Source organism: Numida meleagris, chromosome 3, assembly GCF_002078875.1.
Source record: "Numida meleagris isolate 19003 breed g44 Domestic line chromosome 3, NumMel1.0, whole genome shotgun sequence".
NCBI classification, from domain to species: domain Eukaryota; kingdom Metazoa; phylum Chordata; class Aves; order Galliformes; family Numididae; genus Numida; species Numida meleagris.
In genome coordinates, this window is record NC_034411.1 from 46,692,641 (window position 1) to 46,764,729 (window position 72,089).

Genomic DNA, 72,089 nt, shown 5'->3' on the forward strand with positions numbered 1-72,089 from the left:
CTCCCTTTCACTTGAGCAGGTATAGCACGTTTAATTTTTTTTTCCATTAATGTCTGTATCTCAGGGATGACTGTGAAGCAGTTTATTACTATCATTTTTCTCTGTGTCCAGGACCTGAGTAGCTTAACTTCACTGGACAGCACATTTTTTAAAATTCATCCTGGGAACAGCTGGATTGAAGTAGAACAGCTGGAACTGTGATGATTTCAGGCTGTCCAGCCTGACCTCCTGAAGGCTTCACCATACAAAGTGCAGGTCCTGTACCATTGCTGTCTGCACCATGATGTACCAAGGTGGTTCCAAATAGCGGCTGGATTGGCTTAGACACACTGACCAATGTGTTAGAGTGATTCCAGAACCACTCTATGTGACTCTGAAAATGATTTTACTTGCTAGAGGGATAAAAACTGACAGTAGACATGGAAGGATGGAAGTCATTGAAACAGTTTCTGTTCAGTGCCTCAATATCTGTGTGCATAATTGTGCTCTTGGTTTACTTTTGAACATTGCTTATTTTAAATTCTTTTTCTTATACTGACGGTATCTTTGTACTCCCATTGTCATGATCATAATGGCAATGTGAGCATGTAGCCCAGAAGGCTAGCTGCACCCTGGATTGCATCAAGAGAAGCGTGGCCAGTAGGGTGAGGGAGGTGATTCTGCCCCTCTGCTCTGCCCTCGTGAGACTCCACCTGAAGTACTGCATCTAATTCTGGGGCCCCTGACACAAGAAGGACATGGAGCTGTTGGAGCAGGGCTAGAGGAGGGCTACGAAGATGATCAGAGGACTGGAGCACCTCCCCTACAAGGACAAACTTAGAGAGCTGGGGCTCTTCAGCCTGGAGAAGGCTCTGGGGGAACCTTACAGCAGCCTTCTAGTACCTGAAGGGGGTCTACAGGAAAGCTGTGGATGGATTTTTTATAAGGGTATATTGTGACTGGAGGAGGGGACATGGCTTAAACTGGAAGAGGGTAGATTTAGACTAGATATTGGGAAGAAATTCTTTACTGTGAGAGTGGTGAGACACTAGAACAGGTTGCCCAGTGAGATTGTGGATGCCCCCTCCCTGGAGGCATTCAAGGCCAGGCTGGATGGGGCTTTGAGCAACCTGGTCTAGTGGGAGGTGCCCCTCCTATAGCAGAGGGGTTGGAACTAGATTATCTTAAAGGTCTCTTCCAACTGAAACATTTCTATGATACACCCGAGCTAACAGTAGTGCTGCTAATAAATGTTAAGTATAAATGTACCGTAGACAAAATGGGACTATACATCGTATTTTGCTTTTAGAGGATTATTTAGAAGTGTATTTATAGAATTCTTGATTTTGCTAAGTTGGAAAAAATGTACTAAGAACACATGCATTGAGTGCATTCTTTTAGAAATAGTTTCGAGAAGCATAGGTTAATTAAATCTGACCAGAAAATCAACTATATAATGGCTTTGAATAAATCCTCTTAATGCGATAATCACCTCTTCGCACAGAAGTGTTAACTCTATGAAATCTGTCATTGGTAGCTTAAATTGGTAGTTTAAGATGTCTTCAGTAGCATCTGATGAAAAACTCTAGTTACGCAAGATGCCCTGATAGAACAGCAGTTAGTACCGACTCTTTTCCGGGACCTAAAAGATTTGTTTTCTCAGGATCACAGCCTGAATAATAATGGTACCTATTTCTGAGATACTGAGAGCAGAAAGTTGGAGATATATTGGTATGTCCAATCTAATCAGAAGCTATGGTTGTTGGAAGTCAGTAATGAACTAGATTTTCAAAGCCTTACTTCAGCTGCTTTAAAGGTTCACTAGATTAGTCACAGACAATCATAGGTAATGAGTTTAAAACAAACTGCAGTGCTTCAAAAAGTGGAATTTGCAACTTACTGCTTATGGATTTGATATATAATTCTCTGATTTCCTACATATGTTCTTCCGCAGCGTTATTAATTGTTGACCTTGTAAGTGACAGTCAATGTCTGTCATGTAATTACATAGTTCTTGACAGGAGATTAATAAAATAACTAGGAGAATACAGCTTACTGGAATTCCCAGTCAGGGATGAGGGTATGACATAGAACTAAAGTAGCTGAATTACTACTGCTCTTTGTGATCTGCTGCAGGAGAATTCATTGCTCTCCAGCCTGAAATACATAACTCCAAGGTGACTTTACCAAACTGACAGCCTGAGGCATTGTGTCTGGGCTGACTGGAAAGGAAAGAGGGGCAGCTCCAGCCATCATAGTCAGAGTCTGTCTGTCAAGCACACAGAGCGTCCCTGCCTACCTGCCTACCATCTCAAGGCAAGCAGGCCTTCTGTGGATTAGACACAAGAAAAGACTGGCATAGCAGGAACTGCAAAGCACAGTGAGAAAGCAAGTTTTAATTAGAAGAATTTCTCTGATGTTATTCATCTTCGTGTGAATGAATGAGAATGAAGAGTGAAATGTAACAATTTATGTAATGTTCTGTAGGATTATCAGGTTATTTGTTGCCATTTAACCACCTTTAAATTCTTTGGCCTGGTTTTGACCTTGTCCCAAACATATCTTTTTTTAGTAGTGACAAGAAAGAAGTAGATTCCAGAGCACTAGAAGAGGAGTCAAAACATTGCACAAACCTTAGATGAGCCTTGATCTACAGCAGTCTCATCTTTTTGTGTTCATGATGATTCATCTCATTCCAGCCCAAATATGCACTTGCACATGCAAAACAGTGATTGTATACAAAGTATGAATAATTAAATGTGATTAATGCACAACTGCCAAATCACTGTGGTTTAACCTGGCAGGAGGCTGAGCACCACACAGTCATTCACTCACTCCCTTCCTTCCCAGTGGGATGGGGGAAAGAATCAGGTAAAAACAAAGTAGAACTCGTGGGTTGAGATTAAACTGTTTACTGATATAGAGAAAAGGAACAGGATAATAGTTATGACTACACATATATATAAATGTATATAACAAGTGATGCACAAGCAATTGCTCGCCACCCCATGACTGATGACTTTCTAGCCCCCCGAGCAGCGGAAGAAGGCAAGAAGAACTCCCACCCCCTTCAAAACTCCTTACACATGCCATATGACATGAAATACCCCTTTGGCCAATTTAAGTCAGTTGTCATAATTCTGTCTCCCTGCAGCTCCTTGGGCCCTTTGCTGAGAATGGCCTTGGCTCTTAGCAGCAACTATAAACATCAATGTGTTATCAACATTGTTTATCTCCTAGAACAGAAACATAGCATCACACCAGACACTGAAGAAAGCAGTTCTATCCCAGCTGAAACTAAGACACAAATCTGTACAACCTCTCTGAAATCTGAGTCACTGAACATTTTCAGAGTTAGTTCTCTCACTCTAGTTAAAGCCATGGTACCCATGGCAATATTAAAATAATTCTTTTTTTAATGAATAAGTACAGAAGGGAATGAAAGAGAGAAAGTACAAGAAGAAATAAAGTGCATGCTTGACAGATCAGGTAGAATTTTATTTGATTTTCATAATCATTTATTATGACATTTATTGTTATTATTATTATTTTATTTGTTGGTCATAATTGGTTATTTATTTCAGAACTCATCGCTCAATTATTTGTGTTCTTGCTACAGTCCATCTGGGCACTTTCCGTCTTTCTGGAGAGGCCTGAATAAGAACTTTTAATAGCTGCCCCTGTAATTGAATGAGAACTCACTCAAGCAAAGCCCTGCAGCCACATTTCTCAAGTTACATGCAAACTGCCTTATTAGGAAAAAAATGGAATCTGATACTTCATGACGTTAAGGTGAATGACTATGTCCCCAGAGCAGCTTTGAAACTTCCGGGAGGACTTCAGTTAAGACTTCCACCTTGTTCCAAAATTGTCTCTTAAAAGAGACAACAAACACAAAGTAACCAGTACAGCTAAAAAGTTCTCAGAGGATTTCTGAAAGCATCTGCTCTACTTGGGAGATCTCACCTTCTTGCCGGCTGGGTCTGGATATTTAAGTTAGAAGTATGTCAGGCCGAGTAGAGAAAGAACTTTCTTTTCACAGCTAATTAGTCAGTGCGTGTGTCAAAGCAAAAAAGACCTACAGAGAATCCAAGATGATTTCCCCAGATATGGTACTTTGGTGGGCACAGATAACAAGGACAGTATGGCCTTAACACCTCCCTCTATTGGAGAAAAATTTCAGTTTTCTCTACACTTTACTGGTGCCTCATGGGCATAGTGAAGAGTGATGGGATGGTGCAGAGAGATGATGCTTTTTCATTCCTTACTTGTGTTCTTTTCATTCAGGAGTAGTGCAGTTCCCACTGATAGAAAAACACCCGGTAAAAAACAAAGGATTAAAATGACAGTGTGATGCAGGGCAGTGTGTTAGCTCCATGCTCAGGCTTTGATAAAAGAAAAGGTGCTCTTTGTCTCAAAAAAAAAGGTCACTGGGGAATTTCTCTCACATTGGAAAATAAGTTCTAATTAAATTAAGTTTTTCACAAGGCTAAATATTTTAAGAAATTTCATTAAAAAAAAAAAAGAGAGAGAAGGATTCTTATAGAAATTTAAGCCCAAAATATTTTCTTGCCTGTTAAGTTATAGACATTCATATGAGTTTTTCCTCTGAAATATTTTGACTGCTTTGATATATATTACTGCCTTATTTCCTCGTCACTGAACAGAAATCACATTCTGTTGTTTCACAGAAAATAAGTCTGCCAGAGAGACTCTGTGGTGTGTGTCTTGATGTGCTTTAAATGTTGAACTACTTTTGGATGAGGAAGGATAGCTTTCCTATTTTCTCACTTCAAATGGCCAAACCAAGGTCTCTGTTCTGTTCCAGATTTTAAAAAACATTAAAATTATTACCCGAACATTTGATTGACTTACAAAGGATCTTGCTAATTTGTAAAGGCAGTAAAACAACAACTGACCAACCAACAAAACAAAATACCCTGAAAAGACTTCTATTTATTTCTTTGATTATATTACTGTTGCCAGAAAAATAAATGCAATTTTGGAAACAAAGTAAAATATTCCTATTAGAATTCCAAGTTTCCCCATACCTAATGCTTTACAATGTTGTTCTAAGATGTGTATGGTATGTATGAAAATAAGAGTGCAGCCTGAATGCTATTGAAGGAAATCTATGAAAAATTGCTACAGAATTATTAATGAAAACCTTTTTTCAGCATTAGTCATACTCTGACTGTGAAAAATATGGAATCTTGGACCTGTGAATGCAGCAGCAGCATTTTTTTACTAATGGTCCTTTCTGAATTAGAAACAGCTGTCACTGATTCCCTATTCTTTTCATTAGTCATTGTTACTTAGATAATATGCTTTTCCTGTACACTCCTCTGCTCATTTTTTGGAAAGAAAGCAAGCTAATTATGGTATTAGAAATGCAATGAAAAGGAATTCTCATTTTCAATATCTTTTCTTTCTTATTTTTTCCCACTTTCTTTAACATAGTTGGAAGATAAACAATAGCTATCTAAATGAGACAAAAGGTTCTTTGATCGTTAATCATAACTTGTCACATATTCTAATAATTTTCTACTGAATTATGCCGTATTTTAAATTAAATGAAGATGAAAATTATTAAATTCTACCAAATAAACAACACAACTGAAATGAGCTAATAAAATCACTGCTATGGAACTCACTGCTTTTATGCATGTATGTAATAAATGGTAATAGACAGAGAGGGAAATGATGCAATGGAAAATCAGTATAGGGTGACTGCCAGAAAAGTAATGGTTTAAAATTACTAAGCATTTGCTATTGCAACTTGCTATTATCATTTCTTGCTTGGAATGGTTTTTATAAATACAGATTAAAGATTTTTCCTTTTAGTTGAATGAGATACTTCATTTGTGTTAAATAAAAATGCATTTTTTTCTGTTTGTTCATGGTTTTATTGTTTTAGTCTGTATTTCCTGAAAATTGATATCCTTCCACTCCTTTGTTACATGTCATCTTTTATTTCGGGTAGATGGTAGAGCATCTAATGCTCTTATGATTATGCAGCTATATAAATTTTGTCTTTTTGTGTAGAAATAGATTATCAGGTAACAAAAAATATTTTAAAAAACAACCAACCAAACAAAAAAAATCTCACAATCAGCCAAAAAAATAAAGATCTGGAATAATTAGCACACAATTGTTGGTTAGACTTTCAATTACATGTCTGTTTCCAAGTCTGAGAAATTTATTTTCCTTCAACACTAACTTCAGATCCTGTATTTTTTCTCATCTGAGTCTATAGAGGCAATGTCACAACCCTTTTTATGAAAGGTAGAAAGGATGACCCAGCAAACTACTGACTGTCAGCCTCATCTCTATGCTTGGGAAAATTCTGGAACATATGCACTGGAAAGCTGTGCTAAGGTACATGGAAGATACAGAGTTGGTATGAGAAAACCAGCATTGCAAAGCCTGCCTGACCAACCTAGTAGTCTTATGATAGCGTAACTGCACCAACAGACAAGGGAAGAGCCACTGATGTCATATATCTGGACTTCACTGAGGCCTTTGAGATGGTACTCCATAACATTCTTCTCTCCAAATTAGAAAGATGAAGATTTGATGGGTGAATTGTTTGGTGGATGAGGAACTGGTTGCAAGATTGTACCCAGAGAGTGGTGGTCAATGGCTCAATGTGCAGGTGGAGACTGGTGACAAGTGGTGTCCCTCAGGGGTCAGTATGGGGACTGATGCTCTTCACTATCTTCATCAGTGACATCAACAGTGGGATTGAGTGCACCCTCAGCAAGTTTGCAGATGACACCAAGCTGTGTGGCACAGTCAACACACCTGAAGGATAGGATGCCATCCAGAGAGACCTAGACAGGCTTGAGCAGTGGGTGCAGGGAAACCTCATGAGGTTCAACAAATCCAAGTGCACCTGGGTCGTAGCAACCCCCATTACCAATACAAGCTGGGGAACAAAAAGATTGAGCATAGGACTTGGGGGTACTGGTGGATGGCAAGCTGGACATGAGCCTGCAATGTGCCCTCATAGCCCAGAAGGCCAACCTTATCCTGGGCTGCATCAAAACAAGTGTGGCCAACAGGTCAAGGGAGGTGATCCTGCCCCTCTACTATGCACTTGTGAGGCCTCACCTGCAGTACTGCACCTAGATGTAGAGTCCTCAGTACAGGAGAGATATTGGAGTGCGTCCAGAGGAGGGCCACAAAAATGATCCAAGGGATGGAACACCTCCTGTATAAAGAAAGGCTAAGAGAGCATCTAAAGATGGGTTGCAAGAAAGAAGGAAACAGACTCTTTAGTAGTGTCCGTTGTGATAGGACAAGGGGAAAAGGTTTCAGACTAAAAGAGGGGAGACTGAGGTTGGATATAAGGAAGAAGTCTTTTAAGAGAAAGCTAGCAAACTGCTGGAGCTGATTGCCCAGAGAGGTGGTGGATATCCCTGGAGACATTCAAGATGAGGCGGGACAGGGCTCTGAGCAACCTGATCTAGCTATATGTGTCACTGTTCATTGCAGGGGAGTTGGACTAGGTGGCCTTTGAAGGTCCATTTCAACTCAAATGATTCAATGATTCTATTATTTTTTCTCAGTAATAGTACTCAGGTATAGGACACCTCTCCCCTCTCTTCCCTCCCCTCTCCCCTTGTGTCTCAAATGAATTGTTTTATTTATTTCATTATTTAAATAGTATTCTGTAACAGAGACATACAGGGAAAATTTTTTTCTTCCTTAGTGGATATCTGGTCTGGAGATGACAAAGAATATATTTATTTCTTTTTCTCTTATCTACTCCATTCCCCTTTTCTTTCTGAGACTGCCATAAAATGTATCCATTTCTGCACTGCTCCTTCTAGTTGGAAAGGGGCAAGATCTATTTGGCTTCTGGAGAAGAGTTATTTCCTGATCTGAGTATTTGCCTCTGAGGTGTTTATCAGTGGATACTGCCAGATGACTGAAATCATTCTACAATTTGAACTGCAGCTGCAGAGAAACAGATGAGCATAAATCATAAAACAAATACTATATGGGTTTCTTATTATTTACTGGGAAAAGCCCTGTCACTTCCAATAACCAATTGATGAACAAAAGCAAAAAATAAACCCTCCATTATTTCTTGCATTTTTAGAATGAACTTGCCTCACCCATGTTTTATTGTTGCACTTGTCAATATTCTATCAAATGAATTCACTGAGCAGTAGGTCTACAGATTTTAGAAGAGTATTTACAGTGAAAAAAACCACACAACAATCTGAATAAGGATCTGAAATAATATCTTTGGTTCAGTATACATAACTCATACATCAGACAGTGAATATTGAAAGTTCTGCTAGCCTCAAATGTTAAAAATTCAGGATCTGAAAGTATAAGAAATCTAAAAAACAAAAGGTAATATTAAGTTATTTCTAAAATGCCTGAGGATTTTCCAAGTATTCAGCTTTGTTTGCAGCCAGGAGGAGCAGAGATAATTGGGCTGTACTCCTGTTTAAAGTCCTCAGGCCAAACATTATACCACTTAATAATGTGGCACCTGTACCTGTGTAGTGATCTAGATCATGCAGGTTAGGCACCTAGATTTCTGTAGATCTGTGTTTCATGCAGCATTATGGTGGGGGGATTTGTTAACAAAAACCTAGCTAGTGACATTACTGATGAGAAAGGCTACATGCCAAGGTGTGTTTGAACTCCATCCGCTCCTGGCACTTAAGGAAATAAAGAAGAAAAAATTATGATACCATTAATTTAGTTGTCATTGAAAAGGCCATCATATTTTTATAGAAAGTAGATGGCAAGATTTACTCAGCCCAGAAGGGGCTGAATTAGTATCTGTTGTCCTAACTGTCAGATTATGGGGTGTACAGATTACAGAGGGAACTGGCTGCTCTTCTGGCTGAAGTTCTAGCCACATCATGTGGTGGACTTCAAGTATCCTCAACTAGAAGGAGAGTTTCCTTTCACCATCACAATGTGTACAACAACTATACAATAAAGAACAAAACAAAACAAAGAGAAAAAGGAAATACACAGTAATGGTTGGGACAGATATTTAGAATTCAGAAATTGCTATGGCTCTGCCTGAGCCCCAGGAGAAATGTATTTTATACTTGCTGAAGTTCTGTCCATAAAGAAGGAAAAGGTTCTATGTAGGAGGTAACACATCCAGATACATCAGAATGTCCCTTTGTCTTACGATGTGCTACCATAGCACAGGTGTTAAGAGTAATGTATACATTAAATGATACTGACATAACACTGCAGATAGTACAGTCTTACTCATCTTTTATCCTTGTGCCTTTCACAGCCTTTCAGTAATGCCAATGTTAAGGTTTATCTGTAAAAATAAGTAACTTTATTCAATTAAAGTGATAAGTATTTTGTCTGTGCTAAGGCAGAGAACGTACGCAGTACCATTTCAAACAAAGCGTCCTTGAAGACTTTCATCACTCAGAACATACTGTTCCCACTGCTCTGTAAAAGGAGCTGTTTCTGTATATGTCATTATTTGGGCTGGAAGGTCATATATTTGCTGGTATGATATTCAGTGCTTTCTGCAAGCAGTGAAGTGTTTCAATAATACAAAGGCTATTGGAATTTTTTTTTTTTTAATCTTTCATCAAAATGAACATGATCAACTTTCTCTGCCCCTGGGTTAGCAGAGAGATAGAGAGATTAGCCATAGCAGCTGGCTGCAAAGTTAGTTTTAGGGATGAGCAATCAGGGCTATTGCTTGAGATAACAGGGCCTAGTGGGGCCCCTGGGATCATTATGCAACAGTGTAAGCCACTGCAGAGTAAGAAAAAAAGAAGTCTTTTTGCTTTAGTTCATGTTTGGGTTTAAAAAAGCCTAGCACTAGTTCTGGCAGTGAAACTTCAGCATGTGCTTAGTATCTCGTGGCAGCAATTTCTGTATTTATGAGCATATAGTTGTAGGTAGCCCCATAGTACAAGCCTAGACTCTGTCCTCCAGACACACAGATGTAACAGGCTTGGCTGAATTTAACCTTGTTCTATCAAAGGTTCCTCAAAAAGTCATGCTTCTGATACCCATCACCCCCTATTTCCGTAATATCTAGGTGGGATGGCACTTCAGGATTGGGAACAGCTGTTGGCTGTTTGTTGTCAGTGAGATCATCTCCACCTGTGCAGAAAGGCAGCTGAAAAGGAGATTGAAAGTATTGTCTTGCTTGGAACGGTTCCACGAGATCTATTTTGCATGGTTGTAAGGAACAACTAAAGGTGAATGTCAAAGGAGAAGTAATATGATGCTGCTGTTGGACTGTGTAAGCTCTTGACTAGAGGTTAGCAGCAAAATAATGAAAAGGCTAATATAAATGCAGGGAATGTGCTATTCAACACTTGATCATCAGCTATAATAGAAGAGAAATTATGCAGTATTCTAGAGTTTGGATCCACCTTTTACAGTGACTACACTGTGTGAGCTCAAACACAAACAGACAGACTCTGTAATTGAAAAAAGACAGACTTACAATAGGTTCTCATATCTCATCACACTTGGCTATAAAAACAGTGTATACACTCAGATCCAACTTGTAAGCTTGCTGCATTCTTGAAGGCTGTGATTTTATCACTAAAACAAACCCTCTATGTCATCCTCGTGCTAGAGTTCACAGACAATGCCATTCTGAGCATGTCCTCTCATCTCTGATACAAAAGCTTGAGGTAAACACAGGCTGTGAGCATTAACAAAATCAAGAATGTTGAGATAATTACTCTGCGATCAGAAGATAAGGGATCTGAATTGATTTTATGATTTTCTGACTAACCTCTGACTAAAAACAGTCAGCCTGAAGAGATGCATTCTCTCTAATTTATCACTGACTTTTATTGCAACTACATACTATGTCATAGCCCAAATAGTTGACAAAAACATCATGTATAGAACCACTCTCACAAAGATGATTTTGTTCGTTGCTTCAGGGAATAAGGAGACCTTTTTCTTTCTAATTTTGTATAATTAGCCTCTCTATATCTACACCTATAATATTTATATTCAGACCTCTATTGCCCTCCGTATGGTATATTATCTGTTCTGTAGGTTTGGAGACTCTGACAGTATGCATTGCCCAGGGTTAACATTTACATAGTCCATAAAAAATGTCAAATAATTGTGTAATTGCCAATTGTAGTTGGTCACCTGTGCAGCAAAACAAATGATGTAAACAGTCTTTCCTTCAGCCAGTTTAAAGGAATAACCTGTAAGGATATTGTCACGATGCTGTACCCAGAAAGTCTAAATCCATAATTCTGCCAATTTTTTGTTGTTGTTGTGAATTCTAAGGATGGGGCAGTTTTTTTTACAAGAGAATTCTGTTGCTGCTGATGCTAATTAATTAACCTCTAGGAATTTACTTCCAGAATCACCTAGAGGCAACAAGTCAGGGTACCAGACAAAACCAGGTAATGGAATAGTGAAAGCACAGATTATAATAGCAATGTAAAACCAAGCAAGTGAAGATACTTTAAGATATAAATTAGAATTACTGCTTGTGTTCATTATCTATTATATTCTAATTAGCATCTGCTTTTCTTCTCTCTCTCTACTCTCTGTAAAACGACAGGTGAGTTTTGACTAACAACATTCTTCGTGTTGTTCTCCAGGGGAAGCTTTGTGCCATGAAGTGAGCTTCAGCAGCAGTGCATTAAGCAGGCTCTGAGATGCTTGGATTCTGTCTCTGGCACTGAGGAGCTAATTCTCTGCATTTCCTGAAACAGTCTTAGTTGTTTTGCTCAGCAAAGACCCCTTTGAGGCTTTCATTCTATTCCTGCCTCCTTCCAGATGCCAGCAGTCACTGCGAGAACTTGGTGGCACAGTGTTTCTCCAGTGTAACTCTATTTAGCTGAGTGCAAGGAAACATCATGTGGTGCCTTTGACAGTGCCAGATCTGTTACCTTTAAATCTGTAGTGAATCAGCAGACTAATGTAGTGAACTAAAGCAGTTTGTGTGGAATGGGAGCAATCTAAGGTACAAAATGGCAGCTGGGATTTTAACTTAATGGGAATGAATGGTTGTTGCTGGAGATCTTAATTCTTATTAGACAAATTCCACTCTGTTTCCACTGTTGGCCCTTTTAAGCTAGGGGAAAAAAAGGTTTAATGGAAATTCTAGTTCTTAGTGATTAGTGCAATGCTGAGAAATAAGAAGTCTTAAACTTTTGTGCAGCGTGGGTCACTTTGTTAGGGAAACTGCCTTGCTGACCACTATCATTTCTCATTTGCAATAAATGGGCTGCTTTTTCAGCTGTTCACATTTGTAAGGTCAGCTCAATCTATCCTTTGGGACATCTCCAGGCAACAGCAGTAACTGCCTATCTGGAAAGATAGTATCAAGAAAGTACCAGCTGCTCATATATATTTTGTATCCTTTTTATTAATATGTAATATTAAAACCCAGGAGAAGCTAATTCATTGGTAGGAATAATCTTTTCCTTGCCCTCTAGGAAAGCATTTTGTGAATTTTTTTGTTGAATTTTGTCTTTCCTTAGGAAGGTAAATGTCCACCAGGGCTGGATGAGTGACCTTGCTCAGTTCCACGATGATCTTAAAGGCATCAGATCTGAAGAGTACATTCATGCCGTAGTTCCTTAAACTGCCTCTCTCCATCCCTTGTCATGCATTAGATGTTGTTCGTGTTGTTTAACAAAGTTTGATTCATCTCCTTGTTGGCTTCTTTTTCTTCTTCAATTGATGACCTAATTTTTCATCTTATTTGCTTTCCTCTGTCCTATCATAATTCTATCTGATTCCTTCTCTGCTTTATAGACCTCCATAAAGTGGAATAGTTTAACTACCATACAATTACTTCTGAATTAGATGTTTAATTTGTTCTGTATCAAGCTATTTTTAACCTTTCTGCAAATTATTTTGATATTTCCCTTGTTTAAATCATAGTACAAAATATGCAAATACTTGTTTGGTAAATTTGGTAAACCTTTTAAATTTACAAAGGTATTGTTGTTTTGCTGATGTTTCATTCCACTGCTAAAAACAGGAAAATGAGTGTTGCTGCCAGTTCCAAAGAGCATACTTTAAAGAGCATCCACTAATTTTTCTTACAAATAAATATTTGATATTACAAATAATATTTAATATTAAATATTCCAGTAATTTTTCACTTTGCTTTCCAATATTACTTAATCAGCTCTATTTACAAGAGTAGATTTTCCTTGTAACCAAGCTCTTCATCACAACGTGCATTTTATCAATACTAGAAACTGAACCATACTAGAAAGTCTAGCCAAATCTTTACAGTTTTTATATTCCCGGCGCATTGTGTCATTTTCCTATAAGCTTCATTATTCTATCCTATCATTCACCTCCTATCATGAGAGAACAGAGCTCTAAATAAACCTCTAGAAACTAAATCCTTGCCCTTTTTCATCATTAGGCTTTTTTTCTGTGGATCAGTAAAGTCAGTTTTCCATGCTGGTCTATGGTACATTACTAAGACCTCCTGTTTGGAGGACAATAAACCTAAATTTTATATTATCTTTTGTAGTTGTCTATACCTATGTAAAGAACACACAGTGAAATGCAGGATGAAGCTTCAAGGCCGGCTCCTCTGAATTAAGAGTAAGCATAAAACCAGACCCACATTGCACTGTTATTTCCCAATCATTTTTGTCTTGGCTATTACAAGGTAACTGGTAACTGCATAAAAATGTCTGAGACTGGTATGACTAAAACAAAAGTTAAAGGATGGTGGTTATGACCATTTAATGATTTATTGATGGTGGTTATGACCATTGAGGTGTTGGAACTAGGTTGTTTAAGTTCCCTTCCTACCTAGTCATTCTATAATTCTATGATTCTATGTTTTAAAGTCTCAGTGTTCTTATCAGTGATGATGCTCACAAGAATGGCAGAATTGCAATGTACATATAGCAAAGAAGATAGTTTTCTAGCTCAGGGACATGAGAGAGTGCTTTTGTCTTTATTAAATCTCTGGTGAGGCTTGTATTGCCTTATCCCTAATTAACATGTTTTAAGACATTACAAAAGTACATCTCTTGCATACTGACACACCCGTAATAAATAGACAATAATGTTGTCCACATGTCCCTGTTAGTAAATAGCTTCTAAATTACAGGCATCTCTGTGCCTACTACAGATGTACCTAGACAGCCAGACATATATTAAATTACACCGTTTTCAAACATGTAAAACTCTCTTATAGGATGCAAAATAGCCCCAGACTAGCGAATTTATGTTGTTATCTTCCCTGTTTCTTCAGATTATGTCCCTGTCTTCCAAAAGGCATGCCAACTATTCTGAGTGTGAGCAATATCTGTTGAATGGTACATCTTTTCCAAGCATCCAAGTAGTCATTGTGACGGTAATTGTTAGAATTGACATTTTAAAGGACTTCATTTCTTCTACTTCATCGTGAGCAGCTGAGTGGATTAATTATTTAATACATATAGCAGATTTCACAGACTTGTAGCAACAATGTGTAAATAAATGACTCGGGGAACATATTTGCTTGTATCAGGTCAATCGCTTAACTGTGACTCAGCATGGGTTTTGACACTGACAGCAAGAGTACTAAGTGGCCAAATTCTTTAGCAGATAATTTGATGCTGCTCACACTGTCCTTTCATAAACACTTCTTAAGTGAGCATGCTGCAATTTTCCAGGTGTATGTTTATAAGACAGCTTAGATGTTAAAGATAAATTACAGATTATGCATTTTCATATCAATCTTCAGGAGAGGAATATATGTGCTCGCTGTCTGTATTTACCATTATAAAACAAGATACGGTATGCATTATGCAAACATACACATTTGCTTGAACCAACTATAAATTTTGGATTTCAATTAAATGTGGGAACTGAGAGTAATTTAGTTAACTAGAGCCCAGTCATGTAAACACAAAATTAGAAGTTTTTTGCCTTCAGTATTCTGTTAGAGCTAAATTTCAAACTATAGTTAGGTACTTAATGAATGACATAGACATTGAAAGAATTTCAGAATACTTATGTACCTAAATCATATCATAATCAACAGGAACTAAACATGGAGACACTTTTGAAAATCCCTTTCTGCTTAAAGCCCTATCTATCAAAATGTCTAGCCATCTTTGCATTTTTTTTTCCTAAAACCCTGACAACATTTTAGGGAACTTGTACTGGACACCCATCAAACACAACCTACAGAGACTATTTTGACTGCTATCAAGCATTCTGCTCAATTAGAGAAGATAATCTGAACTTGCAGTGTTTTCTTACTCTGAAACTCTGCTGATGGTTTGAAAGCAGCAGTGCTCTCGTGTAAACAACAAGGGTTCAGATCCATCACAGACATTTTCCAAAGAAAGAATACGTTGTTTAATTCTCATTCTAGAAGGTGGGCAGCTACACTGCAGTTCTACAAGTTTGTCTGGTACACTGATAGATGGAAGCAGGCTTTTCCTAACCAAGTTTTGACATAGCATCATATCGTTGAAAAAAAATGCAACTTTTTTCTGTCTAAGCTAGACTGAAAAAAGGATTATTATTTTTTCTCAATTAGGCAGGTGTAGGGGAACAGTTATGTCATGGACTGAACTGATTGAGCACCTGGTGAAAGGGGTGGCTGGCCCAGAAAGCACAGGTGCAAGTAATTCACCTGTGCTTCCCATATGATGGGAAGGAATGGACCCAGACTCCACCCCACTCTGGGCTCATTTAAGGTCTAGCCTCTGAAGAGAGATTGTCTCCTGGTTGAAGGCTGCTTCCTGAGGAGGAGTGTTCCATAGTCAGAAGCTCTTATCACCATCTGGGTGAGTCAGCTTTTTTGTATGTGTGCTTATTGGTATTCCTGATGATTCTTTGCCTGGTCTTGCAAAGAACTCATTAGAAACAGTTTTCTTGCTTCCTAGGGCAATCAGCAGGCTAGGATGGTGAAGAAGCAAAATATCTCTGATTAAGATGATTTCAGTGTAGAAAAGACTTTGAGCACAGAGTTTTCATTCTTTCTGTATCCTTTTGATGTGGAATGTGTTATCTTCTAGTTTTCCACATGCTCTAGCCTATTTCTGTGGGGGAGTTTACTTCAGAGGAAGGCACTGACCATAGTGAATTGTGGACAGGGGAAAGATTGTGTGTGTAGTTTTTCTTGACCTGTTGATACTTTATCATTAATGTCCTGTTGAGGAGAGAGCTGAGTGGTGAATATTGCCAGCTGAAAAGCCAGCAATTCTTGAACACCGCATGTGCAGACAGAAGAGGTTACAGCAAGGGCAAAGGATGTATGAATAGCCATCGAATAGGTTTCAACTATGATCCTGGGAGCTCAGTTATCAGAAACCTCTGCAATTTATCATCAATTGCTGCGTGCTGCTTCTGGCCTTCCTGGCAAAGATTAATCATCCTGTATGAGAATTCAGGATGTCAAAGGCTGTAGGAATAGGCACATATTTCAGACCTTATCTCTTCTGCCTTGCATATGAAGTCATTGTTTACAGCTGCACAGTATTAACAGATTAGCAGAGAATGAATATTTAATTGAGGAGCAGTATAAGGGTCCAACCTTTATGTTTCGTTACTTCTCTGGCAAGAATTGATCGACAATGCTTAGAAAAGATGAACATAGGAGATTGCAGAAGGCTTTTAAATTTGTCGCTCAGTCTGCTTATGCAAGCAAACAACAGGCAGGACCCTGAAAAGGCCAGCTTTCCAGGTAACGAAGCACTTATTTCTTTAGTCAGGAGCTTGAAAGAGCTCCTTGTGAAGCTGAAAGCTTCTTTATTTTCACTTACTCATCTTGACAGTTGAAATGAACAATGTCTGTCTCCTTGGGTTAGTCTCTTCTCCCTCTCTACTTTGCACTGATATATTTTAGATTATCCACTCAGATCACAGAGGTCCTGCTTTGCTCCACTGAGCACTTAATTTCCTGGCTTCATCTACTGACAATAAGTGGTGCAATTTATGATTCATCCTCAGTGTTTTCATTAACATTCTTTCTTAGCAAGACTTTGCCTTCTCCTGTTCTTCTGTTCCTCCTTTGATATTTTCTCTTTGTGCTTTGCTTCTAGTACTGAATGGCATGCTAGACTTAGGTGGGATTACTTGGGTGGGACATGGGGGGGGGGGGGGGAACCTTTGGTATTTCATAAACACTCTTCTAGGGAGACAAAACTTCTACCACTATGCTATCTATCTACTTAATATGCCTTTACACAAAAACTTACAAATCCACTGGTAATCAGACTTGTCTGGTGGCTCTCTCAAAGATGGCTCATAAGTGTTACAAAAACAGAAAGAAAGGGAGAGAGAGAGAGAAGGGGCCCTGTTGTGCCTTCCTTGTTGGAAGGTATCAGAGAATCCAAAGAGCTCATATAGGGAGATGTGGGAAAGCAGGCTTCATTGTTTCAGCTACAGTCAGAACTGTATTTTAAATGTATTAGTGTGCACTAAAAGAGTTAAAAAAAAAAAAATTTACTGAAATACTTCAAATGACATGGGGCTTTGGTTATAAACATGCGATGTTTCTCTGATTCTTTTCTTGTGCCATATGTGGTCTATGTTTTGCAAATGAAGCAAAAGGGCTCAGAAGGGATTCTGACACCACCAGGCAGCACCAACCCAAATGCTGCGAAGGTGGACTGACGTAGAGCCCTGGTGAGAAAGGAGGGGAGAGAGCCCGGATGCCCAGAGCCAGCAGTCCTGGCTACAGAGACAACAGCTGCCATGTCATGGCATCCAAAGAAGGCTGGTGAATTAGAGGAAGTTCAGAAACTTTTGAAGTTTGATCTTGGTTATCATTTACATAGCAGCATCATCAAGAACAAAACAAACAAAAAGACAAGAGGAGGAAGATTTAACTTAGCTGAAAATGGGCCCAAATGAAAGTCATAAAGAAAAGGAAGGTGAACAGCTGAGAATAGATAGTGAGGTGGGCTTTGTTCTGGACAATTTTTACGTAGTTTTGTTTTTCTTTTTTTTTTCCCTGAAACCAGATGGAGAGATAAAGATTTGTATAAAACTGCTGTTCTTTGGTCTTCTGAAACAAAGCTTTGAAACAAAGACTGATTTGCTTTCATCTGCAACAAAGAACAGGCTGGGTTTGCTGTTTTAAGTGGCCTTGCCAGTGGTCTTCAATCTTCTTAGAGGGGAGGATTGAAAGCTGTGGCTGATCTTGAACTGCACTGAACACAACAGTGCTATAGGAAGAAGAGAGAACCTCTTAGGGGCTAGGCAAGTTAAACAAAGGTGACATCTAATGCAAGATCTCTTCTGCTAGGTGTTGTAGAAGTTCAAAGGAAGATGCAAATCTTGTTGTCTCCTTACTTAAGACAAGGAAGAACAATCGAGTTCTGCTAGCAATAAGGTGGGTGAAAGAAGTGAAGAGAGGGCAGGAACAACTCCACTGATATTATTTTGATCCACCAACTAGCCATGTGTAGAGCAAGTTATTTCAAATATTGAATTATGATTTCTGGGTACTCAAATGTCAAAACACTTAACTGATTACCTAGTGTGGGTTTTTTGCTTTTCATCTGTAAGGCCAAAGGCTAACCAGGGTATAGATGCTGATTTATTCAACAGGTTGCCCTGCGAGTCAGGACCTGGCACATGTCTAACACTCTCATATGAGGATTTCAAAGCAGTTGGTGAGACACTTCCCACATATAAACTGATAAATTGACCCCCTCAAACATAAATATGGTAACGGAAGTTCATATCCCATTCTACATGTAATGTGGTCTGTGGGTAACTTTCATTGTATTCTGGAGTTGGCAGACAGTGTCCACCCATTAGAACAACTTCTTCTCTAATTCTTTTTGGCAACTCCTGACTCTGCTCCTTCTCAGTGGCCAACTCCTTCATGCTGTCTCTCACTTGATGTGCACCAAAGCTACTATTTAGGATCCTTCCTGCTTGATTGTATATACATCACAAAAGAGATTAATTCTGCTGGCTTCAGCATCAGTGAAAATATGCTGGATGTTGTTACTCCTTCTGTAGCCTCAAGAATGTTTGAATTCCGACATCCCCCATCTTCCTATTCCGTTATCAGTCTCCCACATAAATTGTTGATGGTAGAGATGGTAAGAGATCTTAGATTACTTAACATTGGTTCAGCAGCCAGTTGGTTTTTCTTGTTTCCAGATACTACTGGAACATGCTTCTCACTCATTACATCTGAAAATAGAATGAGTAAAGGATAGCTACAACTCTGTGGAATTAGGAGTTAACAGCTTATTTTGTCAGACAGCATAGGATGGAGTACACAGCTTAAAAATGCAAATACCAAAGACTTGTGAAGGAGGGGTGCTTAGAGCTACCTGTGCTTTAGCACCTCTCTCTGAAATGAGAAAAACAGTATATTACCAAAATATCTGATTTGTTACTGTCAGTAAATGTCTGGAGGTTTGTTCATGGAAAAGAATATCAGAAGTTTTCTGGGACTTACAGCAGAAGCCTTATTTTCTTCCTAGTCATTCAAATGGCTCCCACTCTACGCCAATTTCTCATGGCCATGCACCAGTGAATTTCATATATTTACATTCTGTATCCTGCTTAATATAAAGTATGAGAGCAGACATGCTGTGGCAGCACAGCAGCAGTATTCCGGTAAGATATGTTGAATGAGTTGGTCCTATGTGAGTTCTTGGTGATTTATATTTCTCAAATTCCATATGCCCAAGCTCCCACTGGCAACATATATACATCATGCATATTTCAACACTTATGCTCATTGGATAAGTTTATTAATATAGTTTAGTCATGTTTAATTAAACAGAATGGAGGCATGAATTTGCTTGCTTTGATCTCTGAGCCACCTTTCTCTTCTGTATGTAATTTGTCTATGAATTTTCTGTTCTGTGAGTGTCAAGGGTAAAATATCTGTTGTCCATTAATTCTTTTTTTTTTTTACTAGTATAAGACATTGATCCCACATAAAATATCGGGTATATTTTGCAGAAGAGAAGAGATGAGCTAGTTTTTCTTTTTTTTTTTTTTTGCTGTTATCTTCTACTTCAACTGATAAGGTTTCCCGTATCATGCTGGGCTGTGAGAAAATGAACAAAATAATTGGAGATGAACACTTAAAAACTTCCCTTTGTCCTGAGATTTTTAAGGTAGTCTTTTTATAAGCAGCAAAAATATAGGATAATAACAAACAGGAGATACCACAAATGAGGATTTGATATTAGAGTTTCTCTTTTATACTTGAACCAGGCTCTGCAGCTGTGAGCCTCTCACAAAGAATGTGAGAGATACTAATCAGTACAGACCTTCCTTTCAAAAAATGTGTGTGAACTTCTGGTCTGTGATGCTCAGATTAATTGGTGTGATCGTGTATACCCAATTCTGTATGCGCGTCGTTAGTGCATACAATAAGCTTACCTTGTACATATCTTTCCTGTTTCCAGGCAAGCTTGTTCTTAAACTTGTGCATTATTTTGCTTTGTGAATTGCATCTGGTTTATTTCTTGTAAAACATGAGGAGTTACTTTAACCTGGGGAAGAAAACCAACAAATTCAACAGGTAATATTGTAAAAGGTGTGCATTTAAAAATATTTTGATGACATGGTCCACTACTCAGGTAAAAATAAAAGAACAGATTAAAATGGGAAGATTATGAGAGAATGAGAAGACTTTGCATGTGTGAAGAGAGAGGCTTACTTCTTCACTAGGGAATACCAGGCTGTGTTTTGTAACAGAATATTACAAGTTGTTGGATATTAATTGCCAAAAGATCTGCTGATAATCTTCCTTGTCGTTCCTAGGGGAAACAGTCACATATAAAGAAATGGACTCATTTCACAAGTACTGATAGTTGCTACTGATCACTTCTTCCTGAAAGAAGAAAAATATTCTCAAATCAAGGTAGCAGTTAAATAGAAGGGTAGGATATAAAAACATATATCAATGCAACACTTATTCTTCTCGGAAATAGAGCACAAAGAGGTTTCTGATTAGCTCACATTTGGCGTATTTGTATATCTTTCTGTGCAGATGTAACAGCAAAAAGCAAAAGAGTACATTTGTTTAACTTTGCTGAATACCACTCATACATCAGCTATGCCACAAATCAGTCATTTTTATCAGCATGAGAAATATCTTGAGCATAGGTCTTTAAGGGAACTGTAGAGATATAAACTGTGTTATGTAATGCCATAGGAAATAGATTCATTTACTATATTAATGTTAATAATAAGGAATATTTCTCTAAGAAAAGTTTACTGTTTCAATAGAGTTATATTTATGTTAATTAGATAATGGCGTTGGGTAAAACTATTCAAACTTCCTAAATAGCACTAAATAGTTAGCAGGACCAACCAACCCCACCACCTGCCCCTTCAAAAAGGTGTTTACTGCATGTACATCTTTCTGGTTTTGGTTTTATTTGGGGACACTTAGAGCAGAGAAATAAGATATTATAGGGAATGGAAGACTCTTTTCTACTTTTGTGAGGTCTGGTCCAGTTTTTCATTTCATATCACTCCTCACTTTTAAAAGTGAAGTAAGTAATTATGGCATTTTATATAGAGTTAATTTATGTGAGTAATATTAAAAAAATGTGTAACAGAATAATGAAAACTATAGGTTTTCTATAATGCATTGTTTCTGGGGAAAATGTGCAATATGTGACAATCATTCATTTGACTGATGTCTTTACTGCAGAGAGAATACTCATCCAAAGTTTAGCACTGCAAAGTTTTGGAATTCTGATTTTTATTTTTTTTTCCTAGCAAGAAGAATCATATTAAAGAGTCCTACGGAGAAATAGGACTGACAGAGTTGAGAGTTAATTCAATTCTTTGCTGCTTCCTCCTGATTATATCTGGAGGATTAGTTTGTTTGGTTCCTTCTTTTTACATTTTGACACTTGGTAACAACTTGACCATGATTAGTTTTGCATTTCTTGTATTATTGAAAACGTTAGTAAAATATTCATTAAAGGAATTCAAAGAACATCAAAAAGAAATATGAAATTTTTCCTTCTTAGCATTCAGTTATCTTTATTTCTCTCTTTAGAGGAATCTTCCTGAATATATCTAGAAAGTTAATGCCTGCTATCTGCATGAGTTTCATTATCAGATATCAATATACATTAATAAGTACTGTGGGAAATCAATATACTCTTACATCAAAATACTTTACTTTTTATAGTGGTTGACTTATCACCATGCTAGGGATGACCAATGTCATCTGCACCTGTTTTTTTTCTTTTCAATACTTAAAAGTGAATTCTAGTTCATAGAGAAGTCTTAAAATTAATTTAAATGTTTTAGAGTTTACAGTATACAATTTGCAAGGACTAGAATGGCTTTATTGATTAAAAAAAAAAAGATGGGAAGACTGAATTTCTATTTTGAAAAGTACTAGAAAACCCAGAGTGTATTCTTATAAGCATAATTCAGTGTGCTGGGGAGTATTGGCAACTGTATTGTAATCAAGTAATTTGCAAGATACTTAACTAAATTAGGCTTATACAAAAGTGAATGGCTGCCATTACTGCATGAGACCAGACAAAACTTATTTCTCTTGTAAACATCTCAAAAAGTATTAAACTACTGCACAAATGGCACTCTTGTTCCTGAGGCTGACACAACTTCCCGAAGTCCTGAGCAATAACAGTTCAGTAACGTTGTCTGTTTCCCCTGTCTTGGTACGCAAGGACTGTCTGGCTGCTCCAAGTGTACTGCCATCTCTTTCTGCATGTAAAATGCTTTTATTTTTCCTGGGCTTAAATATCGTAGAAAAGAGAAGCAAGAAGCTGCAGCAGAAACAGTGCTGGTGACTAACTTAGGATGAGGAGATGGGATATGGATTCTTAGAAAGAGGAGAACGTGTAACCAAAACACTTTCTTTTGGCCTAAGTTATGGTCTACACTGGTATAAAATATAGAAAATGAAAAGTGATAAGTTTTTTGCTTTTTTTAATCTCTACACTCAAGGTGCTATATTACTGTCTCTAGTGTTTTAGTGATCTGTAGGGTCAAATGGTCTTAATTGGTACTTCCAGCTATTTCTAAGATCTGAAGAAGACCATACATGACATTTTGGAAAACAGACATAACTAGAATTATGCCTGAGGAGGTGGTAAAACAGGATCAGTTGGTCTGCTTGCAGCTATCTGAAAGGGAAAAAGAATAAGGAGTAAAGACTATACAGCATAATGCCTTAAGGCAAAAGGAGAAGAAAAGGAGCAACATGCTGAGGGAATTATTTGGGAAGACACAGCAAGGAGAGCATGAGATAGAAGACAAGAGTAAAGGGAACATGACAGATAAACAGAATGGCAGGCAAAATCAAAGACAAAAGAATGCAGTTATTTTTGTGAAAATAAACAGCCTTAAAGACAGCTGCAGATGAAATCCTTCTTCAAGCTGTTGCTGGAATTATTATTGAATGGAAAAAGCCCTATGACAATCGTAGGTGAACACATACAATCTTCTATGTAAAGTGCTTTGAACCTTTTGTGCCTAGAATTCAGATGTGCAGATGGGAGATGTTGGATATGTTTTTTTTTATATATAGAAAACAAGTCTTGTGAATATGATGTGATTTCAGTTTCCTGCTGTTTTCCTGGAGTAGTGCTCACAGTATTCCATCTACAGACTTGGCTTGGATGCTTTCTGCTATCACATCATTTTGTGTTGCAACATCAGCACAAGCTTTGAATAGTTCTGTTTGGCATTCTCAGAAGTTCTCTCAATACATTCTATCGAGTACCTCTCCATCAAAATCAAACATAATTAGTTACTGGCATCCTTAGCTTTGGGTATAAATATAAATTTGCCATTTTGAGCAATTGTTTGAGTATAATCTCCATAAAGAATGCTCGCTACAAGAAAAGCATTCAGTAGAAATTCTCTGCACATTCAAGCCATGACTTTGGGAAAGGGACTTGTGCTTAGTGGATCCCACCAAAAATGTTTTTTAAATGAAGGCAGAAATATATATATATTAATGCAATATTTACTCTTCTAGGAAACAGTTTCATTCATGTCAGCTTGTAGTATTTTAGATCTGTATCCTTACTCTTTGCATTCTGCATACCAAATGTACCCAAATAAAACAGTAACCAATGTTTCCACAAGAAAGTCTCCTAACCTTCCCAGTTCTCTGTGCAATAAATAGAAGCAGAAGTAGTTATTCTATGGATTCCCACCCCCCCACCAAAAAAAGTAAATATTTACTATTTTTTCATTTGCCAATGTTTATTATTTTATTTTTATGATTAAATTACAATTCACCCTAATATTAAAGGCCTATTTTCTAAATGGCTTAGGACTGAATTAGCATGCTGTAATTAACAATGACCTCTATTACCTTCCTGTGAGGTCAGCGTCTCATTTAGTTAATTTCATGTGAGCTTTTATTGCTGAGGAAATGAATGTGTATTTTTTTATATGAGCAGATAGTAGCTCTTACAGAAGTCCATGCCAGGATGCACTTGTCAGAGAGAATCAAAAGCCCTTGAATACAGACAATTATTTAAATACACAGCATATTAATAGATACATCTGATGAGAATTCTCTTGAAATTAGTCACTTGAGTGAGAACAAAATATGAGTGAAGAAAGCAGTTCTGTTTCATCCAAGCTGCAATCTGATAATGTTCCAACGGGATGAGAGATACTATCAAAGTCCAGCTTCACCCTTTTTTAGGAAGGGATCTTCCTTTAGACCTCATTGTTTTATTTCATGCTCCTTTGGGTTTGCAGCTGAACCTGTGCTTGTTGAAATATAATAAACATACACTGTTGCTCCAGAAACTTGCTGGCAATATCTATGCTGAAAGTCTAACCTCTGCTTAGAGATGTCTCTCCTTTACAAATGTGTTAGACTTCACAGATGGTCTAACTGCCTGGAATGGTTTCAGTCCCAAAGCGAGAGAAGAATTGGAACAGGAGAAATACAGCAGGTTCCCTGCATAGCTTAAACACATGATGACAGGCCATGATGTCACAGGCAAAAATGTGAGATCTTTCAATATGCTGTATCTGAAGAAAGACATTAGTCCCACTGTGTGAGCAAGGCTTTCATTTCACAGAGAAACAACTTTCTTTACGCGCCCCACTGCCTGAAATTCACGTGGTTTTGAGGCGTGTTCAGAGTCTGTTTTCCTCCAGTGCTCAGGAATATTTAGGTATCTGCAACTGTGTGCACACGTTCTCCAAACTGGAATGAAATAAGACTATATTTAAGATTTCATGTATTTCCAGTAACTTTTTCATGGTGCTTGAAGAGAACCATTGTTCTCTGAAGTCTGCATCTTCAGTTGCCAGATTTACCCCTGTGACTGGGGAGAGAAAACAAAACTTAAGTTTCTGAATCTCAAAACTGATAGGAATTCAGTTTTGAACTAGTAAGGCCACCTGTCTGTAAAAACAGAATGCACATTTAAATATCTGAAGATGTGATCCACAAAACTGTGCAGTACTTCTGTAAGGGAAGTGGTGTTTTACAGAAGAGGCTGGGATAAAATAAACAGATTTAAGGTCTTGGAGAAAGAAAAGACTTCAGAAGGGAGGTTCTTTAAGACTGATTTCGGGATCAGGAGACAGAGTTTCTAGGTGGTCAAGGGAAGGGATTGTGTCTCCTCAGCTATGTGTGCAGTAACACTGCTCTACCATTTCATGCTTGCAGAATGGTGGTTGTCCTTAAACCACCTTGTGGTCACTTTCATTTCAAGTGCAGCACTGGCTGTGAGACCATACTTTGAGTATTATGTGTTTATGAAAAATTATTAGCAGGTTGTCTGTGCTATAAGACTGAGTTCTTCTGCAAACTTTTTCAAGGTGACTTGTTTCCTCTTAATATACTTTTTGCAGTATATTATACTTTTGCAGGCCCATGGACTGTTGCCTATCCTATTTCCGAAAGTACTGCGTAGCTTGCTGAGTCAGGGCATGGGAAGAGAAACTTTGCCTCCCTAATAAATTAGCAGTAAATTACGGATTGAAAGGCCCTGACGTAGTCAACCACCCATGGCAAATGCTTGGCATTGCCACTGCTTTTAAATAAAAGTTATTAGTTGTATAGTTTTTAAAGCAGGATTTTCATATACATGTATCTATAGCCCTGTATTCACTGTGCATGTGCAGAAAAGCTGACTGGTCATTGATGCAATATTTATGCAGACAAGTGACAGATGTACAGCAGATATTAATGCGTATATTTGTAAGTGCACAAAGGAAACTGAAAACTGGGCTTCAGTTTGTTAGAGATGTAAACAGTGATGTACTGAAGAAATAGATCCAGAATCATAGGGACTAACTTAAATCACATATGCACCTTATTCTGAAGACTGGAAAAAAAAATCACTTATTACTGTTTCCTCTCTTCAGGTTCCTGGTACCTGACAGAAAGGGAAAAAAAATGTTCATGGAAAAAAAAAAAAAAAAACAATGTGAGAAGGGTAATTCCAATTCTTGTGTTATCTCTAATCACAATGGCATCAAACAATACCAGAAATCTAAAAAATAAAGCTTATATTAATGATATTTACAGCACTTATGTCAAAGATAAAGAAGTTAGAAGTTTAGATAAATTTCAAATACAGTGGGTTACAATTTTATTTGAGCTATTAAGTCTTACAAGGCTCATGAATTGCTTTATAATGATTGTGATATTGTTACGGGTCTGTATGACCTTTTCAGACATGGGGCGTAATTGGTCAGTGCAGCTTATAGCTGCAAAGCTGTCAGGTTCTATGCTGAAATGAATATTACAGTAATTCACATATATTCTAGATTTAATCTTTGTCTTGTTTGCCTAAGTATTATAGGGAAAAAAAAGAGAATGCAGACAACTGCATAAACTACAAATAAGATGTTGCAAGCTTGTGATAAAATGGTCACCTGACATATATGCTTATATACATTTAATTTTATCCTGGACACATTCATTCTTGTTGCAGATCCACAATAGTTTTCAAAATGATGAGTGAATCTTGGAAACTGCTGACTTGACTAGTGTTCACTCTTCAATACGCTTAGGTCCCTCTATGTAATTGTTTGCACGCAGTCTAGGAATGACTTCAAAGCTTCTCATCCCTCACAACTCAAGTTGTCAGTTGCTACCAAACATTTATGCAGCATCACAGCTACAGCTTGGCTTTGATTCTGATTTCCTTTGAACTAGCTGCTTTCTCTCCTCTTCTATTTCCTCCAGCTAAATGCTGTGTAGCAAGGGGCTTTAAGTTTCAGGTAACCCGAGGAGTGGACAGACCCCCAGGGGGGCTTAGAAATACTCATATTTGCTGGAGTAGGCTGTGGAAGAGCAAATGGGTCCTTGTACTCAGTCTTATGTCAGAGTCCAGAGCACTGCTTTGTCTGTACCTTCACAGCTTTCTGAAATGTTTCTTAGCAGTTTTCTCCTGAGTTTTAGAGAAACAAGTACGACCCTGTTGAATAATGTGTTGCTGTTTTGAATCCAGTGAAAGATCTATTATTTATAGGCTTTTTTTATAAGAACTTCAGAGATGTGCCCAAGATAATTATTTGAAAATATAGTCAGTAAAAGCAGGCTGAAACCAGCCACCACCCATCAGAATATGACTAATTAAATAGATGATGCTATGCAGATAAAGAACCTGCTGTAAAAATGGGCAGCTCATTCTGAGCTGTAGGTCTAACACAAAAAGTCTCCAAAACTGTGTATGCACACATATTTATACTTATTCATGTGCACACACACTGCTCCAAAAGTAATGCCTCCTATTTTATTATGTTGGCTCATGTCAGAGGTGGAGGTTGGTGGTATGGCAGTAGAGATTGAACATTCTCACCAGCGTTATCTTGCACTTTGTTGCTATGTGACAGATGACAGCAGAGGGGCACTCTGACAAAATGAGGTCTGACATGGAATTGCGGATGAAGCAAAGGGGTGCTATTGAATCCCTCCAAGTGGGAAAAAAACTGCACCTATTGACACTTATTGATGCTTGTTAAATGTTTATGGAGATCAAACATTGAATGTGAGCACAGTGAGATGGTGGGAAGTGTATTTCAGCAGTAGTGACAGTGATGTGAAAGACAAGCCAGAGAAGAAGACAACCTTTCTATTGCAACTCAGTAACGCCCGGCCTCATACCAATTTGAAGATCATGGAGTTCATTGCTAATCTTGTCTGAACTATCCTACCACACCCACCGTACAGTCTGGATTTGGAACCTTCTGACTTTCCTCTATTCTGGCAAATGAAAGATGGACTGCATGATCAGCATTTTCCTAGCAGCAGTATTGTCATAGCATCTCTGAAACAGTGGGTCACCTCCATTAGTGCATATTTTTTACGAGCAGAGCATGCAAGCTTATGTTCACCACTGGCACAAATGCATAGCTTAATGGTGGTGAATATGTTAGAATATCTTGTTTTGTAGCTGAGAATTTGCCCTATCAAATAGCGTTATTGTGCTCTTTATATCAGTTATAAGATGCTACTAGATTGGAGTAGAGACATTTTTTCATTCATGGAAATGAGTACGTGAGGTCAAGAGCAAGGGCAAAGTTGTCCTAAGGAGGGACAGTGCAGAAGAATAAAGACCACTCACAAGCATTCCAATATTATTTCTTCCTGTTTTCTTTTTTTTCTTTTTTTTTTTTCCTAGGAGCAGCTATCATGGTTACAGCTAGATGGCATTTAGAAAGAGAACTTAAAATAAATCTTTTATTTCCCCTGGAATTGCTGAAGAAGCATTAAATTACATTTCAAAGGAGTTCAATGTGGTTAGGTTGTTTCATTTTTCTGAATGTGCAGGGCTGTTTCTGCTTGGAATGCAGCATCTCTTTCAATCTAACATGTTCAATTTCTGGCTGTGATACTGCAGAAATGCACTTCCTCTCTTTCTAACTCTCTGCAGGCACTTATCACTGTAATGCTGTCTGGGGTGGGGCGTTATTTATTTCATAGTGGCAAGAAACTTCTCCTTTTCCTCTATTAGAGTATTCATTTCTAAGGTGATTATTTTCCATCTGAATGATCTTGAAGCTCATCCTTTTGGGAAAGGCCAGCATGAAACCGTAGGTTTTTTCACTTAAACTTTTTTGAGGAAATAAATGGTACATTGGCTTTGCACTGGCTTTTGGCAGATAGGTAAATTTTACCTTCTGCTTCAACTCTTGATTTACAAAATGCATTTTTCAAATGTGGTAGAGCACTCAGGCCTAACAATGGGAGTCTTATGTTTTCTTTAAAACCCAGGTAGATCACTGAGGAATTACTAAACCATTCACCAGTGAGTGGCATTTTCTTCACAAGGCAGCAGTGAGCAGGCACATCTTAGCAGTGGAGTCTGGTGCTACACAGTGGTATGCACACAGTGCCAGAGCTTTTGACAGAAAGATCCCTACATATTCCTTTCTCCCTCTTGCTGTCACTGTTACCAAATGCAAGGAGGACAAGTTTGCTTTTCCAAGTAACATAAGGTGAAGCACTGCCAAGATGAGGTTCAGGTTAGCTTCTTTTCTTATGCTAGTTTAATGTTCCAGCTCCTCTGCCATGGATAGGGTACAACTTCCACCAGATCAGGCTGCCCAGGGCCCCATCCAGCCTGGCCTTCAGTGCCTCCAGGGATGGGGCATCCACAGCTTTTCTGGGCAGCCTGTGCCTCACAACCTTCTGCATAAAGAATTTCCTCCTGATATCTAACTGAAGTATCTTCCCCTTTAGTTTGAAACCATCCCCCCTTGTCCTATCACTATATTCCATGATAAAGAGTCTTCCCATTTTTCCTCTGCGTCTCTTTTCAGTCCTGGAAGGCTGCTGTGAAGTCTCCCCAGAGCCTTCCATTGTCTAATAATCCCAACTTTCTCAGCCTTTACTTCATAGGAGAGGTGCTCCAAGTCCTCTCGTAATCCTTCTGTCCTTCCTTTGAAGCTGCAGTAACAAGTCCAAGTCTTCCTTACGCTGTTCTAGACTGGCCTTTTCAAACTGTTAAATGCCAATCAGGGATCCTTCTGATTTTCCTCATTGTGTTTATGAAGCTCCAGAATAACACTCTGGCTTCCTAAAGTTGCTCTGGATTTAACAATCTATGTAACTGCTCTATCAGATTGTGTCAGAGTGAGAAACCACTTCCATTTACCGGCAGCAGCTGCCAAATACCTTGCTACAAGACAGCCCCCTCTAGCTGTGAAGGTGGAGTCATCTTGAATACAGAGGGTGAAGAATGGGACTACAAGTAGAAAGGCTTGAAAAAGAAACATTCCGCATGTTTTAATCCCCTCAGCGCTAGGTCAGTTACACAGTGCACGAGGACTTCTCTTCACAAATCCTGTTAGCAAACTACCAGATTTGTGTATAGAGTTCCCAAGGCACAGCTTTCAAAATTGTTCTCCCTATGATTTTGCTCCATCAAAAATAGCTCACAGATTATAAAAATTACTCATGGAAATAAATCTTTTGGGAATATCAGTAGTGCTTTCCAACTTTGCAGTCTGTTTCAGGTAGCTGTCTCAGAAGAGAATTCTCTGACTTCTATTGCTTGCATCCTTTTCCTGAGTAAGCACATTCCATTTTATTTTTTCTGTGCTCACATGTTGCTTTTTGAAACTGGCTTGAATATATATTCAACTTCCTTGAATATATATTCTTTTGTGTTTATATATTTTTTCTAAATTCTAAATCCAGTTTTCTTTTGAATTTAAGAGACCTGTTCAAAACCAAGTTTCCCTAAAACTGTAACTTAATGTCAACAATGGGAACATTTTGGGAGAGAACGTTTAGTGAGGAAGGGGAAATAAAGTAATATCTGGCATCATAAAACTAAATTTATTTTTTTCATTGCCAATAAATCAAACCTGACTTATACGTTCTGTTTTCTTTAGTAAGAACCACTACATTAAATATTTCAAATAATTTCCAAGATGCAAACAATTCTTGTTTCTTTGAAATGTTTACAGAAACGTAGGATGCTCTGCAGTAAATCTCTAAATTAGTGTATTGTGGTCAACCTAAGCAGAGAACTTTGTTTTTATAATGAAGTCTTTTCCCTCGTTTTACTTTTTTGATTTTTTTCTAAGCCCATCACTTTTAAAAACATTCCAGTTCAACTCATACTGGAGAGAGTACTGATACTAAAAAAAAATCACTGAAAAATGTTGCCTTTTTCAGTGAGTGAGTTTGCACAGAATTGAGCCAGCAGGTTCTCTGAAGATATGAATAGCAGAGGAATAGCAGAATTATTCCCCAGTATCCTACTCATGTGGTCCTCTGGAGCCAACATTCAACAAGAGTTAGTAATTCTCAGTGAATACTTAAGTGGTGGAAAACAAGAAGAGGTACTGTATAAACAGGGAGTGGATCTTAGTTTTAGGTCAGCTACTGATCTACTCTGTTGTCTTATAAGTAGTCGTGTTAACACACCATTACTGACACCAGAGGGGACAAAAAGAAAATAACAATTAATGGAATTTGTCCAGAAATTTCTGCCCCTGAAGCAGCATCTGGGGAGCTGTGCAGCTGCTCCAGTATGGACAACCAAGGGCTGAACCTGCCCACAGCCAGCTTCCTCCTTTTTTCAAGGACATGTGGCTATCCTGGCTACATCTTTAGACATGCAGAGAAAAGTGGGTAACTGGTTATGGTGAAGATTTGAAGTGGCTTTTAGTGAATGGCCATGGGTAGGGAATTGTACACATATGGGTATTATAGCTGTATTGGGGTGGCTTTGAGCTACTCCTGAGGCTTGAGTTTTGCTATGGGGCACACTTTTGTACTTCAAAAGTCACAGGGTAAGGGGCATTTTAAACAAATTAATGTTTTAGACATTATATAAAATTTCAGCTAAAACAAACCCAAGGCAATTTTCAGAAAACAAGCTGGAGCAGTAAATTACAGAGGATCTCATAAATGTAAACATAATCCCCAAGGCTTAACGTGTACTTATTTTCTCTTCTCTTTTTTTTTAATCCATTTTATTTTGCTTCTCCAAACAACAGTTCATGTGAAGCTTCACAGCATATCGTAAATTTTTCTTCCAACAATTAATTAACTTACCTCTGGGTAATACATCTTGCAGAATGACATCATGGAACTGCTAACAGTACCTTAGAAAGACATAGTAATGGTGTTGTGCTTGAGGCTGGGGAGAAAGTTTATGAGTTTGTTTAACCTTCCAAATTAAACATATTAAAGCTTGCTTGTGGGGAAGAAGACATGAATATTTAAACAACTAAATGCATTGCTGAGCCTGTTTAAAGACCTATCATCAAAACCAGGACATATATCAGATGTTCTACCATTGATCACAGTCTTTGAGTTCACAGCTACCTGAGCATGACTGATCATAAATCCTTAAAAAAAAAAAAATAAAATGTAAAAATAGATGCAGAATATTTTTTTTTATTAGCGAAAACCCATAAAATATTTATCAGGTTTTCTTGGTAGGGTTTTAAAAAGGCTTTCATGGGGTAAGGAAATGTCTCTGACAAAGAGAAACAGCATTGAAGGCGACAGTATTTGATGATCAGACAGACTACTTCATTCACATTGGAGTTACTGAATGATAAGAAGAGTTATTTCAAGGTGTAGAACTTTTGCACTGTTCATTGTTTCCATGGAACAGAAAAAGCCAATTCATTCATGAGAATCAGTTTGTCAAAGAAAGTGTAAATAATGAGGCTGAAAAAGAGGACTTTGGAGTGATCATCTCTTTTCCAAGTACAGAAGCACCACCTTGTTCTCACGGCTTCACATATACCCAGTTCCTTGTTTAGCTTCTTCAGAGGATCTTTTTCCTTGAAAGACCATAAGCAGGGAGAAATTCTGATGTTAAAAAATAAAAATAAGAAAAAAAATTGAAGCCTTAGAAAGTTTCCTCAAATCTACAACTCTTCTCATTATTCTTCGGTTCCCAGACAATTCATTTCCAGTGTTGATTTTAGTTTCCCCTCATAAATGTTTTGTGAAGACAGATAGTATCCTTTAACTTTCATCTATGTTCTCAGGAACAAACACCAGCCCATTTTCCCATTTGAAGATTTTCTGGGTTAATGATCCTCTGAGACGATTACTGAAAGACACTCCATGCCTTCCTCCTACCCCTTGCCTCTTAGGTCTAGCTGAAAGTTTGTCCATCCTTAAGAAGAAAAGTAGAATTAAACTACTACTGGATGCATTGAAACTAGGGCCAAATTCTTTCCATGTTCTTATTAAATGTGAGAAGACTAGAAACAAACCTCAGGACTCCTAACACACTTTCCCTGCTAGCTGCTTGACCTACTGCCTTGACACAAAGCTATGCTGCAGTATGCCTGAAAATCTTTTAGGAGAGGACAAAGGCTACACTTAAAAAAAAAAAAAAAAAAAAAAAAAAGGGGTCAGTGACTCTCTTTTCAGACTCCAAGCTCCTGTATGAATTAGATCCATCTTCAAATTCTGAAATGTTGTTATTAAAGCATCTGTTTCTCTCTGTTTACTCTCATTTGATGACCATGCTGAAAAGACTTGACCCTTGGAAAAACAGATTTCTTGTGAAAGGCTCAGTCTTAGCTTTTCAAACAGTAGATCATGTTGAAAAATTCAGGCCATACATTTTTCCTTTAGTCTATAGACTATTTTGAAGAATGAAATATTGTTTGGTGAAAATATTTTGCACTTTTCTTTGTACCGCTTCTTTTGTACCCGTAGTAACTATAAGGCCAACTAATTCCATAATTATGAATGTAACAGATGGTGAATATATTTTTGCCAAAGCAAAAGTCACTTTGAAAATGTCTGAGAGGCATGAGAAAGTCTATGTGGGGAAGCAGCATGCAGTTTCTACTCTTATCATGTTTCTGTGCCTTCTGATCTGACCTCTACTAAGAATACCTTTCCTACTCCAGCATCAGCAAAGCAACATCCAGGAGTCAGGGAAGGCTGAGGTGCAACTCATCAAGAGGGGACAAGCTAGGACTGAGTTTTAAATTGGCTAGTCCCAAGCATGAGAGTATGTACCGAGATAAATGTTGTTGAGAGCTAGGGCAAGGAGGTGTGACGATTGGAGCAATGTAACTGGGTAGATAGGAGGAAGATTAAACTTCAGACCTTCTTTATTTGATTACTAGTTGCTCTTTGTAAACCCCAGATTAACTCTCCGCTAGTCTTCTTGCCTTATTCATAGGTTCATAGGATAATTTATAGAATAAGAGAATCATTAAGTTTGGAAAATAACTCCAAGATCATCCAATCCAACTGTTCACCTATCACCAATATTTCCCACTAAACCATGTCCCTCAGTACAACATCTGAATGTTTCTTGAACACCTCTAGGGACGGTGACTCCACCTAGGCAGCCCATTCCAGTGCCTCACCACTCTTTTGGAGGAGAAAACGTCCTAACATGCAATCTGAATCTCCCTTGGCACAACTTAAGGCCATTCCCTCTAGTATTGTCGCTAGTTACATGGGACTTTCAGATTGCAAAATATCTTAAAAAGTCTCTAGTTCAATCTCCTGCCTGCAGTAGGATCAACAAGAACCGTAGCTACTCAGAGCTTGCAGCTGAGCCTTGAAAATCTAAGGTTGGAGAATACTATAGATACTAGAGCTTGTGGTTGAAATAACAGTCCCCTCAGATTTGCACCTTTCTGATCTGAACAAATATCTAATTTAGTTCTTTCCTTTCCTTTCTATATGTCTGTCTGCCTTGCTCTGTTGCTCCTTTTTGGCCTTTGGGTCTGGTCATTTGGAAGTCAGATACTTAGCTGAGTTTGCTTTCTGTCTTCCAGAGAAGGTTTACATCCAATCTGCTGGAATGGGAGGTAGACTTGACTTGATGGCAAGCAGTTACTTAGTAAAGAGAACACTTGCAATGTTTAATACCAAAAATGACCGAGTAATTTGTCTAGGGTGGAAGTGTCATGGAAACAGATACATCACACAAGTGACAGGAGTGTTATTATTTTCCTTGAAATATCCATAGATTCTAGATGTTGGAAATAACTTATTCTTTTGTGATTATTCTCCTTTACTATTAATCTGATTAGATATAAGAAGAAGCAAACAACCCTACTCTATTTTTTATGTCCTACATTGTCCTATATGTTAGTTAGTGTAGGAACGCATCAGCCTGAGAATCATGGTTATGAGATTTCATTTGCACTGTGGGTTGGCATTTCCTCTATCCCACCATGTCCAGTTGCATTACTAAGTCAAAACACCTAAGAGCAGGAGATTATCCTTTTGAAAAAAGTTGAGCTCAACAATCCAACTTATTTATACTCATAGGACTCCTGCATGATGGTATGCATGCTGGAGAAATTTGAATCTCAGTTGGAACCTCAGAGAACCTTGTATATGTAAATTAAAAAGGCTCACATATTACCACAATCTTCCCTAAAGGCAAGCTGCAAGAAGGTCTTACATAAGAACAACTATCTCAAGGATACAGTGGAGACATCTCCTTGACAGATTGATAGCTGAGAGATGTGAGAAATCACTTAGAGCTTGCTCATTCAGGGTAACGGTATTTAAAGGGCAGTTTTTTCTTCATGAGCAACCGAATAGTTTGTATCTGGATTCTATTAATTAATTAATTATTTTTATCTTTTTCTATGCTTGTGTTGATGGTAATTTTAGATAATCTGAAAAACTCTACAGCATTCTGCTGCTATTAAATAGGGATACTGGAGTACTCCAGGTAAACCAGATTTGTTCTTTTTTTTTTTCTTTTTTTCTTTCTCCCCAAGCCTTTTGCATATGAAAGATATAGGTCTTTTGTTGTTGTTGTTGTTTTGTTTTGTTCTGTTCTATTTTTAAATTGAGATTCAGAGTTCTTTAAAATTGCAGCCAACACAGAAGGAAAAATGCAGGCAGCTCCTTCAGGATTCTGTCAGAGATAAAAGCATAGCCAAGCCTCCCCAGCTGGCATGTGGTGTGCACTCATCTTGAGGTGTGTCTGTCCTTGAGTAAAATGGGATGAAGAGGGTAAGGTTAACATGTCTGGCAGCAGTAGAGATATACTGCACTTGTGCTCTTCTGCCCAGAAACAGTGGTCTTTCTCAAGGCCTGAAGCCTCTTCTAGGAGACTTGCAAGGAAGAAGAAATCCAGAGTGGGAAAATAAAACTAGCAAAAGAAAGAAAATGTATCGTTTAGTTAACTGCTGTTAAAAGTGCTCTTCCGAACTGTCTGCCACTTTCAAAACAAGAAATATGACTTGTGCTTTCCTTCTTCTACTCTTGTTGCCTATGCAAATGAAACTCGGAAGCATAAAAGTTGTCTGGAATTGCCTTCATCAGTTTTTGGCAAGCATTTTTGGTGCTTCATTCTCTTACTTGTTATCAGCAAAACAACTCCTAACCTTAATAGTGTCATCTTTTTTTACCCCTTAATGTTTTAAATGACTTGAAAAGTCCTGCAATGCTCTTAACTACTGTAGGACCAAACCATATATGATAGCTGCTCCAGTTTGATCTGGTTTAAATTCTTCATCCCAACACTCATTCTGTTGGCTTCAGTGATCCTTTATGGAAATGAAAGGACCTCTGTGACAGTGCCAAAGTCAGGAGGAGTCAGTAGCAAGCTCATGAATGCGGCTCTGTGAAAGGAAGCACCACCAGCTATGTGCCAATTACTAATCAAGATTTTTCAAAATTTGTGATGTTCTTCCCCTTGTTTTTCCTTTCATTGTGCTACATGTCTAATACTGCACCATTTTGTGTAATGCTGTAAAACAACAGCCAAAAGTGCTTTGCTTTGTTTTGTTGTTGTTTTTTTTCCTTTCTCCAATGCACAATGGACTCACTGCAGTGGATCTGATTTTCAGTTCACCCATGCAAGATTTCTAGTAGGAGAGTATTTATCCTTAGTAAAATGACTCATTCTTTTCTTTGCTTTATTTATCTTCTCTCTCTCTTTTCCCCCTCATATTTATGCTGAATCCAAACCCACGGAAAAAGCTTACCTTTCACTTCCAATTACTATCTTGAAAAGACAGTAAAAGTGATAAAATTCTGGTATCAGAGAAACTCGGGGGATAAACATTAAATATTATACTGAATATGATGAGAAGAAATTACAATAAAAAAATGCAAATCTAGCTTTAAAAATCTCAGTTGATCATGCAGTATACATACCTATTCCAATGTCAATACTACTGAACATACACAAAAATAAAACTACTATTTTATTCTCATAAGATTTTTAGGGATATTGCTGAGGTAGAGAATTCTAAATAAAATATATTCATTATCTGGGGTTTCATATGTAGAACAATAATAATTAATAATTAAGAGCTTACTTTTAATAATTAATAGGATTATTGAATTAACTTGCAAGGTGCACTATGTTATTTCCTGCAGAGTGTTATTTACCAAATTATTTATGTAGCTTTCATGTCCAAAATGGCCAAATTCTGAAATCTTTGTCCATTCCTCACAAACTCATCTGGACTGAAGTTCAACAAGTTGCTTCTCATTATCTCACTGTACTCACAGAGCTTGCAGGGCAGGTGGCAGGTTGTGCTGTTGATGGGTTTTTCAATTAATTCACAGCTGGGTGTTTTCTCCATGCTACCTGTTCCATAGCCAGTGTTTGCTTACTGTCTGGTTTGGTCTTTTCTCAAGAGGGTTTGCCAGGACAGAGGAATCAAGGAGCACCAGGAAGGCCTAAATATGTCATTCCTGGAAATGGAGGAACTAGGAGCACCAGAGTGTTGTTTGTAAAACTAAGTAGTGGACTCAATAAATCCTTAGCCACTTTTTTTCCACCCTGCAAACTGCTTAGAGGTGCAGTACTGGTTTTGTAATGGAGAATTATGAGGGTAGATCGTCTTAGGAAGTGAAAAGAACCTTTATGTGAAGGGGATCTGAGAAACTCATTTCCCACTGGGCCAACTTTATACAGTGGGGATTTCATGTGGTAGGACACTTGGTCGCACATTTGGTCACAGTTGGGAAAAAGAGAGGCAGACATCCTGAATAGGACTTGAGTAATAAGGACGTTTTTACTCCTCGTTTTCCGTCATCTCCTGATCCCCTGCTGTGCTTTCCCATCACTTCCTTAAATAAAAAGCACAGGATCTGAAAACTGGAGAGGAGCTTGGTGCTTTACTGGATGAGGGAGATAGAAACTATAGCGACTGAGCTCAAACCCTTGTAACTTGGCAACTATATGCCTGTAAAGTAAGCACATTTTTGGGCTGCTAGTTCTTATCAAATGTCAAATGTTTATGTAATGGGATAACTTCAGGAAAACTCTGTGCTAATATGAATAAATAAATCTAGGAAGCAAACACTGAATAAACACTGAGTACTTTTCCTATTTTTTCCTACCTTTTCTAAAAGTCCCCCTGCAGACCAAAGAAGAGCTACCATATATGACAGGAACGATGGGCTACAAAATGAAAAATGGCTTTAAAATATGTAGTTGACATCTCTTAAATGCATGCATACAATAATGATGTTACAGCAGTAATTATACAGCGCACATATATTACCAAAAGAAAGCAAATGAAGCAAATAAGCAAATAAGGATACAGGCTGTTTTTTGGGGGGGGACAATGTCTGAAAAGTTTTATATAAAGAGCTCCTCTCTTTCCATACTAGTAATCCCTCGCTGTAAAGGATAACTGTTTTAAGAGCTCTAACATCCCCTGACTCTAACTGTCTTGAAGTTGGCTATGCTGTTCAGTGTGAAGAGTTCATTAAAAATAATTTTTTAGCAATAATAGTAGTTGCTTATTAGCAGAAAAACACTGGGAAATAATTGCTGACTCTTGGGATCACCTTCCTTTCTTTTACAGCCTAATCCTTCAATCTTAAGCAAGAAAAAGTCCTTCCTCAAATTTATCTCTGTGACTGAACAGCATTTCTGTGAGCAAGAGCCAGCGGATCTAGTCTCAAACCCTTTGAAAGAGCTGATCTGACTTGGCACTCCGCTTCTTTGTCATCTTAGCAGAGACTGTAATTGCAAGCAAAGGCTTTCTGGGACCATCTGACTTCTCCAAGTGAGGAAAATAGCCAAATCTGTTTTATTGAAAGCAGAACGATATCCTTTGGAGATTACTGAACAATATCATGTTTTTGACATTTAGCTCTTCTCTTTTTCATCTAGGAAAGTAGCAACAACTGCAAATGCATCCAAAAGCCAGGAAAGGTTTTTTTTTTCACGAGGGATTGTAGGGTTTTCTTGCTGCACACGTCTTGGTTTTGTATGCTAATCTCCGTGACAGAGTGTGCTTGATTCTCCTCCCATTCATATCAGTGACAAAACTCCCACAGATTTTAGCTGGAACAGCATCAAACCCTATTTTGCTGATAGTTTGAAAGAAAAATCATATTTTGTTATATCTCATTTATAATTCTTGGCCCCTTTCCTTCAGAGCCTCTGTCTAGAAGCATGAAGACCTTGTGGAGTCTTAATTTATGATATTTGTCTTACTGTCACAGCAATAGATTACAATGTCAAAGTCCAAAGGACAGTATTGTTACAACTTAGAAACAGTCCTTGTGAAAGAATACTGCTATTTCACTGAAGGTACGTGACAAGTCATGAGAAATGGTGGGAAGATAGTACATGTCTGAACATCTGCCTTTGCAGGTGTTTTCTTCTCCTCCTTTGGTCTTCAGAAATCACTGAACTATTGCTCTGTGCCTAATACTTCCTTGGGGAAAATGTTCCAAATGCTGTGCCGGAGGAGCCAGAATCTGGCACAGCTCAAATCTGTTACCTAAATGTCAAATTGCATCTCCTGTTGTTGTACTTTTTTTCTGTCATTCATCATGGTTCCTGCAGGGAATCTAGCTTCAACTTTAAGTACTAGAAGGAACATCTGTAAGTGCTCCATCACAGTAAAAGGCACCAGCCTGTAATTCACATTTGCAAGGCAAGCAGTGTGCAGAAAGGCTCTTGCACCCTTTGCTCAGTGTACTTCAAAAATTCGTATGTAGCTCAAAGGAGATAAATTCATAGATGAAGTGTACGTGCGAGTTATGGCAGCTTAATGTTTCTTCTGGAAAACAGTTCCACAGGAATATCTAAACAATACCTTTCATTCTCAAACTAGACTGCCAGTCTGAGCTCTATTAGCCTAATGAGTATGAATGCTATGCTCAAGTTTTTCCATACAGAGAATTCTTTGAAAGGTGGTTAGCGTGAGGAGAATAGATTTTCCTAATTAGCACTAACTGGGAATAATGACTGTATGTGCCTTGATTTAGCAGAATGGCTACATCAGGGTAAGGTAAAAAGTGATCATGGTCATAGTCTGAGCAGTGCTTGGAGAAGGTTGTTTGCAAACTCTGTTTCAGTGTTTTTTGTGCTAGAATAAAACTGACTTTTAAAAATTAGATTGATCTAGTCTAATTAATTTAATCTATCTTAATTTAATCTAACTTAATCAAATTTGATAAAAGAAAAAAATTAGATTAAGCTTATAGACAATCTTGACAAAAGTGTTCATGCAGAAAGTCAATGAAAAACATCTGCTCCAGAAAATTTTGCTGTGTAGATAAGCCATTTTATACAGAGAAGTGACTACAGAGTGACTGAGTGGCTGCAGCACACTACCTCTGCTGTCACTGATGTGCACACACGTTTAGACTCAAGCTGCTGCAAGATGAAATGTGTTATCTTAGCCCACGGTAAAGGCAGTGTAAGGTCATACATTTTAGCTGCAGTCAGGGTAGGGGGAAGATGGCAAGATGCGCGTACTATCTAGTAACTTGATTTGACTGAAGATGAACTCAATGCTGGTAATAATTATTAGAAATTGTCTGGTAACCACTGTGGCATCTGCAGAACTGTTACAGTTTTTGTATTTGCCTTCATTTTTCCTGTGAACTGAAAGGAACAGTGAAGGGACAATGACACAGAGGATGGCCTTTGAAATGAAGTAAATGGGAACTAAACTGGGTTTCTCTGAACTTTCTGATGGAGAAGTGTCCTGATTTCAGCTGGAATAGAGAGTTTTTTTCACAAAGTCTGGTATAGCTCCATGTTTTGGATTTAGGAGACAAACAATGTTGATAACACACTGATGTTTTAGTTGTAGCTGAGCAGTAATGCACAGAGCCAAGGACTTTTCAGCTTCTCGTGCTACCTTGCTGTGAGGAGCTGGGGGGTAAACAAGCTGGGAGCTGGGAGGGGACAGAACCAGGACAGCTGACCCAAGGGGATGTCCCATACCATATAGAATCATGCTGGCAATAAAACTGAGGAGAGTTAGCTGGGGGGCTGCTGGTGCTTGGAGACTGACTGGGTATTCATCGGGGGGTGGTGAGCAATCACGTTGTGCATCACTTGTTTTGTGTAAATAATAATAGTATGGTTACATAATGTATAATCATTATTATTGTTGTTGTTGTTATTAACTCTTCATTTTCTGGTCTATTAAGCAGTATTTATCTCAACTCAGGAATTTTACATTTTCTTTTTCTTTTTTTACTGATTTTCTCCCCAACTCACTGTGAACAGAGCAGTGTGGTGCTTAGCTGTCTGCTGGGTTAAGCTCAACAAGAAGACTTTTCTGTTTTGTTTTTTATTTGTTTGTTTTTGTTTTATTTTTGAGTAATCTCTTTCCTCCAATTGCCTAAATCTCAGAGTATACATAGTTGGCCTTGGTTGAAGTTTTTTTTGGAATAAACATGATCCTACCTATGTGGGCAGAAATTCCCTACTGCTGTTTTGATTGATATGTGAAGCCTTCAGTTAAAGCATTTATCCGACATTTTCTCCAACCTCCAGGAAAAAAATCTTTTTGTTTCAAGATTAACTTTTTCATAACAGATCAAAAGAAATTCTCTAAGCCCTATAGTCTGAGTGAGAATTGTAGCAGCTAGGCTGATGGATTTAGCAAAATAAACAAAAGCACAACAGGATGCTATTTAGCAAGTAACGATCATCAGTAGCTAACCTTTAATTTTGTTAGAGATGGTTTCCACTCTGACTGAATAAAAACATTCTACTTTTTGACTCTGTCTTGTCCAAGTGTTCTGAAAGATGTGCTGGAGAGATTTTAGCACTGTCAGCATTAGCTTTGTTTCAGGGCAGTCCATGCACGAGTTAGAATGGGATTCTGTAAACCAATGGGTTCATATAAGGTCAGTGGAGTCACGGCAAAAAGAGATGCATTGTGTTACTGAGGAGTTGCTGACAAAGTTTAGATCTTATTCTAATGAGGTCAGTCACCTCAGGGTCCCACTGTGTTCCGTGCATAGAAATTAGCTACAATGATAGACAATTTAAAGCAGTTAAATTACTCTCTGTCTTACATCTCTACCTCTTGCATTTATCCCATACTGCCTCATCAAGGCTTCCTCATTCCGTGCTTGGGAGTAATGTGTGAGGTTTTCCAAACCATGGTGGAGTGCTTCGTACACAAAGTGAGCACAGCCCTACTAGCTAAGTGGATTTCAGCAGCTTAAGAGAAAAAGAGTAGGTGGGGGCTCATGAAGAAAAACCCATAGTGTCATTTTTGTACTGCATGGAGAACCCTGAAGGGAAGAAGATGGGATTCCCTGTTTGCATAACTTAATAAGCAGCAGATTTGCAAAGGACTTGGGTATGACTACTTTGCAGTGCAGCAACTTTGAAAGACAGCCAACTTATCCATGGAGCTAAAAGCAGAAGAGTCAAGGAAGGGTGCTGCTGTGCTCAGGCTAAATTAAACTGCTGAGAAAGAAATGAGCCCTGGTGGAACTTGGTGCTAATGTAGCTATGCTTCCACCCAGGCCTGAGCTGGTGTCTCTGCAAAGTACTTCTCTGAACATGCTCTTATTAATCTTTAGAAGTGTCTTAAATGTGGAGTTTGCTCAATCAACTGGAATAATTAGGAGAGCAGATAACAAGAAAAAGCATCTCTTTTTGTAGAAAAGAGGATGATAGTCTGACTGATGCTGCATTAAGTACATCTTAAAGCTTTTCCTATGTACCCTACACCCAGCTGGTCTCATTCCTGAGTGCTGTCTGATGTCCCCATACTAGTCATTCTTCTGGTGGGGTTCCCAAATTCATATTTCTTTGCCACCATCTGACAAAGTTCTCTGGGATCACTGCTGGGTACAGGCTAGTAATACTTAGATAAAGTGAGCTCAGAGTGTGAGATGGAGGAGGTTAAATAGAATAAAGTATGGATAGGGAACAGAAATTTAAACCAGTCTGGAGCTTCTGTTGCAAGTGAATTGTGAAAATAGAAGGATCAGCAAATACAAGCTGTGGAATAGTAGGATGATTTAGATGACTAGAGAACATTTAATTATTTTGCTCAGATTTTAGCTCAGTTTAAAGTTCACTGGTATAATTATAGGCAATGAGAAGATAAGGCTTTTGTATCAGGATGTTAGGAGACATTGTTTGAAAAAAATGGGTAATCCTTCAATGAAGATTTACTTTACAATTTGGGACAGACTGTGTGTATGCAGAGTTAGAATTTGCATTAGGATTTATCTCTCCCTGCAGAATGTGTCACCCTTGTAATTATTCATTCCTCCAAAGCTCCATTAATTTAAACAGTCTATATGAATAGTCTGCTATGTAATACAAAAAGTGCTTGAAATTTGAAGGAAATTAGTTTGCAAACACAGAAAAACTGGAAGCCAAAAAGATGTTTTTTAATTAAAAGCAGATTGCTACCTGAAAAGATGAGCTCTTACACCTGCCACAAACATACTAAACACAAAGAGTAATTATTTGTGAAAGAGTTGGAGTGTTGACAAACATATTTTCCACTCTTAAATGGTCATAAAGGGTTACTTTACTCACTATAGAGGGAGGAACATGCTTTTAAAAACATCTTAACACACATAATTTGTTCCTCCTGTTCTATCAGCACCACAAGTTTTCAGGAAAAAAAATCATTTTATTAATATGTAATTTAGTACTGTGATTCACTTTTTTCTCTTTTACTGTTCCTTCAGAAATAAATTGATCATCTAGATTACTATGTGATTATCTGGCTTTGTTTGAGAAATGTGTTCTAGTTTTTAGGGACTCCCATGTCCAAACATCTAAGGAACATATGATGTACTATGATATTATCCTCCCCAAAGTACATAGTGGAAATGTGGTAGTTAGGCTTCAGTGAACTTCTTTAAAACCAGTTGATGGAGACAATTCAGCATTTGGCAAAAACGTTTCTTGAGGCACACCAATCGCCTACAGTATAACTATGGCATAAGTCAGTTTTATGTACTTGCCACTCTCACCCCAGCTGAGAAATAATTGAATTTTAGCTTCAAAGTTGTACCGCAGTTTTGGTAACTGTAAATTCAGGAGTCAAGTCATAGAATCATAGAATTAGCTAGGTTGGAAAAGACCTACAAGATCACCTAGTCCAACCATCCACCTACCACCAACAACCCCACTAAACTATGTCTCCCAACGCTATATCTAAACGTTTCTTGAACACCTAAGTCTTTAATGTAACAAAAAGATTGCTGTCTCTGGAGCTCTTGTTCCCCAAGGCTCTTGTTTCTCAAGTGAGTTTGTTTTTATGATAGCAATGGGAAATTTTCTGTTCTGTTTGTTTCTTTAAATTGGCTGTTCTGTGAACTCTAAATTGTATTTTTAACATACATTGCTCACCTCTAAAGTCACCTCTGCTGAGTACGATTCAACTCCCTTTGGCTGAAGCATTTCATGTAATTAGCTACACTTTCTCCAGCTGTTCAGCTCAGCTGTGTGCCTTACAATGAAAGTCCTGCAGCCATTTATTCCCCCCTCAAGCACTATTGTTGTTGGGATAGCAACTTATACAGCATGCAGGGAGACAAAGGTGCTTGGAACTTTGCTGGAGCCTTCACTGAATCCTGAGCACATCCAGTCAACACTGTAAGTGTATACATATTTCATGAAATAGATACGTGTTTAAATGAGCAGAACAATTCAGACTTTTCAGAAGATATGAACGCCTACTGCTAGATAAAAGTGTTGTGGTCTTACATTGCGTTAAACAGTAATGTCTGAAAACAATACGCTTATGTAAAACATTGCATGGATTTTATTTGTTTGTCTATGCCTGTAGCTTTCAGTTTTATTCTTTAAGTAGTCTTCCTCTGGCCTTGATATGATATTTACTTGCCAAGGTACTGTTCTGAACTCTTTCATAGTTTCTTCATGCATTTCAGCTGGTTAATGAAATCAAATAAATAATAATATAGTCATAGTAAAATATGGAAAATTAATCTCATTCTTAAGATTTGGGCTTTAAAGAACTCGTGTTACTATTTACATAGGCAGTTACAAACTGTTATATGTAGGTCCTTTTTGTGACTGTCGGTCCAGTACTGGAGTGTGTGAATTGCATGTTATTGCATATGAACAGAAGTTCATATACTTCAGTATACTTCAGTAAGCTGAAGTACTGACCTGAATATATGACCAGGAATCTTGATGTTCAGCTGGTACTGGCTTGGAACCTATGTGGAATTGTTCTTTGCTTTGCCTTCCTATGACAGGGAGCTGTTAATAAATATCAGAACAAAATCTTCAGTGTGTTCAAGTATGTTTTAGCAGTCAGCCGTATCACTTGTGATACTGGTAGGATAAAGACTTAAGAAAAATAGGTTCTTCTGTTTCCTGTGTGTGTAGTTTGGAAATAGTACTGTAGATCCTCCAGAGTCTGCAGTTTATGTCACTGATTTGAAGCATTCAAAGTCTCTACAAAGCTGAAAGTAGAGGAACCTGAGTAATGAGAGGTATTTCCTAAAAGATTATTCCTCCCTACAAAGCTTTGTTCTTAAAAAATATCTTTGCTGCAAAAGACCTTCTCCATCTAAACAGACAGAAAAATGAGAGGCTGCTAGTGAACACTTAAGATAATGGAATTTTGAATAATGCTGTGAAAGAACAGGAGTTTGAACAGATAACGTGCATAGTATTTAGCTCCTCTTGTTTACATCAGTGTTGATTACTACCCATATATTCTGGGAAATGATCAGTCAACATCCATCACTGCTGCTCCCTGTTTTATTGGATGTTCCTCCAACATAACAATTTTTCACCAAGCCACTGTTCATTCCTTCTGTTTGTGATTATTCCCTTTTCAATTTTCAGGAACATATGCTTACACTCCCATATTTCCTGGACCTCTTGGACCACAGTTAACAAAAAGCTCTCTCAATTTGTGATTAACTAAAATTTCTTTGCTTAGTTTCAGCAGAGGGGCAGTCTTTCTCTCAGATGTATCTAAGGAAGCAAGTGTGATATGGATTTCCCAAACTCTCTGTAGATTACAATTTTATTTTCCTCTGTGTAACAGTAATAAGACCTTTTTTGTGCTGTGTAAACATAAGAAGCTGATCTATACAGTCCAAGAGAGAACAAAAAAATTGTGAAGAATAGCATTAATTTCACTATACAAACTTTAACGCTAATATTTAGGCATATTTAAGTTATCTTTACTGTTGCAGAAGCATTTGAGAAGAATCTTTGTAAAACTGTATCACTGAGATGCAGCAGATCTTTGTCTGCTTCTGGATCTTGATGTAATTTTGATGCCTCAAACCTCTGCATCAAAGTTCCATTAACAACAAGAGTTCTTAAAAATATATACATATTTATTTCAGAAGCACTGATGGCATTTAAGACTTGTGTCCCATTGACTTTTAACATGCAACAGTCAAGACTAGCTCTATTTCAGCATTCTATTTCCAGATGCACCACAGCAAACTGATAGATATAATGATCTTTTAGTACTTAGTGCCTAATTCAATTTAGAAATGCTGTCTTTTTAGTTCTGCCAGATGGGTACTCACCTTATTCAGAAGTTAGGTCAGCCTCAGTCACCAATTCCCAAAACTCACAGCTATTTAAAAAAAAAAAAAATCTTCCTCTTTAGAGGCTCATTAATATAATTTATGTATTATTTTTGAGCACTAGGTCCTTTTTGGCACGGCACTAGAAGGAAATGATTAAAGTACACAGACTTTTCCTAAACATTCCACTGTAGCTCAGCCAGAGACTGCATGCTTGGACAGGAATTTCAATCTGAAATTCTGTAGCCTTTGCAATGTCAGCTGCCATAGCTGTTAATTGCCAAGATCTCTTAAAATTTTGACCATGTAACCATATGCAGTATTCACTGATGCAAATTTCTGCAGTAACAATGATATCCATATATCCAGAGTAGGAGAGGTTGTGTTATTTTATGTTATTTGCTATTTTTACATGAAGCGTAAGTAAGAGGAAGTGCATGTACAAGGAAACCCACAAAAATTCCATTTTTTGATCCAGCTTTCAAACAGCTTTTTGTGCTGTGTAAACATAAGAAGCTGATCTACACAGTCCAAGAGAGAACAAGAAAATTGTGAGGAATAGTCTTAATTCCACTATATACGCTTTAACACTACTACAGTATGAAGCATTCCTTTGCCTTATTCTTCCATCTAGCAGTAGTGACATCATGCATCATAAATCAGACTTAGTGGCTCATGAATTAGCAGGCCTCCAAGCATATACTGACATGGTAATTAAACGGTTCAGAGAAAACTGCTTTCAGCCCTATACCAGAGGAGAAGGAGGGGAACACAAAGAATTTATGAATCCTCTGAAGAACATCTAGTTAACTCAAAGTGCCTCCTATCAACATCTCATAACATCTCTGCATCCACTGATGAAGACCATCACTTTTTTCTTTCAGAGATATGACTTTTACAAAATGCCCTGGTTATGTGAGGTTATTAACATGACAGGCTTAGAACCAGGATTTGTAAACTATGATACGTAAAGTAAGCCAGTGCTTGTGCCAGATTTTAGCTTAGTTATGTATGCCGTGTTTGTACTTCCTGGATTTCCTGTTGTTACTAGCACAATTGATGCAGACTGTACTTTTATCCTCAATTTCCCTCTCCAAAAAGTGCCTCTTTCTAGGAATTTGTTATTGTTGTTCTTGTAAAGAGAGAGTATTACAGTGGCAAAAGTAAACAAAGCTATGGAGAGAGCTAAGAAAGTTATTTAAATCATGCCTGACTTACTGGTTTTGAATAGAGATTATGCTGAAACTAGGTTGTGAGTAATTACCGTTCTAGCAAATGTGGGAGGTTTTGAAGAGGGTTGCTATTAAGGACTTTCTGACAAAACTGATTGCTAGGTACATGAGAACTCCCTCATTACTATGTCACTCAAAATATGAGTAAAACATATGACTGAATGCATAGCAGACCCATGTTTAAAATGCTGAGAACTTAAGAGTAAATGTTAAAACACAGTGTCAACGGTTTACGGGCGTTTGGCCCGGTTCCGTGACGAAGGGGACAGGGGATCCATGGGCCCACGTCCTGGGAAAAGGGTAAGGAGATGGCCCTGAGAGCAAAGAACAGCGGCAACAATCTGAGGAGAAACAAACTAGTTTACTAAATAAGATATCGGAATGCAAAACAACACACTATAATACAATATAATTACAATTTAAGCTGATAAATCCAATACAGAGAGAGAGAATGTCCCAAAATCAAGGTAGGCCTTACTCTACTACCGACGATAAGATGGCTGGAGAGCGAGGTGCTGCCAGGATGAGAGACGGGTGGAAAAAGGGATGAGGTCTCGTGATCTGCAAGTTTTTATACTGCGAGCTTTTATCTTTTCCCTTTGGCTGGAAAAATGGTAACAGAGAAGCAAAGTACCGTGGGGACTGTAGTAGTCTTTCTCTTCTGAGAACTAGGTACATCCACTACATGATGTTATGATGTGGAATACCAATAACCAAAAATCACAAAACCATGACACACAGAAATGTAGAAATTTTATGCATTGTGATACTTTTTCCTAGAGAATATCTCCATGCTAATTAAATCTTCAGTAAAGTACATTGACTTATGTCAGCCATGCTTCCCCTTTGCTGTTCTTGTCCCTGTTGCACCTGTGCTGGTCTGGGGCCAGCCATCCTCTTCCAGCTTGTGGCATGCACTCTCTCTTCCCTCCTGTGGACGGTGGTGCCAGGGCTCATTTGCCAACCAGGGCCACAGAGAGAGTTGGGGAAAGGTCTGCTCAGGATTGTACCACTTTTGTGTCCACTTCCTCTTTTCAACTGAGTCCTACCTGCTAAACTGCTGAAATGGTCAGTCAGCAGTGGATCGTCCCTAAAAATTTCCTTTTTGGTTGCAGTCATAAAAATGGACACTTAAATTCAATATATGTTGTATTCTGTGGGAGGGAAAGGAAGATCTACATCTCTGATAAACTTGAGTTATGCTGGAAAAAAACACTGGGGGGAAAAAAATTATAGACCTGTGGTGTCATTTCATAAGTCAAAGGAAGTGATATAATAAATGCTTGTGCTCATCCTCCTTCACTGATGTTATTTTTCATTTTGATTAGTGATTTTAAAAGGCACATTTCTTAGTTCTTACCTTTAGGAAGGTTTTTTATTATACTGTTCCTATAAGTACATGAAAACAGCTCACAATAAACCAATATATATATACAGAGTCTAGAACATCCATTTTCTCAAAGGAAATGATGCCAGTGCTCTGAAGAGCTAAAAATGTTTTACCAAACAATAAACAGCCTGAGGATCTTTATTAATGACAGACTTCATAATGTGTAAAATACCTCCTAACTTTTCTCCAGGATGTTTAAACTAATCAACTGCTAGGAATAAGGTACTAATTTTTCTTTCAATCTGACTAGCATCATTCCATTGACTTTGCCAATACCTGTTCTACTTTATACCAATGTGATCGAAGCATTAAGCCTTAAGCAAGTCCACACATAGCAGCAGGTCTTCAGGGTGAGGTGGAAGTAGTATTATTGTCTAAACATAATTTTTGGATGATTGGTAAGACTAACTATATCACTGTAACAAAAATGTATCCTAAATAGTCACTTCTCAACAATTTTGCATCCATGTAAAACTTGTTTCTTCAAACTGACAATTGGCAACTGCTCCTCAATTAAAATATAAAGCAAAACAATAGACATTATTAAGCCACAACATTTGTATTTGTATTTCCTTTCATTCTGAGCTTGGTAGCAAAGACTGATGGGACTGGACAGTGCCAGGACAAGAGGTGATGTGCACAAACTGGAACACAGAAGGTTCCCTCTGAACACCAGGCAGCACTTCTCACTTCTGTTTCATGTGGGTGACAGAGCACTGGCACAGGCTGCCCGAGAGGCTGCAGAGTCTCCTCCATGGAGATCCTCAGAAGCCACCTGGACATGGGCCTGGGCACCCTGCTTTTCAGGGGGTTGGAAAGGGCCTCCAGAGGTCCCTTTCAATGTCAACCACTATAATTCTGTGGTACCATGATGCACTACCCCAAATGGTGATTGGTTTTGTGCGTTAACTCGGGAAGCGAAATCTGTGCAAGGGAATTTTTCATTCTGTAGTCAAAATGAAGGACATAAGATAAACATAGAGTTGTTCAAAAGATAAAGGAAAAAAGAGAATTCTTTCAAGCCATGAAACAAAAATATATAATTCCATCCGACATTCATATGAATTGTGTAAAGGAGCCTGCCAAAGTTATACATACAAATTCTCGAAGTGTAGCCTGGAATCTGAAATAGAAATCTTAACTGTTTGTTTTGGTAAATGTATGACTGTGCATCTGAGGCTACCAGAGACTGTTGTACAGCCACAAAACCAGAGGGCTGCTGTGCATGCAGTGCTTTAGGGAAATGAAGTTATCTAGTTACCAAAGTACAGGACTATAGAATAAATAATCATGGAATTATTAATGAAATGATGTTTGGTCATCTAGTACAACACTTTGTTCAAATCAGTGCAAAGTTGAAACCAGGGCCGAGTTTTCTTTTGCTTTTTTAAAGAATTTGGCTCAGCATAGCTTTGCCGTGCATTAGATCCCTTACGTTTTCTCAAGTCAATCTGTAACATAATTTCACATTTGTGAAATGGATGCTAGCTACATCTGTGAAGCAAAAGCACCTGAAAGTAGTCTTCACATGGAACTGACTTGTACTCCTTCCTATCTGAAGAAGGAAGCTAACTAGAGGTATCTGCTGACAGGCCACAGATGTGAAAGATTGCAGAAAAAGGATTCTGGGTTTTGTGAAACTCAAGACTGAGCTGAGAATTAACATCCTGCCCTGTAGCATCCCAAGCAGCATAACACTTTGAGGATTAACAGTGCCTTCAGAAGCATCACTCTGTCAGCCTGACCTCGGTGCCAGGATGGTTATGGAGCAGATCATCTCGAGAGAAATCACCTGGTGTGTACGGAACAACCAGGGGATCAGGCCCAGCCAGCATGGGTTCACGAAAGGCAGATCCTGCTTGACCAACCTGATCTCTTTCTATGATCGAGTGACATGCCTGATGGATGAGGAAAGGGCTGTTGGTGTGGTCTACCTAGACTTCAGCTAATTCTTTGACAGTGTCTCCCACAGTATTCTCCTGGAGAAGCTGGCGGCCTGTGGCTTTGACAGATACACTCTTCACTGGGTAAAGAACTGGCTGGATGGCTGGGCCTAGAGAGTGGTGGTGAATGGAGTTAAATCCAACTGGTGACTGGTCACGAGTGGTGTTTCCCAGGGATTGGTACTGGAGCCTGTCCTGTTAAGTATCTTCACTGATGACCTGGATGAGGGCACTGAATGCACCCTCAGTAAGTTTGCAGATGATACCAAGTTGGGAGGAAGTGTCAATCTGCCTGGGGATAGGAAGGCCCTACAGAAGGATCAGGACAGGCTGGATTGCTGGGCTGAGGCCATTGGGATGAGATTCAACAAGACCAAGTGCTGGGTCCTGCACTTTGGCCACAACAACCCCAGGCAGTGCTATAGGCTTGGGGCAGAGTGGCTGGAAGACTGTGTGGAGGAAAACAGATCTGGGAGTATTGGTTGATGCTCGGCTGAACACGAGCCAAGAGTGTGCCCAGGTGGCGAAGAAAGCCAGTGGCATCCTGGTTTGTGTCAGAAATAATGTTGCTAGCAGGAGCAGAGAGGTGATCTTCTCTGTGCACTCAACGCTGGTGAGGCCACACCTCAAGTACTTTGTTCACTTTTAGGTCCCTTACTACAAGTAAGACATTGAGGCCCTGGAGCATGTTCAGAGAAGGGCAACAAAGCTGGTGAGGGGTCTTATGTGGAGCAGCTGAGGGAGCTGGGACTGTTCAGTCTGGAGAAGAGGAGGCTGGGGGGTGACCTTATCATTCTCTACAACTACCTGAGGGGAGGTTGTGGTGAGGTGGGAGTTGGCTCTTTTCCATGTAACTAGTGATAGGATGAGAGGGAAGGGCCTCAAGCTGTGCCATAGGAGATTCAGGTTGGATGTTAGGAAATATTTCTTTGAGAGTGGTCAGGCACTGGAATAGGCTGCCCAGGGAGGTAGTGGAGTCACAGTCCCTGGAGGTGTTCAAGAAATGTTTAAATGCACTGAGGGACATGGTTTAATGGGAAGTATTGGTGATAGATGGATGGTTGGACTTGATGATCTCAGAGGCCTTTTCCAGCCTTGGTGGTTCTCTGATTCTAATTGCTGATGAGATTTGTGAGTCAAATACAACATTACAGAATAGGGTCTTAACTGCTCTCACCTGTAAAAATTCACTGAAATACTGAGAAGGATGAAAAGGGAAAGAAGAAACTGACAATGGTATAAGTGAACAACTGGACAGACTGGACAAGAGGGGGAAAACACTGGAAATTGATGCTGCCAGTATACCAAACCTATTAAGCTTTTGGCTTCACATTTTCTTCAGATTTTCAATGACGCTTTCTTGGCTAAAGGGTGAACCAGGCTGTAAATGCCCTTGAGTCATACGTCATTTGTGTAACTCCAGTTTGGGTAATGTTTGTGAATAGTTTTAGGACAGTGTATGGGATTAACTCATTTAAAACTGACTACAAGAAGCATAGTTTTGATAATCATATGTTCCCTCCAGTCATGCTTGAATTTATCTTTTCAATTATCTTTATCAACAAACATTTCCAGATTGCTTCTGATTTGTCTATTAAAATATACTTGGCACTAATCAAAACTGTGCGTAACCTACTAATCATACTGTCAGCTGCTACTAGCTCTACAGAGATGGCAAGATTCAGGGAAAAACAAAATTTCAATTATTCGGTTATGTAAGCCAGTATTTGTTGATGGGCTTATTATGTAAATTCCAAAAGGGCAGAAAAAGGGATATACTTAAGAGACTTGGACAGGGGTCAGTTGATGGTCCAGATCTGTAGTCACGTTTTTAAATACTTGCACATGAGAAAGGGTAGGCAAGAGCCTTCTGTGAGATATGTTCCAGTGAACTTTTCTAAGTAGTACTTAAGCAATTAATTTCAGTTAACCCACAGTGAGCAACTGGATATAAATCTGAAAGTATAAAATGCACAACTGTTTTGCAGCACTATAAATCAAAAAATCACACATTTTTTTCACTGAAAAATATTACTTACAATTCTGAACTTGCTGTTTTTCTTTACTGAATGATTTCATTAGTAATTACTTCCATGACAGTAGCACTCACCTACTCAGAGAAGTCTCAGTGATTTGTATATATGATCATGCACACACCAACTTATAATATTGCCTGAAATGTTACAGTGACAGTCAAGAGGGCAAGAAATAACATTATTATTTTTACTTCTTGGCCTGGAAACTAAGATGTGGAGAGATCAGCGTGGTTGGGAGTTCTGCATTTCTTTGAGTAGAGGTAAGCTGTAATGAGCACAGAAGTCTCCTATTTTCGGAAGCATTTGCGTGAACATAGCAGAATCCTGTGCATTGGCTTTCTCTCATTCTGGACTAAAAAAAAGATTATCTGAAATCAGAGTAGGAAAGAGGCAAAAGTATTTATAAATGTTCTTGCCCATGTTTTCCTTTAGACCTAAATCCACCTGAAATTTCCTGGGTCATGCCCTTGTCTCGCTCCAATTTACAGGAGGGAGAAGGGGTCCTTTCAATATATGTATACCCGATGGCAAGATTAAGACACAATGGGTCAAATGTTTGCCCGACCAGTTTATTACAAATCCTAGTAGCTTAGGGAGATGGGGAAGGGAAGGTGAGCAATAGAAAAGAGATAAAAAAGCAAGGAGTCTTTGTAGAAAGCAAGAGAGATAGTCACCACCAGGGGTCCAGTGTTGTTTGTAGCACAGATGTTGATCTTCTTGGGTGATGGGTCATCAGGGCTTGTTGTTCGGTTGCCAGCTGCTTTGGTTGAACAACCCCTTTGGTCGACGACAACCTCCAACAGCAGTACGAACTTATTTATAAGTCCAAAGTGGTTGAGTCAGCTCTCTCTGGAGTGGCAGCTTCTGGCTTTGGGATCTCAGCAGAAAACTCCTTTGTTCCCATCTTCTGGGCCTTGCCAGCAGATAAGAGGGAGCAGGGAGGTGCCCACCTGCATCCTGTTTTTCACAGGATACTATGGTATCATTCCCCCAGTCTCCCATACCAAGCTGGTGCTACTTGGTCACAGGCCAGATCTTCCGCCAGTAAACACTCCTGAGCACTCTCTTCCTGGGGCAAACAGCCCTGAAGGAAATGCTTTCGAATGTTCACACGGTGATGTTGATTGCCACACGGCGACACCCACCATTTGCCTCCTTGGTAAGTCAGTTAGAGTCTTATCACAAAACATACCTCAGAAAGCAAGCTTTGAGCCAAAAGAAAAGAAGGGTTCAGACAGCCCTATGGGTCTTTGTGCAGGCACAGCTTGTGTTGAAACCAAAGATCAAATATCTTTCTTCTTACAATAATCACAAATGCAGTGGGATCACAGATTATGGTTATCCTTAGATCCATATTTCTAAAAGCTCCTAAGCAGCTTCGTAACTCCTCTTGGCCATTAGTGCACTCAGACTCTGATTTGCTGGTGTTCAGGGAATAAGTGGAAGACATGGAGAAGTGAGAACCTGCTTCAAATGAATTGACTGCCTTGTTAAAGAGCATAGTGATGGGATTCTGGCAACAGTTAAAGCTCATAAACCTCAGATGTAGCCATATGAAGATAATCTCTCCACTCCTGCCCAATTGTTAACAAAGAGGGAGATCTCTAGAATATCAGATGCTTCCATGGAAGGAGCTCCTTTCTCTTCCCTGCCCATGCAGGCAGATGGCGCTGTAACTCTCATGGGTACATTCCATGGTGTCCTTTAGGAAATAAGCACCTGTATAAAATTACTAGTTAGATCTTTTCATTTCCTTCTATTTTGTTGAAGATCCTGCTTATACGCCTATTTCTAGGAAAAGATCCATTAGATATTATCACAAAAAGAGCTGAAAATTCAAGTTATTTTCCTGAAAAAGAACAGAGGAAGAAACCAAGAAGAGAGACACCTTCTCAGTGTGGATGGTGATGAATGCAGATAAAAATGACATATATGCAGTTTCCAGGAGCAGTAGTGACATATCTACAGCTAATTGTGGTAAGACATTTACACAAAACAGTATGTTGAATGTACGTCATAGTGCTGATTAATGAACTGTAGAGTCCACCTGCCTCTGAAGGTGTTAGAAATACGATTCTTGAAAAAACAACAGCAGTCTTATTATTTGTCTTCAAAGTATGGATGTACACTTTATCAGAAAACCTTAAAATTAAGCCAAATGAGGCATTCTGAACAAGAACTGAAGGAAAAGGAGTAAAAGATCTAAGATTTTATGAAATATTTGTTTTTGTGCCAGGCAGGCAGCAACACACAGTAGGTGAGTTGGGTAGGGGAAGGGTATGGGCAGCTGCAGTACCTGCGCTCACACAAAAAAGCAAATAGCATGTACGTTTTTCCTGTGTCATACTAGGAGAAGCAGTATCTTCCACTCAAGAAGCTGATTTTAGTGGTGTTCAGGACACACTCAAAAGCAGCATGTGAGGAAGAGACATTTGTCCCTCTTCCAGTTTTTTTTTTTTTTGCAGTCACTCCTGCCTAGTTCTGAAAGGCTATCTCTTCCACATAAATGCTTAACATGAAAGAAAATTTCAGTGTCAGCATCCTCTTCTCCCATCACACCCAGTGGGAGTTATTTTGGCTGGAATTAGCCCAATTGTTTGCCTGTTTTCTTAACTGTCCCTTGTGATCTTTTCCTGTTCCTGCCAAAAGGCTCTTCTAACACCTAAGGATCTCCTCTGCTCATAGACATTTCTCTCTTGCTTCATATTGTCTGCTGCATTGTCCCCAGCTACTCTGCCTTTTAACCTTTCTATCATGTTATTTTTTGTTATTATGGTTCTTGTTTTTGCTTAGCCTTTCATTCATATTCACATTTCTGGTTTTGAACCTCAGTCCTTTGCATCATACCTGCTTCAGTCCCCTTTGCCAACTGTGTTTAGAAATGTCAAGGTTCTAACAGGGTTATATACTGTTTGTTGATGTTTTTTGATTTATTTTTTGTACAGATAGCTAGATGAAATAAGTTGCAAAATATGAGAGAGGGACAATATTTTCACCAATGCAAGTAGGCAACTGGAAAGGCTGTACAAGGACCGAAAAATCTTTATGTAGCTTTGTGAAGCTATAAATAATTCAATACTCAAATTTCCTTGGTATGTTCCTCTCTCTGGGAAAAAAAATAAATAATGGTGTTATTTTGGCAATAATACAATTCTATGCAATAACACATTAAAAACAATAAAATATCACAATTTTATATAATACAGTATTATGCAATAATATTTGCATTCCTATTGCAACAATACAAATAATTATATTGGAACTAGGAAAAATACATGTAATTTAGCTGATAAACAGAACTCAGGAGAAAGATGGCAAAGAAGCTGGGCTGTTAACCTAGGATTTGGGAATTCTGAGTCCAAATCTTTCTGAGGTACAAGGTCTTCGTGTGGTTCTGAGAGAATAACAGTGTTTCTCTTCCTCCTTCACACTATAAAAGTATAAAAGTGGTTGGTTTCATTTTCATACAGGAGAGTTTTAAGAATGACTACATTATTTGGTTTTGCTCAGTCACTACACAAGTACAGCCCCATACATGCCTATAGAAACAGTGGCAATCTATTACTCTTTTTCTAAATGCCTAACAGCATCCTGGTATCATTAAGCAGACATGTTTTCAACAGCTTTGTTTAACATATATTCTCTTTCACACAATATTCTTGCTTACGCATTCCTCCATAAATAATTACAGAAACGTGTTACAATATCTGGTGGAACCTGGCCCAGGTTCCTACAGCCTAAGGAAGGTCAGAAGAGTGATTTAGATTTGTTTTGGCTTTAAATAGGACTGCCAATTCTATAGTTAAGAAGAATGTTTTGTAAACATCATTCATATTCTGAATGAGCATGCATTTTGCATTTTTGACTCTCCTCATTATCTTTCCTCTTATAAAAATACAAAGGATATGATATACAGAAAAACACCTTGGGCATCGCTTCAAGTCCTTGAGTATTTTGTACTGATGTTTGTTTTGGCAACTCCTTTTGGAGCTTCAAAGTGGCTTCAGGGCATCCATGGAGGTAACATTTTGGTGGCAACTCCTTGTAACCATGCCTAAGAGGCTCTTGGCATTCCTCCAGTACCTTGATTAAGAGTCTTCTCACTTGGCTTGCACAATGTTTTGAGGAAGATATTACTCTCACACACAAGAGAAGACCAAGAGTTATGAACAATGTGTTCCCCTCGCCTCATTTTGGAAGACTTAAAAACAGCCATAAGTGTTTTAAATCTTGCTCTAAGCTGCAAAATTGTGCTTATTTTCCCCCAGAGGAGAAATGGGAAAGCTTCAGCATTTCCTTAAATTGAATTAATGACAATTTTGATCATGACTGAATTCACAGCTCGTAATGTTGTAATGCAATAAGGTGATGGTAAATACAGAAATAATAGAGGAGTGGCACAATCCTAGGCTGCAGCAAATGAGAGCAAGCCCAAATGCAGCAGCCATGGACACAAAAATAAAGGGAAAGAAAGGGAAGAAAAAAAAAAAAGAAAAAAAGAAAAAAAGCTGCTTACCTTTGGAAGGTCTTCAGTAGGTAGGGATCTCCAGCAAGGCACCCTCACCTCCACTGCCAACCCTTAAATGAGGTCTGGGATGGGGTGGATCCTGGCTTCACCCCTTCTGGTCACTCAGGTGCACTGCCTGCACCTGAGCTCCCCTGGGTTGGCCCTGCCTCCCCACCAGGTGCTCAATCACTGGTTCAGGCCATGACTTTGCATTTCTGCTACACTCCACCCTTTCTCAGCATGAACCAATGATTGAGCAGGTTGAAGGTAAGCCCTTTCCATTATGGTGACTCAGTATACCACAATGCTTTGTACAATTTGTCCATCATGGTGTAGGCTGACAAAATAGAAGACAGTTGATGACTGGTTCTTGGTTGAGGCTCATGTTTCTTTGTGGGCCAGTACTTGATGGTTCTCATGGAGGCACATAGTTGCTTGGACCAGGGTAGGTTCACTTGCATTCCATCAGTCTCATACAGTCCACCACTGGTCATCACACAGATCTTATAGGGACGCTGGAGCATCTTGATGTCATGTTGCTCCTCCTGGTGATCCTGTCAACTCAAAGAGACTCACGGGGAGTAGCATAGATGTTTCAGAGGTACCAGAAGGGGTACATCTGCCCTCCATGGCAAGATACAGGATGCATTCCTGTCTTTGGTCAACACTTCAGCTTGCACTGGGGCATGTCCTGATCATCTGTACTATATCCTTTGGCTCAATATCTGAGGCTGCAAAACTATATCAGGTATCAAAGGGCAGGTGCTGGGGTGTCCTGATTTGCCATAGGGACATTATTAGGGTCCCCTTAGTGATGAAAACCAGACTGTTGACCACGATGTCTGCAGGCCATGTACCTATTATTGGGGGGACTAGGAATCCCCCAACCTCCAATAATCTCTCCCAAGGTACAAGTAGGCCTCACATCTTCGGTCATACTTGAACCTTCTAAGCTCATTCTATTTTATGGGTACTGGGTTCTAGGTTTTCAGGGGCCGGGAGCAGAAGATTATTTTCATTGCCAATTTAGGGTCTTACCCAATTATCAGTGCATGTAATTTGGACCCTAAGTGGGGAGGCCCATGTTGTCTGTAGCATCTTCAGGGCACTGGGCCTGCTGTCTCTAGGCCTTTCATTCAGGTCCTGCATGGCTTTGTAGAGTTTCTTTGTCTACCCCTGCAGGGACTGAGAGTCTGTCTTCAGGGCAGCCTTAAGAATACTGTTATAGCATTCAATAAGGCCTGCCCCCATCAGACTATATGGCAGGTGGAATCTCCACTCAACGTTGTTTTCTTCTGCCCAGTGTTGTACCATTGCGCCAGTGAAATGAGTTCCTTGGTTGCTCTCGATGACTTGAGCTGTGCCGTAGGCAGCCATCAACTTGGTGAACGCCTTGATGGTATATGTCTGATTCGCTCTTGGTGCTGGATAGTCCTGCATTAGCCCACTTGCTGTGTTGATGCAGGTCAGGGCATATCTTGCTCCCTCAGACCAAGGGAGGGGCCCAATGTAATCAACCTACCATTGCTGGAGAGGACTGTGTCCTCTAACAAGATGGGCTGTTGTTTTGGGCAACAGTCTCGGTCTCATCTTGGAGCAAGCATCGCAGTCTCAGCATGCCTGGACAATATCAGAGAGTTGTATGGGCAGCCCCCATGCTTTAGTGGCTGCCCACATTCTCTTTTGTCCTGCATGCCGCAGCTTCTGATGTAACCAGCAGTGTTCTCGGATGGTGAGTCCTCAGTCCACTGAACTCAGTGTGTCAGCTTCATTGTTTCCTGGTGACTGTAGAGGTCAGTGGCCAGAAACATGGTAGACATGTACAGTCCTGTATTTAACCACATTCCATATGTCTAAATACATATCTCTGCCCCAGATTGGTTGGGCATGAATAGACCATTCCTGAGTGGCCCACTGTGCAATCCAAAGAGTAAGCCCCCCAAACACAGCCCAACTATCTGTGCAGATATTCAGTATATTGTCACTGGGTCCCTTGGTTATAACCATCCACACAGCTCACAGTTCTGCCCACTGGCTACTCTGACCATCTCCCTCTTCAAACTAGACTGTTTCAGGGGAGGGATGGTATGCCACTGCTCTCCACTTGCTCAGGTTACCCTTGCTGGACCCATTAGTATAACAGGCATCTTAAGGAATGGGATATTTCCCTTTTTGAGTGGGACTCTTCCCCAGTGGAGTGACCATTGTCTCTTCTGGTGCATCACTGTCATTCATCATCAGGCCTAGGATCTTCTGGAATTCTTCTTTCAGTGGTGACAGACTACTCCTCTGGCTGAGAAAGGCGACCCATCATGGCACTGTCTGTGCTTGGGCCACCCCTGTCTTAGGAAGATGCATCAGATCTTTCACCCACCCCTAAACTGGCAAGGTTGCCTTAACTATGACATCAAATGTTTGGGTTATTGGCTCTACCACATGTAATGTGGAATAGACAGCCAATCTGTCTGTCCCACCAATACACCAGTCTTCAGCCTATCTCCCTGGAATTTGGTTGGATCACCACAAATAATTAATGTTTCTGCACCTGTGTCAACTAGTACCATAACTCACTGTATATTCTTTTGGAACAATAGTAGTTTGACATAGGGCCCCCAGATAGGATCAGAGGCCTTAGGCGCAGAGGGGCCGGCACCCCCTGTCATACAAGTAACTGAGCAGTTGCCAATTCTTCTTCCTCAGGTGGCTTGGGCATAGTGGCCTGGGTCACTTGAGGAGGCTTTTTCCTTTTATTGGGAACTAGGACATCTTCCAGGCTCCATGTTCTTGTTGGTACTTTTTCAATAATTCTTACTGCTGCTTTTTTAGGGATATTTTGAAACTTTTTCTTGTTCTCCAACTGTCTCCATAGCTGGAGGACCAGCTTACCTTTGGAAGGTCTCCAGTAGGCAGGGATCTCCATCAAGGTACCCTCGCCTCCACTGCCAACCCTTAAATGAGGTCTGGGATGGGGTGGATCCTGGCTTCACCCCTTCTGGTCACTCAGGTGTGTTGCATTGCCTGCACCTGAGCTCCCCTGGGTTGGCCCTGCCTCCCCACCAGGTGCTCAATCACTGGTTCAGGCCATGACTTAGCATTTCCAATACACAGGTATAAATTCTTACACATTTAGCAGTTTTGGGGCATCCATTTCATCAGTGCAAGCTATTAGATATTATGCTAGGAGCAAATGGCCAGAACCATTAAAAACCTATTTTGCATATAATGCTCAACAAAAAAAATGAAAAAAGAGTTCACATCTTTAAACAAGAAAAAAATGCATACACAATTTTGTCAGTGCAAGAATGTTGATAAATACAATTTAAAAACTATGATATCTTTTCCTTCTGATAGTGTGAATGATTGGTAACAAAGCAAGATTTCTTCATAAAACAGTTTGCATTGTAGCATGCACAAATGGTTCTGTTTTCAGAAAGACTGATAAAATAAAAACTAATTGACTGTTCTTGATAAATATCCATCAGTACGGAATATTGCAAGGACTTCGAAGTGCATCCAACATAGAAAATATGTCATAGTCTGAATCTGCCAGCCCAAAGAATGTCTCCTTAATTTTTAGCCACAGACACTTTAGCACAACGGTTAAAAACAGACATTTAAGTGACATGAAAAATTAGCTTTGTAGAGAGCAACTCTAGGCTATTTGTAATCACAAAAAATAAAGACAGCAATGACTTCCCCAAAGACTTTATAGATACTGAAGTCTTACAACACTTTGTGCATTTTAATCACCATGTGTCATATTGCAAATCTTGTCAGCTTATTGGGAAGTCCTCCCTATAGCCTGACACCTCTTCAACAGTAGCAGAAGGGGCTGAGATCACTACAGCATGGGGGATGCATGGTCTGTCAGGGCTGCTGGTAGGAAATTAGGACATATTCAGGCGAACAAGCACCCTAAGCAACCACTGCTGAAGCCTTTTGATTTGAGGGGTTGTCCCTTGAGGTGCAATTTGCTATTTAAATCTGTCAAAAGCTTTCAATATGAAAGTTTAATTGCATCATTTGGAAAGGTTTTTATGAAGAAAGATGAGCTTAGCTCAAGGATGTCCAGTTAATACAGTGCTTTGGGTATCTACAACATCATGATATAAATGGCACTGAAAATGATGCAGGGATATATTTCTGTCTGTCTTCCTACCCTTTTCCATTATTTGACAATTTAGTCTATGGAGAGAAAGTTTACACTTCAGGCCTTCTGACTTTTATGTCTTCTCACTTGTGCCACTGTGCCCAGCATCTCCAGTGCCTGGCACCCAGACCGAGTTCTGGTAGGCACTGCCACCCTCTCATCTCCTGGTAGCCCTGGACTGCCTTCAGTGGGACAAAGGCTCCCAGCAGTGGCAGAAGCTGGAAGGGAGGCAGGTAGGACAAATATAGAGGAAGTGTTTGGTAAAACCTTGGGAAATAAAAACAAACAAACAAACAAAAACAACAACAAGAAAAAGCAAATCACTCTGACTCCCACTGCTCCAATTTAGCTGTGAAGCTACTCCAGCTGTCCCAGATGCCCCAGCATCATCTGGAAGATCAGGGCATGGGTACTGCACTCTCCCTAGATCTCTGTTGCCTGTCAGCTATGCATACAAACCATAATTAATGTTCCTGCCTACTGTGGTGCTATTACAAACCCATCAAGCTGGGAGCCCATCAGTGGAAGCACGCCCTTCCTACCCGCCCAATCCATATATTTACCTCAGTGGTCACAGGCACCCACTCCAGTTTAGTCATCACTGGTGAAGTTTGTGCTTATCTCTGTCTTTCCCTAACAGTATTTGTGGAAGGGGAGATTAACCAGAAACCAAAATTAATTGGCATATAAAATTATTTGAAAAATGCAAATTAGACCATTAGGTCATTGAAAATGCCATGCATAGCGCAGCACAAAATTTGGTAGGGAGTAGGGGTGATTATCGCAAGTTGGCAGTCCAGCAGATGGCTGTACTTGGGAACACGGACTGTGAGAAAAGGGTGTTGCTCACAGCTCCTGGACTGCCTCTTTCCATGTTAATAAACAGCTACTGCAGTAATGCAATTCCTATTAGCACTTTCTGCTGTACTGTGGAGCCCGTTAATGCTGATATTTGCATAACCACAATGGTAGCACATGCTTATCTCTGCAGGGTCAATTTAAACCTTAATGTTTCCAAAGCTGGTAAACTCAAGCTGATAAAGTAAATGGCGTTTTCAGTGGGTGAATAATGATGCAAAATTTAGTTCCCACATTCAAGCTCTTACAGAGTGTTTTCATAAATATTAGCTTTAGTTAGATACCATGGTGAAAACTATGTCTATACAGATGCAATTGATACTATACATTGCACAGTAGTTCAGGTGGACTGTGGGATGTGATTATATGTCATCAGTCTTTCTGTTCATACTGTTTGCTGTTCCTTTGTGATCCAGTGAATGATAGGACAAAGGGAAATTATTTCAGACTAAAAGAGGGAATATTTAGAATGGATATAAGGAATAAGTTCTATACAATGATGGTGGTGAGGCACTGGAAGAGATTGACCAGAGAGGTGGTGGATACCCAGTGCCTGGAGACACTCAAGGTCAGGCAGGACAGGGCTCTGAGCAACCTGATCTAGCTGTAGGTGTCCCTGTTCATTGCAGGGGATTTGGACTGGATGGCCTTTAAGAGTCTCTTCCAACTACAGGCAGAGCAGACGCAGCTTACAGTAACATGTTGCATCCATACAAAGCCATATCTGATGCTGACAGAGACAAGCAGTTGCACCTGAAGGGAAAAAAAAAAAAAAAAAAACACACTTGTTTTGATCCTAGGCAGGGGGATAAGGTGAAGAGAATTCCAAAACAAGGTTTTTGGCTGTAAGGGACAGTGCTTGCATTTCCTCCAAATAATAGCCCATATGTCTCACAAGTCAGTCACACAGTGAGATGGTTACTCAGGGTAAAATTCCCTGGAAGTAGTGCAACACAAAGTATCTTCAGGCATCGATATCCATTGATATATATGTCAAAATAGATCAAAATATCAATATCCATTGATATCTTTATCAAAACATGACTGGACACAGTCCTGGGCAACCTGCTGTAGCTGATCCTGCTTGAGAAGGTGAACTGGAATAAAAGATCTCAAGAGGTCTCATCCAACCTCAGCCATTCTGGTTCTTAGTTTAGAAGCAGATGTAAGGTATGGCAATGAAGTAGAATTTGCAACTTTTAGAAAGTCTGGAAAATGTTTCAAAAAACAAAGTAGACAAAGTGCCAGGCGGTCAGAAAGGTATTTCCACAGAGTAGACTTATGGCACCATTAATTTGAAATCAGACATCTCTGTGTTCTGCTTTATTGAAAGTACCAGTTCTGCCATCAACTGTTCTACTAAAAGACAAATTACTTTCGATGGCACAGAGCATATAAACTTAAAGTTCATTTCTAAAACTAGAAACTTGGATTGAAGCAAATATAAACCTCATGATTTTCATCTTCTTCTCAATCTGGACAGGAGAATATTGTCAAACAGATGTTTTTACATGAAACCTTTGAGGAGTTAGGATGACAACAACCAGTATCCCTTTAAACAAAAAGATATTGTAAAAAGGTAGTAGATTGTGGAGCTAAAAGAAGATATGTGAATTCACGTTCAATATTATTTATAGATGTACTTAGAATTCATGCTTTCACTCCTGCACATGCAATTAATATTTTTCTTTCTCCCAATAACTTGCTATGTGATATTCATCACAATCACAAAACAACTACACTGAGGTGAAATCAACCCAAGAGACCCTGTGCATATTTCAGGTTAGTTTATACATTGTTGTTACATCGTCATTCTATATTTTTTTACTGACATACAATTTAGAAGTTTATTTAGCCTCACAGGTCTTCTGTAAGTGTGTTTACTTTTAATAGTTGGTACAAACAAAAGGCAGTGCTGGAGTCCTCATGTGCATTGGTGTGTGTGTGTGTTTCTATTTTTTCTAGTAATCCATGCATTCAAATAGGTAAATACATTGCATGAGAAAAATGACAGTCTGAGTGGCAATAACTTCTAAGTTTTTTGCGTGAAGTTAATCTGAGAGATCTTTGCAAAACCCATCAGCACGCTACAAATTATATTATAAAAATTTAATGTTCTTTAGCTGCTTTTTAGTCTTCCTACAGACCCATCAGAAGAGTGTTTTTCAAACAATTGAATTGTTTGAACAGAAATTTCCCCATGATAATTTATATTAAAACTTTAAATATACAGACAGATAAGCAGGAAATACAAATGAAAAGGACAAGAATATGAGATCCCTCACAAATCTCAGGACATAAGTTTTTTTCTTAATGTGAGAATGCTAATTATCATAGATGCTTAACTCTAAGGCTCAATTAATGCTTGCAAAATGCTTTAAAATTACTGATTGGAAGGCATCAAGGTGCAACCAGTGGTTGCATAGGACATTATATCATAAAAGTCACAGTAATTTAAACTGAAACCTACAAATAAATGTTTAAAAGCAGTATTAATATTGCTATGGTTAACATAATACTGTTTCAGGTTTTACTGAACACAGGTTTTTAAAAGGAAGGAGCACCACAATCCTATAAATCATCGATTTTTATCTCATTATAAAGTCTCTCTGTCCCCATGGCTCAGAATTACATACACAATCATTGCTGTCAAGCAGCAAATGAAGTTTCTGTTCAGCACACTCCCTGACAAGAGAAAGTCAATGCAATAGCCTTTGTCAAAGGAAAATGAGATACTACTAAATCCTTCGAGGCAGCATTTGCCCTCTTCCCCGTTCAAAGTGAATAAACGAACCTTCACATGGAAGAAAGTATCTTCTGAAAAAGTACAGTATTGAATTAGGAAAAAAGAATCAAAAAAGAAAAAAGGAAAGAAGGAAGAAGAAAAAAGAGAGAAAGAGAGAGAAAGACCCTAATCTGTGTAAGAGAATAGACAGATTTAAGGTTTTAGAAATAAAAGCACAGAACATCAGCAAATCATACTCAGGCTGGTGAAACACATACACACTCCATTACAGAGAAGGAAAAGGGCTGTGAAAAAGATGAATTATTTATTTCCCTCTGATGTTTGCCCTTGCTAGAGTCAAATAAATTTATACATAAGTGTATATTTGGTCACTTGCATATTTTGATCTAATTTAAAAAATATATCAATTAATTAATTTATCTGGCATCTGCTGCTCTATAGCAGTTTTGTCAACAAAGCCAGTCACCTCCATAGGACATTCAAATAAAAAGATATTCACCTATGTTTTATTACTCCGAATATTAATGAAATTATACAAGTACGCAAAAAGTGCCAGGAATTTCTCCATCTTCAAAAGAATCCATATAATCCTGCAACAAACTGGGATCATGACTCTGGTCTGTCCTTTTCCTGCTTTTGTCTCAGGATCCTGGTGAATGATTGTTGTGATCTTTAGAAATCAGGGGAATTTTAGATTTTCAGTAATTAATCCTATCCACAGATCCTAGCTTTACTTGGAGTTTCAGCATTAATTTAGGGTGAGTGTTAGGAAATGTAAAGCTTTGGGAACCCATTCAGTCTGATGCACAATGGTATCAGTAGTAATCATGGGTTCAGTGCTACTGGAAACAATCCCTGATTCAAGTTTCAGGTTAGAGTTAGGGCTGGGGTTAGGATTAAGAATTTTCTAAAGGCTGAAGAACTCTGCTGAACTCTGTGGGTGCTGGAGAGAGCTGGTGAAGTTCAGGTCAGAGACATTTTTTTAAGATTTCAGGTAAGAGACACATCCTTTTTTAAGGATAGAGCTAAGAGTGGAGATATAAAATGAGTACCCTGAAGGTCCAATGCAACTACTGGATTTGGACAGACTTGCAGAGTAAGAGAAACTGCTGAGAAGTCTAGTTTGATTTCCATCGCCTTTGTCTCCTTTCTCAGTCTAATTTTCATTATAAGGTTTGAATTGGACTTTATGTTAGGAAACCTAAAGCTGCTGCAGGACCTGCAGAGTTTTGTTCTGGAGAATCTAAGGTGAGATCTTGGGGCCACTATTTTTTGCAATCCTAATCTTACATAAGTACATTATATATTTATTCACAACATGAATACATATTATGTAATTTTAACTACATTTTAATGCAAATTTTGTAATAGAACTTATGTACCTCTAGCAGCATGCATCTGTGGATCTAGTCCCTGTTCTTCAGCACAAGCAAGGAGTGCGACTGATTTGTCTTTTTAACACTGTGGACTGTCCTGATTCAACATTTCTGTAATTCTTTTTTGTAGCTTATATTTACAGTTTTAATAATAAATGCAATTGCATTTGTACTTACCTAACCTACAGTATACACACACAGTCTCCAAAATACAGAAATCTGCTACTTTACCCATGCAAAGCCCTGTACATTCAGTAATCATTTCAGTTCTTGAGGCTATTGCTTTTCCCTCCAGTGCCCTGTTTATTTCTGAAGCCTGCAATATCTCTGAAGATAATAACAACATTCAGATCTGTTCTCTTCTCCTCTTTGCTTGATTCTCCATTGTCCTTTTAAATGTGAGCAGGCTTTGTGACTGGTAACCAACATTTTTGTTAATCATTATTGTAGGAATAAAGCCATAATATAATTAAGATCAGGATCATAGACTAAGGCTACTGTAGGCAAATGTTACTGATGTTACCATCAATATTGGTGCACTGACTATGACTAAGCTTAGGTCTGTGGGCTGCAGCTAAGAAATCTAAGGCCTAAGGATCCTATTTTATTCCTGGGTTGTTCCCAGCTTACAAAATACAGAGAAATGCTCATTCTGATATGGACTTTTACTGTATTTCATTTTATTGGTCCTCTGGCTATGATAAGGTAAGTATTATAATTGGGAATATACTTAATATTGGAAAAATCTAAACACACAAAAGCCTATTTCACTTTAAGACTTTTCAGAGACTCCAGAGACAAAAAGAAAAATTCCCAAGGATACAAGTTAAAGTAAGGATCGTGGTTACATTTCAATGATTTAAGAATTAAGAAAAAAATAAAGTAAAAACATCAGAAAAGAACAAACTGGGACTATTCTGTTCTACAATTAGATTTTATCTCCTCCAAGTAATAACATCAGTCCCAGTGATACCATTAAGGTTAGGGACTGCAAAATAGAAAACTTCAACAATCCAATTTACAGAATGGTTCTGCACATCCTGAAAAGACAGAAAATAGGTAATAGGTATAAGATCAGGGCCAAGCTCTTTCATCATACATGTTTGCATGGAGTGTCTGTAGTTGAAATTCAGAGCTGGAGTTAAGGTTCAGGCTTTGAAACCTGTAGCGTAAGAAGCTGTATTAGTTGGGCTAGTGTCTCGCTCCAATTTACAGGAGGGAGAAGGCGTTCTTTTAATATACGTATACCCGACGGCGAGATTAAGACACAACGGGTCAAATGTTAGCCCGACCAGTTTACTACAAATCCTAGTAGCTTAGGGAGATGGGGAAGGGAAGGTGGGCGATAGAAAAGAGATAAAAAAGCAAGGAGTCTTTGTAGAAAGCAAGAGAGATAGTCACCACCAGGGGTCCAGCGTTGTTTGTAGCGCCGACGTTGATCTTCTCAGGTGATGGGTCATCAGGGCTTGTTGTTCGGTTGCCAACCGCTTTGGTTGAACAACCCCTTTGGTCGACGACCCCTTTGGTCGACGACGACCTCCAACAGCAGTACGAACTTATTTATAAGTCCAAATTGGTCGAGTCAGCTCTCTTTGGAGTGACAGTTAGTGGTTGAGTCAGCTCTCTCTGGAGTGGCAGCTTCCGGCTTTGGGATCCCAGCAGAAAACCCATCTTCCGGGCCTTGCCAGGAGATAAGAGGGAGCAGGGAGGTGCCCACCCGCATCCTGTTTTTCACAGGATACAATGGTATCATTCCCCAGTCTCACATACCAAGCTGGTGCTACTTGGTCACAGGCCAGATCTTCCGCCAGTAAACACTCCTGAGCACTCTCTTCCTGGGGCAAACAGCCCTGAAGGAAATGCTTTCGAATGTTCACACGGTGATGTTGATTGCCACACGGCAACACCCACCATTTGCCTCCTTGGTAAGTCAGTTAGAGTCTTATCACAAAACATACCTCAGAAAGCAAGCTTTGAGCCAAAAGAAAAGAAGGGTTCAGACAGCTAGTTGGAGCCTTCAACATTGGAAAGAATGCTCATGGGTGCCAGAAGTATTTTTATAATACTGTATATTTGATTTCTAGGGCATCTTGGCTTGCTACTAAATAAAAGATAACGAGAATGTGCTCAGGCATTGGCCCCTGAATCAGTCCTGTTGCTTATCAGCAGCTTGCCTACTCTTTCTTCATCTCCTCCAAATAACACTTTTTAAGACAAATTTCATGCATGATGTTAAGGATAACTTAGTCCAGGGGTAATTCCCCAAAGGCCAGGCTGGATGGGACAGCAAATCTGTCTCCCTTTCTATGGAGTCCTTCAAAACCATTTCCTTAGCCTCTGTACCCACTCCTGCTTTTAGTCTTGGGCACTCAACATACAACTTCAATTGTGGTTAAAAACAAAAACAAAACAACATCTAAACTTCCGCCCTTTCAGTTACTAATACTAGACAAAAGTAACAGTTCCTGAATAGAAGGCACATAGCTACATATAATCTCATCCTGATGAAACTTTGCCACTAAAATCAGGTTGGCTTCTTTAACTCATTTTAGCCACAGGAAGCACTGACCATTTTGAGGGAAGAATCTTGGGGTAAAGTTCCTGAAAAGTCTGTCAGATTAGAGCGATGGCAATAGCTGTGTGAAGATACGATAACTCAGAGCAATTCAATGGTAAACATGCCCTCAGAACAAAGATGTGACTGCTTGAATTACTCTGTAGGTTTAATACCCTAGAGCATCTCAAAAATCCCCCAAATCTCAATTTCAGCAAAATCCCTCCTTGATCCAACAAGTTCACTCTGAGGTGTCCTGAAGGGTTGAAACAGGGAAGAGAGGTCTGCACTGAACAAATGTAATGGGAAAAAGAATAAAAATTGAAGTAATACCTCCAATATTTAATATAGATGGAATACCCTGAGGTTTCTTAGATGAAGGTTAATCCAAAACATGACCTTCTTAAATGCCCTAAAAGCTTTCACCTTAGGAAAAAATTCCTGGCATTTGCCATAGTAGGAGCATTAAGAAATTGGAGAAATTCAGATAGATGTCAGGTATTTTTCAGTGTGTCATCCCTTCTCTGCTTCTTGTAGATGAATGAAATATTGAAATCACATAGACACAACTGCAGCAAAACTACCTCAGTAGCACTAGCTACAAAAACAGCACAATTCACAAATGCATTGTGTTATTGAAATTATACACATTTAAAACAAAAATTAAGTATTTTATGGTAAATTCTCCATTAAATCTCTCCTGAAATTCTTTTTCACCTGACTACAAATTGCTTTCATTGTGTTTCAAATGGAAATTGTGCAGATATTTTTACTCTGTGTGCCTTAAGAAAAATGAGACAGAAGTATCTTCCAGACAGCCATCCATTCCAGCAGTACACTTCTATTTTTCATTCTGAAAATTCCTTCTGAGCCACAAGTAGAGGCTGTATATCTAGGTCAACACATCAATTCACCATACAGTAGGAAAAGCCTCTAATTTTAATACGAAGTCAGGGCCCATCTCTAACAAAACTCAGTGGTGGCAGTGGCAGGTGCTCAGGATTGACAAGGGATGCATTTTCTAGCCTCTTGGAAGTTAGTCTTAAAATGCTATGTTTATATAGTGCCTGAAATTATCATGGGACGACTGTAGCCTAACAGTACTATATGTGAATAATGTTGGTTTCAGTCTGTTTCTGTTGCAATGAATCCCGCACCATGCTTAACACAGCAGCAGAGAAGGTAAGGACAAAGGGACTATCAAGGATGAAATACACACATGCCTAAAACTCAGGTTGCAGCTTTTCAGTATCAAAGCCCACTGTCAGGTTCTGCAGTCTAGATATTTTGCCACTAAATAGAGCATTATGATGGTATAGGGCATTCATTTCAGCTCTTTGAGTATGGATTTCTCAATGCACTTGCAGGCATACATGTTCATGAATACAAATAGCCATGCTAGTTCTGTTCATATGCTACGAGAGCTGTACCCTTTAATCCTCCATTGCTCGTATACGTGGCTAGATGGTTACCTAGGTTTGTGTATAAGCAGAAGGGGAAAAAATATCTGTGCATATTCCATACCAAACAAGCAAAATAAGCACATTTCTATGACTTAGTAATAGGCTGAGCAGTCAGTTTTGTACTGAAGAATACTTATATGAAAACTTGAGAAATGCTGAGCAAGATGTCTAACTTTCTAGACTATTTTATGTATTGTGAGAAAAGCAGAACACCCACCTGCCTGCAGGTGTCTGCATGTCAGTGTGGCAAGTTCACTTCTGTTTCAGAATCAATAAAGGATTCAAGCACCTAGCTCCAGTCTTTCAAGAGGCACTGGGAAGATTAAATAAACAAGTTATATTTTTACTTCCTTTGTCTAAACTGGGAAGAAATTTTAGAACTTGCATTACTGCAGCTACACCACCACCTGCGTACCGGGAGCTGTAGTCATCCAGCAGAGGACTCCCTATTTCAGTCACCACAGTGCCAAGCAAACATTTCCATTCCCCTCGTGGGAAGATCCCATTTCACTCTTCATCTCAGAGCAAATGCACATCTGCCATTTACCTGGAGCAATAGCTGGCTGGCACAGACTGGAATTCTGAATGGTACTACAACAAATCTGAAACAGCTGGTAAATACCACAATGTCTCAACGTTAATGAATATGCAGATCTACCTCAATGGAACCTACCACACATACCCATGATATCCTCCTTAGTTACTCAGGAACATTTTACTCACAGCTCTGCATACTCCTCCTTTCCCGCTTTTCTTCTTACACTCTCTCCTGTTGCCTTCCTCCCCTTTTTCCACTACCACTTCCCACATTGTGAAGTGCTGCAGCTCCCCCACCACACTCTCCCTTGAAAATGTCTCTCACTTAAGTCATTGTTGCAAACCCTAATTCATAAATTAAATTCTGTGTTCACTGTCCTGCGAATTAAGTCAGTTCTCAAACTCTGCATAATTTCCAATTTTGCTGTAATTAAATGCATTATTAATGGAAATATTCCCACTGTGTTACTAATTTAACATTTTTCCTTCCATCTTAAAACTACTGTTTTAAGAGGCAGAATGCATGCAACTTTCATATAATTTATTCAAAAGTTAGCTTAAGCTGAACAAGTTTCCTCATGAAAATTGTCAGTTTCCCAGTAAATGAATGACTGACTATGAAGATCTCTCTTTAACATTTTCCTTAGTGATACCAGATAGCTCTCTTGAAACTGGTTACATTTCAGTTTCTCCT

General features: G+C 38.9%; 1 long non-coding RNA gene across 1 annotated transcript; it reads left to right on the top strand.

Moving 5' to 3' along the window:
* LOC110396989 lies at positions 15,684 to 39,254 on the top strand. Its single transcript, XR_002437445.1, has 3 exons — positions 15,684 to 15,737; positions 18,203 to 18,289; positions 38,653 to 39,254. It is a non-coding gene; the product is annotated as an uncharacterized LOC110396989 (long non-coding RNA).